Genomic DNA, 71,898 nt, shown 5'->3' on the forward strand with positions numbered 1-71,898 from the left:
CAGTAACTTAACCGATGTAAATTTTTGTAAATTATTTTGTCCTCATCCTCTAGTGCTCACCTCTCCCCACCCCTGTCCCAAGGGTTCCCACCCCAAAGGAAGGCACTTTTAGAGCACAGGAACATATTGTCCTGTTAATATCTCCTGGCTCCAAAGGGACTCTCTTTTTCTGGTGTAAACTTATTTGTCCCCATAACCCTGGACAGATCTGCTTTTTTTTTGTTTGTTTTTTTTTTTTTTTTTTTTTTTTTTTTTGAGATGCAGTCTCCCTCTGTCACCCAGGCTGGAGTGCAGTGGCAAGATCTCAGCTCACTGCAAGCTCTGCATCCCAGATTCACGCCATTCTCCTGCCTCAACCTCCCGAGTAGCTGGGACTACAGGTGCCCACCACCACACCTGGTTAATTTTTTTGTATTTTTAGTAGAGATGGGGTTTCACTGTGTTAGCCAGGATGGTCTTGATCTCCTGACCTCATGATCCGCCCGCCTCAGCCTCCCAAAGTGCTGGGATTACAGGTGTGAGCCACTGCAGCCAGCCTGCCCTCAAGTTTTTAATACAGCTGCACACACTATCTGTGGTACCCACATTCACACTCACACATACTTAAGTATACTCATACTCTCTCAGTCCTCTCTTCAGTGGTCCCTCCACCATCCTTGGTCTCTCCCAGCAGTCTGCTCCTGGCACAAACATCCATGCTCACAGACACCCAAGCATGTTCTCATCTCCCTCTTCAGCAGGCCCCTTCTGCCCTCCCTGGGCTCTTCTAGCAGGCTGCTCCTGGGTCATATATCCCTGTTCACAGACACCTAAGCCTGCTCACACTCTCAACCTCCTCTCCAACCGGTCCACTCCACCCTTTCCAGATTCTCCCAGCAGCCTTCTGGAACACATATCCATGCTCATAGACACATAAGCATGCTCATAGCCCCGTCTCCAACAGGCCTTGTCTGCCCTCCTGGCCACCCCCGCAGCCTACTCCTGGAACACATATCCATTCTCATAGACACCTTTGCAGGCTCACACTCTGTCAGCCCCTCTCTAGCCAGCCCCCTCCACCGTCCCTGGGATTTCACAGCAGCCTGTTCCTTGGCCATCACACTTCTTCCCCTCCATTTCCTGGGCCACCCATACCACACAGAGCACACAGGTGGCTTGTCACTGTCCCATTCACACCCTTCAAAACTCCGTGTCCTTAGAAAGCAGCATGACCATACAGTTTATCATCCAAACTGGAGCCCTCAGGAGTTTGAAAATATTTAGAAAATTAATTTTCAGTGTGAAATCAGTTAATTGGTAGGCCAGGACAATAGGCATCAGATAGTGGGACTGTCTGGGGCATATGGGACTCTACTGTCACCCCGCAGAAAGGATCCTGCCCCATTTCTCCTGGGCAGGCTGTTTCCCAGCTGAGCCTTTGCTGCAAGTGGTTCTTTTACATGTGTCTGTCTCAGTGTGTCCTTTTCTGCCTTGGTCCCTGGGTACTTTGAACCTTATCCTCCAGGGTTTCTCCTCAGGGTCCCCAGGTGTCCAGATCTGCAGGTTCCAGTGCTCACCCTGTGCTTTTAGATACCTGGCTGTTTGCAGTGGATCAGGAGCCCCTGGCCAGGATTTTGCCTGTGTTGTTTGTGTTCCTGCTGCTCAGCACTTGGCTCTCATTTCCCTTGCATGTGTGTATCTGTCTGTGTGTGCATTTTGGTCACCCATCTTCCATCTAAGTCAGTCATTACCCAGCTTGAACTCCATAACAGCTGAGGCTTCACTTCTTGAGTTTATCCCTCCCTCCACTTTCACTCATATGCAGAGAGAAATGCCTTTTAATGGGTGTACATGTGGGAAGGAACTGTTGGATTAAAAGTGCATAGAACTGGCTGGGCTTGGTGGCTCATGCCTGGAATCCCGGCACTTTGGAAGGCCGAGGCAGGTGGATCATCTGAGGTCAGGAATTCAAGACAAGCCTGACCAACATGGAGAAACCCTGTCTCTACTAAAGATACAAAATTAGCTGGGCATGGTGGCTTATGCCTGTAATCCCAGCTACTCGGGAGGCTGAGGCAGGAGAATCGCTTGAACCCAGGAAGTGGAGGTTGCGGTGAGTCAAGATCGTGCCATTGCACTCCAGAATGGGCACCAAGAGCAAAACTCAATCTCAAAAACACCAAAACAAAAACAAAAAAGTGTATAGGACATCTGACATGGTGAAACATTCCTGTAATCCCAGCACTTTCGAGAGGCCAAGGCCAGAGGTTTGCTTGAGCCTGGGAGTTCAAGACAAGCTTGGGAAACCCTCTCTATTAAAAAAAAAAAAAAAAAAATTAACTGGGCATGGTGGTGTCTGCATTTCATCCCAGACACCTTGGAGGTAGAGGTGGCAAGATGGCTTCAGCCCAGCAGCCTCGCAGTTCAAGACTAGTGTCAGCAACTTATCTCTATCAAAAATCCCCCTCCTGGGTTGCAGCAATTCTCCTGTCTCAGCCTCCTGAGTAGATGAGACTACAGGTGACAGCCATCATGCCCAGCTAATTTGTGTATTTTTAGAGATGGAGTTTCACCATATTCATCAGGCTGGTGTGGAAATCCTGACCTCAGGTGATCCACCTGCCTCGGCCTCCCGAAGTGCTGAAATTACTGGAGTGAGTCACAGCGCCCAGCCAAGTTCTCTGTTTTTTTTTTTTTTTTTTTTTTTTTTAACTGCCCCCATCTTGGTGCTGTTTCAAAAGGATATTGGAGGACATTCTTCATGTTCATAGAAAGCTTTCTGTGCACTGGTGGAAGCTGGCTGTTCATGGTTATTGGCGGAAACCTGCAAGTCATTTCTGAAGTACTGTAAAAGTGTAAAAAGCGTGGGGGAACAGATGTATGTGCTTCAAAAAGACCGATTGTGCCAAACAGTTTTTTTCCAGTCTGGGTTCTTTGTCTCTGGAGTGTCTCATCCAAGGAATGTTAAGGAAAGCAAGAAGAGGTTATCATTCCCCTCTGGAGACAAACAGGGAGAGGGAACAGCAGGGAGAGAGGCAAATGATATTTATAGGATCAACCTTCAGAACATGAGGTGAATGCTCTTCAGAATGGGACTTTTCTTAGGAACAGTTATCGTCATGTAGAAGATACTTATTTAAAGAAGCTGCAGGAAGTGAACAGATGGAAGTATGCACTCTTCTGTAATGATACCTACTCATGATGATGATGATATCTCAGTCTAAAATGGGTGGAATGAGTAGACTATTAAAAGTTTTTTAAAACTAGACAACACAGTGGGAGCAGATCTCTACAAAAAACTTCGCTGAGCATTGTGTCAAGAGCCTGGGGTCTCAGCAGCTTGGGAGGTTGAAGTGGGAGGATCATTAAGCCCAGGAAGTTGAAACCTGCAGTTACCCAGGCAAGGGTGCCACTTCCCTCTATACTGAGTGACAGAGTGAGACCCTGCCAAACAAAGCAAAACAGTTTTTTATGTTGAGACTAATAAGCGCTGGTCAGTGAACCAAAATCAAATAGAACCTATCTGACGGGAACGGTCTGCTCTTTCTACCAAACCTTCGCTCCAAGTTACACCTCTGCTGTCACCTCCTTCTCACAGGACAACGCACACTCCTGGCTGTACATCCCAGTTCCCTCACAACTCTTCAAGAACTTCCCTCCCATCATCACAAGCACTTTCTGTCCACTCCATCATTCCTGTAGCACCCCTAAGGTACTCAATCACCTGCCATCTTCAAAATACTAACCAACAAAACAAGCCACATTCTCTGGAGCAATCAGCCTTATGGGGAAGTCACTCAAAACCAAGGCTTGCCGTCATCTTGTTTGTTCATATGTTTGCACTATTGTCTCATCAGTCGCTAGGCTGCCCTACCACATACCCTGATGGTAATTTTTCTGTCCCCAGTACCTAGGCCTGGCCGAGTGCCTGTCAAGTTACCATGAGAAGGCATTCACTCACCATCTCATTCAGCTCCACTTGCCAGGTCAAAGCCACCTGCATGAGTATCAGCTGCTGATGCTTCGTGTCCTAATCTGGGAGTCATCTTGGCTGTATAACTGGAAGGAGCCAAATGAGGACTATAAGGTGGGTGCCCAATGATTTCCCTGAAAACTCTTGCAAAATTGCCCTTGTTTGATAAGATGAATGAGCAGGAATGTTGTCATGGTGAAAAAGGACCCTCTGGTAAAACTTTTTCTGGGCATTTTTTGTGCCAAAGTTTTGACTTTCTCAAAACCACTCTCCTAAAAAGCAGATGCTTTCATTCTTTGGCCCTCCACCTAGAAAATGCCTTGACTGTTAAAAAACAAAGAAACAAAAACTGTTGTCATGACCTACTGACCAGTTTGCTCTTGCTTTCACTGGACCCCTTGGTAGGACAGTTGATTGTGCTTTGCCTTCTGGATTGTTACAGTAGGTAGTCAGAGAGACATGAGTATGGCAGGAAAATCTACCTCCCCAGGCATGTGAGGTGACCATCAAGTGATTGTCAGGTGGTTGGTAAACTGACCCTCTTCTAGGAACACTCGACTAGTAAGGGAGGAGACTGCCTCAAATGAGCATATGTACAACTCCAAGAAACACACTGCGGATGTGGCCCCTCCCAAATGCTAGCAGGCCACTGTGCAAGCATACAGCATGCTCCAAGAGAAGAATCATGGAAGAAGGGATGCAAGACCACAGAAACCATGTTAACATATAAGACCCCAAGTCAAGGGCTAAACAGTGCACTTGATTCTCTCAAGTTGCCCGCTTGGCACTCTTCCAGGTAAGTGTACTTTACTTTCTTTTGTTCCTGGTTCTAAAGATTTTTAATAAACTTTCCCTCTTGCTCTGAAACATGCTTCAGTCTGTCACTCTGCTTTATGCCTTTCAGTGGAAATCTTTCCTCTGAGGAGGCATGAAGTGAGGTTCCTTCAGAGATATGTGGATTTACCACTGCTAACATGAGGAGGTTGGGGGTTCACTCCAGGACACACTTCCTAGAGGAGGAAGTAGGCGCTCAACTGCAGTTTATCAGCCCCAGTCCAGAAGTCTTTTCCAAGGATGTTGTCAAGAGCTCCATTCCTCTTATCCTTTTCTAACCATTGCCCTTTACTGATTTCCTGTGCTCCCCTCCCTGTTTTCTTTCTTGAGAAAAGACATCAGCCAAGTGCATTAAGGGACTGAAGCCTCCTCAGTCTGCACTCAGTCCCTTCCCTCTTCTCTTTCCTCTCCTGTTCCTCACACACCTCCACAGAGCTCCAAGTGCAGTCCTAGAGCCAACCCAGCAGGATCCCAGGGGAGAATTGAAAAGTCACCGAGTCCTAGTGCTGAGCTAACGAATGATGGCACAGAACTTGAGCCAGAAGAGCCTTACATTTTCATTTATTTAACCTGCTCACTTTCTGTGGCTGTATTCCACTGATATCTCTGAAGGATGACAAATAAAGTCAACTGTCCTGAATAATTCCAGGAGACAACATGTGTCACTGTCTGAACCCAAGGCGTGGGGCCACTCCCAGTGGCCGTGTCCCCAGAGAGCTTTCCTACTATTTATCTGTAGTCAGTGTCTTTGGAACAGGATGGGGTTGGCCATGAGGACCAGCAGCAGGGGCAGGTACATGGTGACATAGTGGGCGATGGCATGGTTAGGCCCGGCTCACAACTGAGAGAGGAAAGCCAAGTCATTCTTCTCAAAAACAAAGCTTTGGCCGCTTATCTGGAAGCCAAGATAAGAGGATGAGAACAACAAAGGAAATGCATAAATCTGCTTCTGACTGCCCAGAGGAAATTGAGTCATTTCTCATGTCTGGAACAAGCAGTTAATTGTAGGTAAGGAAGATCAACCATGTTTTTGTCTCAGAAATGGGAGGTCCTCTAAGGTGTTCCATTGGAGGGAGCTTTTAAAGGTCTCCAATGGGAAAATGTCCGAAAAGAAATGACTCTCTAGGATGTTGGATTCCCTGCACTGAGTCTCAATGAAAAAACACAATTTAAGTAAAGACAAAGGCACTTCATTAAGTAGTTAGGTTTGAGTGCTTACTACATGGCTTTGGGCAGTAACATGAATAAGATACAGTTCTTGGGCTTGAGTAACTCAAAATGTACATATTTCAGAGAAAATGTGTTCTCATGGTTATGGATAACAACAATTTCAGAGGTTCTTGTCAGGGAAAAGGAAAATGATTTCTACTGATGGGTCATAGGAATCACTGTTCACCACAGAATGTGCTGAGGGCCTCACAAACATATGTTACCAATGTAACAACTATAAGATGGGAAATGCTTAATGTAGGAAAGAAGCAAAATGTCATAGAGGAAGAGAGAACTGAAGGCCAAGGGGCAGGAGGAGTGCTCCAGCCCAACCAAAGAGGAGGCAGAAAAGCAACTGAACAAACAGTCTCATGGCATCAGAAGAAGGGATGCCAAAAATAGATGAAAGTACTCTTAATATTCACAGAGTGGTCAAACCAGAAGAGGGAAGGAGGGAGAAAGTGGAAATAATAATAATAATAATAAAGCAGGTATGAAAAATTCTATACCCGTCTCCTCTTGCCATAGGAAGGATTACCACAACACCTCTCAACACTGCCACCTTCTTTTAAGAGGTGGTTTTATTCTCAGCTATAGAGGCTAAAATTCAGCCTGAAAAGCCTTGAGAGTAGAAAGAGAAACAAGGAAGAGAAGTGACTCCAATGCAAACACAGAAAGGAAATCACACATAGGAGAGTGAGGCTGTGTGTGTGAAGGGCCCTGCGTCATGCAATGTGAGGATGAAGACATCATTACAGATAAAATACTTAAAAGGAGTAACTCCCTAAGACCCTAGGAGCATCTCAGGGTTCCCTGTGAGCCCTGCAGTAATGGCACCCTCAGGCTCAGATGCAACTTTGCCAGGAATCTCCAGGGTACCATAGGCAAGAGAGTGTGACAGATACTCACTTTCCAACTAGGTACATTCTGTTATAACAGCTGTTGATACTGCATCTGTCCTCTTAAAGTTCCCTAGGAAAACAGACCATATAGATGGATCTATCACTGAGCTCCCTGCTTGTATTTACAGTTGACATGACAACACCCATTTGGAGACATCTAATTGAGATGCTGCAAGAAGCCAGAAAAGAGAGACACAGAAATGATATACACCATGGGTCAGCAAACTTTTTCTGTAAAGGAACACATAGTAAATATTTTTAGCATCCTGGGCCACACTGTGGTCTCTGTTGCAACTACCACTCAACTCTAATGTAGTGCAAAAGCAGCCACAGGCAGTACATAAAGAAATGGGTGTGGCTGTAATCCAATAAAACTTTATCTACAAAAACAGATGTGGCCTAGGTTTGTCCTGAGGGCTGCAATGTGCTGATCCCTGTTATAAAATCACAGATAAAGACACTGTTTATTGCCGTTTTCCAGTTTTCTACTGGAAGTTAGACTATATATCCTTGGAAGGACCTTGGTTTTACAACTGAGGGTTGCACAGACAGGAATGTAAACTTGAGGGAATGCCTAAGACAATTACAGTGGTTACATCTACCTGTGTCTCTGTTGTTTGGGACAGTTTCAGCAGCCACATCTCCCTCTCTGTGCGTGACGGAAGAGAGGTGAGAAAGCATAGAAAGCCGAGCTGTTGAATGGGCTTTTCCCAAGGCTCCCCTTGGCTTCTTCCACATTATCCTACACTCAATCCATGAATGCTAAGCTCACCTGATCATTTAGAGGAAGCTTGAAGAACAAAAATTTAAAAGTACACATATATGGGTGCTGGGAATACACAAAAATTCTGCATGCAGACTTACATGGAGGGAGATATACTGAAAGCTTCATATGCATGCTTGTGTGCACAGGCCCTATGCACACAAATAAGAAAAGCAGAAGCAGGGGAGAATGATTCTAGAGGTCAGGCTATTGGAGTCAGCTCTCCATGTCTGGGCTGTGAGCGTGGCCTCACGTGGCCCTGAGACCTGACCTCCAAGGAGCCCACTCTGTGGGTCAGGGTCTCTGCATTCCCTGCAAGAGGCCCCCTGCAATGAGGGGTCAGGGATGGAGCCGCCTAGGGTACTGGAGTCCCTGGACATGAAAGGGTAGAGCATGGTGTTTCCCTTCACCCTAGAGCACGGTGGTCAGGCTCCATGCCATGATATGGTGCAGCAGGATGGTGCTAGGGGGCAAGCACAACAGTGACCACAGCACAGCAGGGCAGAGAGCCCTGCCTGGAAGAGCAAGGCCAGCTCCTGCACCCTGGATGGGTCAGGAAAATGTACACAAAGGAAATCCCCTCAGCAAAGAGTTTCTTCATGCTGCTAAGGTTGGTTGGTTGTTTTTCATTGAAATGGAAATAACATCACAGAAAAGTAACTATTTTAAGGTGAACAATTCAGTGCAATTAGTACATTCACAACATTGTGCAGCCATCACCACTGAAAACACCATAATGGTTGTTTTTGTTTCTGTGTTTTTGTAGAAATGGGATGTCACCAAGTTGCCCAGGCTGGTCTCAAACTCCCGGCCTCAAGTGATCCTCCTGCCTTCGCCTCCCAAAGTGCTAGGATTACAGGCATAAGTCAGCGTGCCTGGCCAACCAAATGTTTTCATCATCTCCCAAAGAGATACGGTATCAACTAAGCCATTATTCCCTTTTCTCTCACCTGCTTTTATGTATCTGTGGATTTGCCTGTTTTGGACATTTCCTGTAAATGGTAGCATACACTGTGTGGCCTTTTGCATCTGGCATCCTTCAATCACTATAACAGGTAAACCCATGTTGTAGCATGGATCAGTACATTATTCCTTTTTGTGACTAAATATCATTCCATTGTATCATCAGACCCCACTCATCCTTCAGTGGACATTTAATTTGTTTACCCTTTTGCCTACTGTAAGTAGTGCTGCTGTGAATATGTCTCATGTACAAGGATTAGTTTAAGGCCAGGCATAGTGGGTCATGCCTGTAATACCAGCACTTTGGGAGGCCAGAGTGGAAGGATCACTTCAGTCCAGGAGTTCGAGACAAGCCTGATTAACACAGCCAGACCCCATCTCTGCAAAAAAGTAAAAAATTAGCCCAGCATGGTGGTGTGTGCCTACAGTCCCTGCTACTCAGGAGACTGAGACAAGAGATTGCTTGAACCTGGGAGGTTGAGGCTGCAGCGAACTATGACTGCACCACTGCACTGCAGCTTAGGGGACAGAGTGAAGCCAGTTCTCCAAAAAAAAAAAGTATTTGAGTTTCTCTTTTCACTTCTTTGGGTGTATATGTAGGAGTGGAATTGCTGGGTCAGATATTTCAACGTTCACGATTTTGAGAAACCGCTCAACTGCTTTCCACAGCATCTGTACCATTTTACACTCCTACCAGCAATGTGCAAGGGTTCTAACTTCTCCATATCTTTGGTAAGCCTATTTTACAATTTTGATTGTAGCTATCCTAGTGAGAGTGACTGCAGTTTCTGAGACTTGATCTAAACAGGACCCATCTTGATAATATCACAGAATAGGAAGTTCTCATGAAAGTATACACTCTGACGGCATTTTTCTTTTCTCGTTGGCTATGGTTTCAATGTTCATGTCCCCGTAAATTCATGTTGAAATTCTAATCCTCAAGGGGATGGTATTAAGAGGTGGGGGCTTGGGAGGTGATGAGGTCATGAGGGTGGATCCTAATGAATGGGATGAATGCCCTTATACAAGGGACCTCAGGGAGCTCTCTTACCCCTTCCACCATGTGAGGAAACTGAAAGAACATACCGTCTAGGAACCAGGAAGTGTGTTGTCACTAGATACTGAATCTTCCATGCCTTGATCTTGAACTCCCGGCCTGCAGGACTGTGAGCAATGCATTTCTGTTGTGTATGAGCCACTGCCAGTCTGTGATGTTTGCTACAGCAGTCTGGAAAGACTAAGACACCACCTCACAAGTATGGTACCTGCCAGGTGCTCCTTCCAGTTCTGCAAACCCACCCAGCCTCCCCACTTATTCCTCCTTTAGCCTTATCCCAGGAAGATGTTCTGAGGCTCAAGAAGTCTGAACCCTAAATCCAAACATCTGGCACATTACTACCTGCCTTGCCTTGCTCAGATCCTTTTCTCAGAGCTGTGGGTTGCTCTCCTCAGTGGGGTGAACAAGGAAATCCATTTCAGCCTGCCTGTGCCATTATGCTAAGGGCTGGGCAGACGTCAGGACCGGCTGCTTTCTGCTACTACGCTGCTCTTCAGGGCAGGCTGGCAATCCAAGCCTGCCTCCACTTTCCCACAATGCTGGGCCTGCCCTGCAGGTCTGGCTGTCTTCAATTTGAGGACAATCAGGAGTCCCCAGCAGTCGGATTTACCAGCATCCTATGCTCAGGGAGGGTGGAGAAATGTGCTGGACCATCAGCACCATCACTCTGGGAATTGCCTTCGGGTATACATTTTCTACAGAGAAAGAGGGGCCAGTGATAGCAGACACTTTCTACAACCTGAACTTACAGGATGGCCATCAGCATGTGCAAAGGTAACGTCTACTTGAAAGGAATGAAGTACTGATGTGTGCTGCTGTGTGGGTAAACTTCAGAAATAGAATGCTGAGTGAAAAGCCAAACACAAAAGGTGTACATATGGTATGATTCCACTGACATCGGGGTGGCTGCTAATAGGTACAGGATTTCTTTTTGGGATGGAGGGAATGTTTTGGAACTATTAGTAGTGATGCTAACTGATGTATAACTCTGCAGATGGCACTAAAAGCCACTGAACTGCACACTTTTAAAGGTGACTGTTACACTATTTAAGTTATATCTCAATTAAAGAATAATAAAGTTGTACCAGCACAGTATGTCTCACTCAGTGTACACTGAATGTTTACTGAGCAAAGATCGTGCCATTCTCGGCACTGGGGACATGAAGATCCCAGCCCACATGGGGGTGACCACCTTGACAGGGCAACATATAAGCAGTGTAATGTCCCTGCCTGTGCCCCTCTATGGGCCAGTCCCACAGGCCCTGGTTGGAGGAAGAAGATTTTACATGAAATCGAGCTTGGAGCTGTGATTAATCTAAGACAAGTGTCTGCAACCCCCAGGCCATGAACCACTATGGGTTATGGCCTATTAGAAACTGGCTACACAGCAGGAGGTAAGCAGTAGGCTAGCAAGTGAAGCTTCATCTTTGTTTACAGCCACTCCCATCACTCCACCTGAGCTCCACCTCCTGTCAGATTTGCAGTGGCATTAGATTCTCATAGCAGTGTGAACCCTATTTGTGAACTGCACACGTGAGGGATCTGGGTTGCAGGCTCCTAATGAAAATCTAATGCCTGATGATCTGTCATTCTTTCCTATTGCTCCCAAATAGGACTGTCTAGTTGCAGGAATACAAGCTTGGGGCTCCCACTGATTCTACATGATGGTGAGTGGTAAAATTATTTCATTATATATTACAATGTAATAATAGCAGAAATAAAGTACACAATAATGGTAATGCACATGAATCATTCCAAAACCATTCCTAGCACCAATCCATGGGGGAAAAAAATTGTCTTCCATGAAACTGGTCTCTGCTGCCAAAAAGGTTGGAGGTTGCTGATCTAAGAGATAAGACACTATGGGGGTGTTTTTTCTTTTTATAATAGACAGGATTACTCTCTGTCATTCATACTGGAGTATAGTGGCATTATGAGTCCTTACCGTAACTTCAAACTCCTGAGCTCAAGTGACACGTCTCCCTCAGTCTCCCAAATAGCTGGGGCAATAAGCACATATCACCATGCTCCACTAATTTTTTTTAAATTTTATTTTTAGTAGAGATGGGGTCTTGCTATGTTGCCCAGGCTGGTTTCATACTCCTGGTCTCAAACCATCCTCTTGCCTCAGCCTCCCAAAGTGCTGGGATTACAGGTGTGAGTCACCACACACCACAGCTGGATGAAACTATGTATATAAGTTAAAGCGGACAAACACTTGTGATAACCCAAATAAGTTTCCCTAAAGATGTCCTTGTCCTAATCTCTGGAACCTGTGAATATGTTCCCTTATATGGCAAAAGAGACTTTGCAGGTGACATTAAGGATGTTTGAAATGAGGAGGTTATACTGGATTACCTGGGTTGGCTCAATGTAACTGCCAGAATCCCGGAAAGCAGACTGTCAGCTGCAGAGAACCAGAGAGAAGAAGGACTTAAACCACAGTTGCTGGCTTTGAAGATGGAAGAAGAGGTCATGAGTCAAGGAATGTGGGATACAGCCAGGTGTGGCCCATACCTGTAGCCCCAGCTACTTGGGAGGCTAAGGCAAGAGGATTGCTTGAGCCTGGGAAGTTGAAGTTGCAGTGAGCCAAGATTGCACCATCACACTCTAGCATGAGTGACAGAGCAAGAACTTCTGTATTTATTTATTTTTATGTTTTGAGACAGGGTCTCACTCTGTCACCCAGGCTGCAGTACACAACATAGCTGCATGCCCCATCAAAGTTTATGTGTGGACACTAACTTTTAAGTTTCATGTATATTCACACGCCAGGATTTTTTTTTTCTTTTGATTTCTAAAAACATTTTGAGGCAAGGTGAGGTGGTTCAGGCTTGTAATCCCAAAACTTTAGAATGCTGAGGTGTGAGATCTCTACAGCCAAAGAGTTGGAAATCAGCCTAGGCAACACAGTGATATCCCATTTCTACCTAAAAATTTTAAAATTAGCCATGTGTGGTGGCATGCACCTGTAGTCTCAGCCCAGGAGGTTGAGGCTGAAGTGAACTATGATCCTAGCCTGGACAACAGAATGAGACTCTGTCTCAAAACAAACAAACGAAAACCTAATATGTAAAACCATTCTTAGCTCATGGGCCTTAGAATATGGGCAGGATTTCATTCACGGGCTGCAGTTTGCACACCTATGGTGGAAAAACGAAGCCTCAAAAGCCTGGATAAGGAGGGGATTTAAGGTCATAAAACACGCAGGAGATAACATATGGTGCAAAACAGGAAAGAATTTGCGGGGACTCAGTCCTGTAATCCCAGCATTTTGGGAGCCCCAGGTGGGCAGAGCACCTGAGATCAGGAGTTTGAGATCAGCCTGGCCAAAATGGTGAAACCCCCTCTCTATGAAAATACAAAATTGAGCCGGGTGTCCTGTTGCATGCCTGTAGTCCCAGCCACTCTGGAAGCTGAGGCAGGAGAATCGCTTGAACCTGGGATGAGGAAGTTGCAGTGGGGCGCAATGGTGCCACTGCACTCCAATCTGGAAGACAGAGCCAGTCTCCACCTAAAAAAATAAAAAGGCGTGCACACATACACACACTGTTAGCTGTGAGTTTCTCCTTGGTGCAATTTTTGCTCAGCTGCACTCTCTGAAATTTTCCTGTTAAGAAACACAATGAATGGATTTTTAAAAACCAAACCTCAGGCGGACGGGAATTTTTACCAATCATTTTGCATGGAAAAATTACCTACTCTTTTCATCTGGTCCCGAGGGAAGTGCCTCTGCTTCCCTTTTCTCTGTGCTTCAAGTGCTCAGGAGCCCGATCCAGCAGAAGGGCGGTGCACCATCACTCAGTCACAGATCTAGTTACAATTCGTTTGCCATATGTCCTCATCTGGGCACTGAGTAGGTCTCAACCCACAGATGGAGCACACCCTTACCCAGTCAGCCAAGCAGCTGCAGCAGACAGGATGTGCTGAGGCAGCAGGGAGGGCCAGGGGAATCAGGCTGACGGCAGGGCAGCAGCTCCAGGTGGCTCAGTACTAGGCAGAGCTGCTGCTCTCCAGGGACAGGGGAAGGCCAGCGGCTGGAAGATCAGCAGGAACTGCCTGGCTGCCTCCCAGACAGGACAGTAGAAGGTCTCCAGGCTCTAGGAGGCCATGGACATGCTTAGGGATGCAGCTCTGTAACCGCCCAACAGGTTCACCTTGCCAGCTGCCTAGACAGAACTGATTTATCAAGACAGGAGAATTGCAACGGAGAAAGAGTAATCCATGCAGAGTCAGCTGTGCAGGAAATCTTATTATTGTTCAAATCGCTCTCCCCTAGCATTTGTGGATCAGAATTTAATAAGGATAATTGGCTGGTAAGGGCTCTCCTCATGTCCACATATGTATTTGACTAACAGTCTTCTGAAAATGATTCAATCAGAAAAGCCTGTTTTAGTCAGAGAGCAGTATTCAGCAGTGTTATATCTGGAGGAGTGAATGCTTTTTCGGGGGAGAACAATAAAAAAGGAAAATCATGGGCAAAAGAGTAGAAAAGTGAGTTGTCTGCCACAGAGAGTGGAAGGAATCAGCCCAATTAAGGTTAAGGGCTCTCGGAGGGCTGTCCAGGACCGGAACTGAAATTGATAGGGCTCCGATGAGGCTATCAACACCAGAGCTCTTGTCTCACATTGAATTAGATAAAGCAACAGGACACAGGTAGAGTTATAAGGAGCAGAGAGTTTAACAGGCAAGAAACAAGGAAGAAGGAAGAAGCTCCCCTGTACAGAGACAGAGGGAGGGGAACTCCAAACCCAAGAGATGGAACCCAGGTGGGGAGGAAACAAGCCAGGTATATGCAGAGGCTGGAGGAGGAGGTGTCTGATTTGCAGAGGGCACAGTGGATTGGTTTGACCAGGCATGTCATTCACTTAGCTCATGGAAAAGCCATGGGCTACTCTAGTCTTTTACTGTGCAAATAAACGATGCCATGATGTTCTATGCACATGGGGATATGTGGGGGTGGCCATGTTGCCAGGAACATGCAGGGCAAGGGCAAGAGGGCACAGGAATCTCCATGTTTGGGTGGACTCAGTTTCTAATGGCCTGCATTTGCATATCAAATGTTGCCAGCCAAGCTCTAAGAGCCCAAGCTCTAAAAGCCCGGGCTTTCCTTCTAGATAAGAAACTTTACTGGAGCAGGTTTAAAAAAAATGAAAACTGCTCTCTATTTGCCTAAAATAATTTCATAATAACTCCCACCACAAAATCAGCAAGGGGACCTGAGAAATGACAAAAGAAGTCTAGGAGTCTCAGAATAGGATAGGTGACTCCTAGTACAGAGCAAACAGTGTGGAGTCTGCTGTCTTGCTAGCTGGCACATACACTGGCACAGACATGAGTCAAGGAATTGAATGCAAAAACAAACAAAACAACAACAAAAACACTTCAGGCGCTGTTAATGCGCTTACAAATTGGTAAAAATGGTCGATCTTACTGTATTGTGTTCTCTCCACAGTTACAGAAAAAAGAAAAGTCGGAGGCCGGACTTGGTGTCTCACGCCTGTAATCCCAGCACCTTTGAAAGCAGACTGTGGTGGTTCACGAAGTCAGGAGTCTGACATCACTTGGCCAGCACAGTGAAACCCCGTCTATACTAAATATACAAAAAAAAAAAAAAAAAAAAAAAAATAGCTGGGCCTGGTGGTAGGCACCTGTAATCCCAGCGACTCAGGAGGCTGAGGCAGGAGAATGGCTTTAACCCAGGAGGTGGAGGTTGCACTGAGTTGAGATCGCGCCATTGCATGCCAGCGGGGCGACAGTGCCAAACTCCGTTTCAAAAAAAAAAAGGGGGGGGGGGGGGAAATCCGGAAAGCGGTGGCAGGTGCCTGTGGTCTCAACACTGTGGGAGGCTGAGGTGGGAGGAACACTCAAGCCCTGGGAAGTCGAGGCTGCCGAGAGCTGAGATGGCGCCCCTGCCCTCCAGCCGAGGCGACAGAGCCAGACCCTGCCTCATTCAAAAACACAATAAAAGAAAGAAAGAAAGGGAAAGGAAAAAGAAAAGAAACACCCGGAAAAGAACACAAGGAAATTTTTGGAGGTGATGCAGATGTTTATTACCTCAATTGTGATGGTGGTACTGTGGGTTTACGCCTATGTCCAAACTCGTCAAATGGTACACATTAAGTCCAGCTTCATTTGGCTGATTGTGTTTTACATGGCCTCAATAAAGCTGTAACACCACACACACGCGCGCGGTACAACTTACATAGCCGAGTTCACCTTTCTAAAAGAGAATTTTGTGGAGTTTAGGGACACGCACAGAGTTGTGCAACCATCACCACAAGTTAATCCAAAACAAATTATTGATCTTACAATTCACGTCCCGTAAAACCTATTCTTTCAAAGTTTACGATACAGACGATTTAAATACGTTCTCAAACTTGTGAAATTGGCCCCAATTCTGAAAGAATTATTTGTTTCTCAAATCATGATTTTACAATACAACGTGTCACAGTCACAAGGAATCACATAGGTTATTTCTTCTTATTGTTTTTTTTTTTAAGGCTCCTAAATCGTGCTCCTTCAGAGCTTCTGTTAAATATTTTTAAAGTTGTCGAAAGGTAATTTTTAGAGTGTAAACTGCGTCCTCACAGCTCAGCCGACCTGAGGGGAGGAAGCACAACAAAATGTCCGGTGGCACAACTGACACTTGTGAATTGGTATCAGAAACTGAAAATGCTAAGAAATTCAGTTCTAATTGTGACTTCTACAACTGTAGAATAGGAAAAGGTTACTTACTAGAGTCGGAAACCGGAACCGAAATTCTCACTCATTTGACTTCCCGCGGATTACGACCACAGAGTACGGTTGCACCGGAAAAGAAGAGGTTCTTTTCCGTCGCAGGATTTTGCCATGGTAAGACGTGTGCGCCCTACCTCAGGGCCTACCGGCCTCCATCTTTTGAAGAAGGACCTTTCCACGTTCGCGATCTTTCACTTTTCGGGTGTCCCTACTTGGCGGATGGGAATGCTGCTTGTGCTGCTTTCAGGAAACCCGATTTGGAGAGCGGAGGTCTGAGAAGAGTGCGGCTGGGGGTTCCGAGCTGGCTCTTGTGCTCGGACTGAGGGCCGGGGGTGCTGCTGGCACGTGAGTCTTAGAGACAAGCTGCCTCGGCTAACCTTGCAAGCCCACCCTTGATTACACAGGCCAGCACTAGCTTTTTACCCATGTTAGCTTATATCCATACGTTAAAGCAATCTCAGATTCGCTTGGAGAGCATTGTGGACGCTCTCTTGAAAGACGCCAGGGAGACTCGTGAGATTTTCAAAGGTCTGAGAGTTTTGCGGGGTTTGTTCTGGGATCTGGCAGGAAGTAATATTTGCTCAAAACTGGGCGTGAAATAGGCTGGACTATCCTTTCTCCTCGGATCAGGTATTACTCGTTAGCAGTTCTTACAGCTGAAGATGAGGACATTTTACTGTCAAATGAGACGAATTTCTCTGAAAAAGTTTGGTGTCCTTTTCAGGCCCGGGGCCCCAAGAAGCACTTGAAGCGTGTTGCAGCGCCGAAGCATTGGATGCTCGACAAACTAACGGGTGTATTTGTGAGTATAACTATATTTGATTTTTAGTCAGGAATGCATGCTGGTTACCTGTGACTTGCTATTTCGTGGGAATACTGTTTGCTTATTTATTATGTGGGATTTTCGTTGGTGAAGACTTGGCGCTCAAGGAACTTATCCTTACTCCCTTCTGAAAAGGACCCTGAGAAAAAAGTTATGACATCTTGTTTGGAAACTGCGGGTCGAACAGCTCTCCGCCCTCAACTTTGAGCACTGTTGTGATCCATAATGTCGCTGAGAACCTGGGCGTGCCATCTTTTAGTAACTATTGAAAGCCTGATACATACCAGGTGGTGTTATGTGGGCCCACCCTTGTACAAAATGGTTGGACAACAAAATCTATCCCTCTCTCTTGCTGAATCTTATATCCTGCTGAGAGGAGAGGGAAGTTACAGTATGTTCACAGGTGCTGAGGGCTGGGAGAAAAATAATAGGGCCGTGGGAAGGATGAATGGGGCTTTGAGCGACTGCAGTTTTAAAGAGTGTAAAATGATGAAGCCTCTTTCAGGAGATCAGAAAGACTTAAAGTAATGAACTATGGGAGATGTTTGGGATTCTTCTTTTATTTATTTTTATTTTTTGAGACAGTCTTGCTTGTCTCCAGGCTGGAGTGCAGTGGCGTGATCTCAGCTCATTGCAGCCTCTCCCTCTGGGTTCAAGCGATTCTCCTGCCTCAGCCTCCCCAGTAGCTGGGATTACAGGCATGAGCTACCACACCAAGCTAAATTCTGTATTTTAGTAGAGACCAGGTTTCACCATGTTGGCCAGGATGGTCTCAATTTCCTGACGTTGTGATCCACCGGCTGTGGCCACTCCCGAAGTGCTGAGATTACAGCACTTTGCTGTTATCCACAAAATGTCCTTGTTAGCCACAGCGCTCATCATAGGGGTTAATATTTTCAAAAGAGCTGTTAGGCTGGTGTGTTGTGATTTATTCAAATTGTGTCATACCACAAAACCATTTCTTAGAGCTGGCGCTCTCAAATAGATACAGGATTAAAAATGCCAACAACAACAACAACAAAACACCAGGATATCAAGTCCTGGTGGTCTCCTTTGCTCTTTGAACTTCCCAATTTAGTGGGCACTCCCAGAGCCCAGAGCTGAGGGGGTTAATGAACCTGCCGAATTCCACATAACAAAGGAGTTCAGTTACAGTGCACTGAGTCCCCATTAGTATCCGAATACATTTAACTTGAAGTTACCCTTTGTTTCAGAGGGTGGAGTAGCTGTTTTTTACGTTGAGCCCAAGATACAGGTTTAACAGTAAAGGCTACAGGAGCCCATGAAACAAGGGCAGGAAATTGTGTGAGAAATGCAGGAGTCTCTTGAACTCAACCTTGAAGACCTGGCAGGATGAGGACACATTCCCAGAGGCAAAGAAGGCAAACCTCTGAGAAGAGGCAGACTAGGCAGTTTCCACATTGTTGGTGTGGTGACAATGGAAGAGAGTGGTTGAAGCCATAAGAAAGTTTTGGGTCTTCTGAGATAGAAAGGGAGCCCGTGTGAAGAAGAAGACGGAAGCGAGATGATTAAGATACCAAAAGTTTTTTGGGCAGGAATAAACATGGGGCATCCAAGAGAAAATATGCAGCCCTCAGGGTCCACATCCACATAGTAGGCACTTGGTAACTAACTTGATAGATTACATAGCCTCTTCTTGGGACAGGTGGAACTCTGAACACTGAGTAGCAGAAACTTGTGTTCCTCATGCTGGTATTTTCAGAGAGAAAATTGGCTGTGTGTTGCCTGGGGACCTGGATTTGCAGCCTTTCCCTGTCTGTTTCTGCTTCCAGGTCTTACCTCTGCTACTGCCCCCTAGTATCTGACCCTCCCTTGGTGGGCCACTGTTCCCTCTGTTGTTGAGAGGATAAGCAAGGCACTTTTTTTTTTTTTGGAGACAGTTTCAGTCTTGTTTCCCAGGTTGGAATGCAATGGCACAATCTTGGCTCACTGCAACATCCACCTCCTGGGTTCAAGCGATTCTCCTGCCTCAGCCTCCCAAGTAGCTGGGTTTACAGGCATGTACCACTATGCCCAGCAAAGTTTTGTATTTTTAGTGAAGACAGGGTTTCTCCACATAGGTTAGACTGGCTGTAACTCCCGACCTCAGGTGATCCACTCACCTCGGCCTTCCAAAGTGCTAGGATTACAGTGTTGAGCTGCTGTGCTTGGTCAAGGCACTCTTATAAAGAAGACTTGCTGGGAACTTAGTCCTCGGTATTGTGGGCTCCCCTCTTTTTCCCTTAGTGTTGATGAAAGTGTGTGGTTAATGATTGTGAGTCCATTTAAAAAGGGATAAAGCTAAAGAGGGAGCTGTAGAAGCAGCTTTAAGAACAGTCTCCATTAGGAAGGATTCCTGTGTGCTCTGAGCCTAAGAGATAATTGAGGAGTGGAGTTCAAAACAGTACAACCCCAGAACTTGAGACCTTTCTATGTACTGGTAGCAAATAGTCAAAAGTTGTTATAACACTAAAACTGCAAAAGTATAGGTCTAACAGCATCGGCAGGGCTTGTGTGGGACTTTGAGGCCTGGAATGGTGAGAAAGTAGTAGAATATGTCTTTGTAGGTTGTGGGTAAAGTGTAAGCTCTACCCGAGATACATGGGATGTAGTGTTGTATTCAAGGAAAGTTTAAGGAGGCAGTACCAGTGGTGGTGGTGCTTGGGGCAGGGCAAAATGGGGAGATGGTTGTGAGCCTGGATTTGTGAAAGGAAGGGGCACAAAATGGGACTTCCATAGTTGGGGGTGTGATCTTCCTAACAAGGCATACCTCTCTAAATCGATGAAATAATTGCCTTCTTTTATTCCTCTTTCTCAACAAGTTCAACTAATGCTGAACTAAGGCAAATCATCTACTCAATCTGATTACATAAGGGGTGGATCTTGAGAGATCAGCTTGCCTGCCATTGTCTTCTACAGGCACCTCGTCCGTCGACAGGTCCCCACAAGCTGAGGGAATGTCTTCCCCTGATCGTCTTCCTCAGGAATAGACTTAAGTATGCGTTGACTGGAGATGAGGTAAAGAAGATATGTATGCAACGCTTCGTCAAAATTGATGGCAAGGTTCGAGTGGATGTCACATACCCTGCTGGATTCATGGGTAAGGAAAGAGCTCTTTGTTTTGACGAAGGAACAGGTTGAGAGAAATGCAAGGTGTGGGACTTACATGTTGCCAACGGTAAACAAAACCTGACTCTGAACTTTGATTTGTACACGATTTACTGCTGGTCATTTCAGAAGGAGAATGAAGGATAGGGACAGAGTGGCAAGGCTCAAGTGAAAAGCTGGAAAGGGGTTGGTAATGTAAATGGGATGAGACCAGCAGTGGCTGCTAGCTGGCAGTTATCAAATTTAGGTTCCTGACTGAAGAGCTGTCCTCAGGTGTTGACTGAAAAAAACCAGTAAATTCTTTTGGCAGCCTTGAGTTTTCTCAGGCAGGCACTTTGACAGAGATTGGGCTCATCTTGAGCTTCTAGAAGCCATGTTAGTGTTCAGATCTTCATAGGCCACGGTTGAAGCCCAGCCAAGAAGAGGGCTCAGAGGAGTCTGGCTAATGACTGGTCAAGGAGAGAATCTTTGTCGGTGAACAGGGTTTTGGCCCTGTCTTTCCACTTTCTCTGTTGATGACTTAACCATGCCAGATCTCCACCGATGCATTTGCAGCTTGCTAGGAGAGGAGAGTGGAGAAGGGAGAAAAGGGTCACACTCATTTAGAGTAAAAGTGTGCTGAGAGGGATGGTAGGGAAAAGGCACTGGGGAATTCTGACCTAGTGGTTTGTTCACTCTTTCTTTCCATGGCGACAGGCTCAATACCCTTTTTTTTTTTTTTTTTTTTTTGAGATGGAGTCTTGCTCTGTCACCGGGCTGGAGCACAATGGCTCACCACAGTCTCCACCTCCTGGGTTCAAGCGATTCTACTGTCTTAGCCTCCTGGGTAGCTAGGACTACAGGCACACGGCACCATGGCCAGCTAATTCTTGCAGTTTTAATAGAGACAGGGTTTCACCATGCTGGCCACGATGGTCTCTATCCCTTGACCTTGTGATCTGCTCACGTCAGCCTCGCAAAGTACTGGGATTACAGACTTGAGCCACTGCACCCAGCCGGTCAATACTTTGTAACACTTTTTTAGCCTAGTATTTTCCGGAAAGCTGGGAGATGTTTGGTTTATCAGGTGGTGTGGAAGCTACAGAGGTGAGAGGCATTCCAGACCAGACTTTGCAGGATCCAGCTGCTGAATTAGAAAAGACAGACCTTCTTTTCCTACTTTCCTTCCTTCTTTGCTTTTTTTGTTTTTTTACTGCATTTTGTATTTTGCTTTTTTGCTCAAAACCCCAGGTCCCAAGCAAGGCAAGACTCCTGATAAGGGAAGTCATAGAGTCATGGCAAGGCTTGCCAAGCCATTGACTGGGCAACCTGCAGAGCCTTGAGCCTTGCCTGCTTAAATGTGAGGACTGCTCATTCATTTGGTTTCCTAGTGTGTCTGGGTATGCTTATGTGTGTTTTCTCTGCATCCTGAGTGCATTAACCCAGAACACAGTCGCAAGCAGCCATTACACAACATAGAAAGCAGTAGAGTAGCCATATATATAGACACTTCCTTTTATTGGATGTAATTTGTTGGGACAGGACTGGGGCTGGTTGGTTTCGTTCAAGCACCCACATCAAGCACTGGGGGATTCCCCAGGCTGCTAAAATGTTCTCACGTTCAGCCTGGCATGGAGTGCTCTTGCTGTGTAGGCCAAAGAAACTTTACATTAATAACGTTCCTTATGCTTGTTTGTGATCAGATGTCATCAGCATCGAGAAGACAGGTGAACATTTCCGCCTGGTCTATGACACCAAGGGCCGTTTTGCTGTTCATCGTATCACAGCGGAAGAGGCAAAGGTATGTGAGCTTTTAAGTGAGCTTTATAATTTCCATACAGATAGGTCTGTTGCTAAGGTTGTCAGACAGCATTTAGAACATATTCTGGGAATAATTGCTGTCTCTGCTTGTCTGTCTGGTTGTTTAATTCGGGCACGTAGGTTTGCCAGCCGTGTTACAAGACAATGGATTTTCCACACGAGGCTGTTTTAGAAGCAGGGTACAGAGTAAGCAGTTCTCTGAGGAAGGTCTGGTATTGGAACCAAGAAGGCCTGGGTGAGAATCTGAACGCTGTCATTGATTAATGATGTAACCATGGGCAACAGTATGTAGAACCTTTTTTAAGCCTTCATTTTCTCTGAAATGATGATAATATGCTGTTTTGCCAGGTTTCTGTGACTATGTTAGTAGTAGTGGTGCCTCACACTTACTAGACATAGGAGATTGTTGACTTCCTGATGTCTGCCTCAATCCTAAAACTACCCCCTCTCCAAATGTAATGGCCAAAGTCAGTATCACTGGGGAAACTTTCCTTTCTGTGTGGACAGCACCTGCCTTTTTTCTGTGTAGGGAACACTTCTTTGGAAACCAGGATCACCCCTCAGTCATCCGTTCCTCTTTTCCCTGGATTTAAGGTCATGGGGTGACTTCTTCCTTATTTCTCACATAACACAAATCACCTGCACAGTGACCAAATGCCATCTAACTGTGAGACACATTCTACAGATGAATCTCAGTGTTTTATTGGACATTGTTTCCACTTCGTTTAACCAGCTTGCCTTTTTCTCAGTTGTTTCTTTGGGGGTAACACATTGGAGTCCCTATAAGAATTCACGAATATTTTCATGTCTGGGTAGTTTTTTAATTGGTCAGTTGTTTGGTTATTTTTAACTTCTTTGGTAGTGTCCCTTGATGCAGTGTCCCTTCTGTTTTGTGGATTGTTCCCACAAGGAGGTGCTTTGTTTTAGGTGATAGGAACTAGGTCTAGCATCCTGAAGTGTGTTCAGTTGCCCAGGCTGTTGGGTTCTGTTGTGCCCAAAAGCTAGAAAGCACGGGGAAATCTCAAATCTGATCACTGGTTTCTGCTTTTGTAAGGAATTTGGATCTCAAGAGACAATACAGATTGGTAGCCCCGGTGATTTTTTTTGTTTTGTTCTGTTTTGTTTTGTTTTGTTTTTGGTGATGGAATCTGCCTGTGTCACCCTGACTGGAGTGCAGTGGTGCCTTCTCTGCTCGCTGCAACCTCCGCCTCCTGGGTTCAAGCTAATCTTCTGCCTCAGCATCCCAAGTAGCTAGGACTACAGGCATGTGCCACCCCTCCTAGCAAATTTTTGTATTTTTAGTAGACGTGGGGTTTCACCATATTGGCCAAGCTGGTCTTGAACTCCTGACTTTGTAATCTGCCTGCCTCAGCTTTCCAAAGTGCTAGGATTACAGGCATGAACCACCACACCCAACCGTTGGTGTGAATTTTTAAATGGGGAGAGATAGAGTAGGAGAAGGAGATATTGGAGTGTTGTTAATACCTAGTACTGGCTCTACTACATTGGCCAGCCACCATGTAAAAAGGTTGTGCCCAGGTGAGTATCACATAGTGGCCACAAGTGCCAAATGGCTATTCTGGGTTAGGGTAAGGACCTTATCTTTGTGCAAGAGATCAGAGATTTGGGGAAGTTTTGGTTGAGCTTATTTCTTTGCTGGTTGTTTCTTAGGACAGCTGGAAAGGGAGCATTCCCTATCACACCCCACCCAGCAGCCACAGGTTAAAGGGCACAGTGACTTTTAGAGTGGAGAATGATGGGTTTCTTGGATTTCAGTGAGTCAGGGACACACAATGGAGCCTTTTTATACAGGCTATTAGTCCTCCAGGTAGCACAGGTTAGTGGAGAAACAGAATATCCAAACAGCCCTCCACTCTCGAAAATAAAACTAGAAAAGGGGTATTTTGTGGGTCTTGAGAAAGCAGCCTGATGGATTTCAGACATAATTTTTCCCTTTAACAACTTGGTATTAGTTGAAGATCACAGAAATGGAAGTCATTGGATTTACGAATGGGCAATAAGGTGGATCTTGGTTTTTTTTGTTTTCTATGATTGCTACTACAGTGGATGGGAGAAAAGGAAAGATTTTGGGTGAGCCTGTGATGATCCTGCACATGAATAATGGGAACTAAGGCAGTGCCTGTTCCCATTGCGAGTCGGGGTAAAAGACACAAGTATCACCTGGGACATGGCAAAGAAGACAAAGGGTTTAGAGTATGCATCCCCTATTGTGGTAGAGGGGAAGAACATGTGTGACAGGGTGACTGAGTATTTCCTGGTAGGGTAAGGAGATGGTAGCTGCAGATCTTGATGAAATACATGGATGCTTGAGAGAGTTGTGGAAGGACAGTGTGTTAATGCTTTGGGTTCTGCTTGCGTTGGAACTTGCAAGTTGATGATGAGACAGAAAGAAGTAGGTGCTGACTGAAATAGAGGACTGAAACACTGCTCAAGTATGAGTTAGAATAGAAGCTGTTGAATAGGTGGCACAGAATCCTCTTTGACATTGGGCAGCTTGTATTCAATGATGAATGTGCATGGGGAGAGGGAGATTTCATATTGCAGAGAGTTTATGAACAGGATCTAGGTGGTGTAAGTTCTGTTTCTTGGAAAGTAGAAAACACTGGTTAAAGAAATCAAAAAGAGAATGTCAGAGAGTAACCAACCAGAGATGTGTTTGTGGATTGTCATTCTTGAACATTGAGAAGACTGAACCTCATAAAGGTGGCAGTTATTCCCAAAGTACAAGATAGAGGGCGGTAACTAGAAAAAGGTAACTTTGTTAAGAGGGAGTTTCTTTTAAGATAAGGGGCAATGCTTGCCCTTTTTTTTTTAGACCATTGGAATCTGGTGCAAAAGGAGGTGGTTGAGATCAAGATGATGAGTGTGGAGACTAGTGGTTTTTTGTTGGGCAAGGAAAAAAAACTGGTGGAGAGAATAGGCAGTCGAATTTTAAGGTTCAGAAAAGATGGAACCTGGGCAGTTAACATTTGTTTGTTTCTAAAGGAGGCCAGGTGGGAAAGATTTCCGACTGGTTTGTGTGGGTGTTCTACAAAAGGCAGTGGAAACTTGGAAGCAAAGAGTTCTTTAATCTGCGGTTCGAGAAGGACAGAGTAGAATGCTTTCAGTGAAGCCTCATATTTGACATTTCATTTTGGAGAATGACACGGGCCCTCACCTTGCAGTCAAGGTTGTATGGAAAGGGTGTTGATGGGGCAGGCATGTTGTAATAGGTGGTGATGTGATTACAAATCATCGCTCATCAAGATTGCTGAAGAGACAGGCGGCAGAGTTGAGGTTTTCTTTTGGTAGAGTGCTGTACATTAGCCACACACGAAGTCGTTTTCTCCACATTTCTTTTAAAAACAGTAACTAAATTTTAAAAATTGAGTAGCTTTTTATATTCAAGTGGTTTTTGGGTTACTTGGATGAATTATACATGGTGAATTTTGAGATATTAGTGCACCTGTCACCCTAGTAGTGTACATTATACCTAATATATACTTATTTTTATTCTTGGTCCCCTCCCAAGTCTCCAAAGCCCATTGTATCATTCTGTATGCCTTTGCATACTCATAGCATAGCTCCCAATTACAATCGAGAACATAAGAGTTTTGATTTTTTATACTGCTGTATTACTTCACGTGGAATAATGGCTTCCAGCTCCATTCAAGTTGCTTCAAAAGACATTTTGTTCATTATGAGGTGGGGTGAGAAGATGATGGGGGAGTCACATCTTCAAAATCTGAAGACCGTCTTTTCAGTTGTGGGGCAAAGGAAAAGTGATTGATTTTCTGCAGATGTTGAGGCTACCCCTATGCTAAGAGGTTTACTCATCTGGAAGTTCCCCTCATGAAACGTCCAGCGTTACCCTTAGTGAAGCTCTAGTTTCCTGGCGGGATGGGCCTCTACTAAGCAAGAGGACCCAAGATCTAAATCCTGAACTGTTTTGGCCACATGAAGGTTTGGTGCACAGGTAGTAAAGTTGTTTGTAGTGAATATGAAGAAAGCCTGCCATGGTGTTGGCTTTTGCTGGATCACTTTTCTTAATAAAAGTGATCAGAAGTTTTTAGCCTGTCTTGGGCCTGGTTTTGAAAGTACTGCAAACCTGGTCACTCAGCTCTGCATAAAGGTTAGACAGAATTGTTACCTGTTAATATGCTAACATGCTTACAGGCATTTTACTCAGTTGTGGATAGTTAATGAGTGTCATTTGTGTGGCAGTCAAGTTACCTGTGGATACTTCAAGAACTGACATGCATCATGAAGCTTGGATTAATGGTTCCAGAGTGAACCTCAAAGGATGGAGGAAGGCCACTTGGAACTGGTGGCACCTTTAAAGGGAGAGGCCGTGCCTTTTTCAGAGGGTGTTTCATGCCTGCATTTAAAGACAAAGGACCTTTGGGCCCAAGGTTTCAAGTTTGATGCCATGGTGGTGCTATTGCTGTCATGCAGAAAGTTTTGGTTAGTGAGAGAATCTGTGAAAGATACAGAAGAAGAAAGTGTTTCTACTTTTGTTTTTGCTGTCTCTCTCCTGACTGTCACCTATACCTGCTAACTATTATGACTATCTTAGCACTGTTGTCATCTCAGCTGAGACAGTACACTGCACAGGATGTATGTGACAAGTGGAAGGCAGCAGGTAGACTTTGAGGTGTGAATAGGCCTTCTGTGAGTTCACAGCTATAGAACTTGCTTGGACCTGTCTTACCTGGGATATTTGGAACTAATGAGCCAGGGTGGAAGGGCAACAGAATTAGTTTTCACTGGAAACATTTTAGAATCCCCAAGTAGGTTCAGGATGTCACATACAAAAAAATGTGCAGGACAGTTGGGTGACAAGGATGCATTCAGCAGGCCATGATGCAAAGACTTGCCTCATGAAGTTGGGAGGGCACTTTTTATTCTGAATAGGGAGCAGTGATTATAATACATGTATCAGTAATAGGGATCTTGGTAACTGCGTAGAACCATTTGAGAGCTAGAGCATGGCATTTCAGAGTTCTTTTCTCATGTTATCAAGGACAGGTTTCTTAAATCTAGCATGGAGTACAGCTGGAGAGATTGAGACTGTCCACTAGGAGCCCTAGGTTTTGTATACTGCCTTAGTAAGTGGTCACTGGACTGGCACTGTGAAAGATAGGGATTGCAAAAGCAGAATAAAGGACGAAGGCATACTGTTGATTGGAGAGTAACTTTTAAAGGCAGATTGCAAGTTGTCCTTCTCCTAAATGGGGATGGAAGAGTGAAGTCAACAGAGACAGATTGTTTTCAAGTCTGACCTCACTGGTTGCAGAATATAGGCTGTGGAGTGATGTTCTGTTTTTTATGATTTTGTCCCAAGGCCTTTGGAGGTAAAAGGGGAAAATGTGTTTTCTCTGCTTGCTTTCTCCTCAGTTTTTTTAAATATAGTTCTCAGTTATTTACTCCTCAGTAAATAACTCCTCAGTTATTTACTCCTCAGTAAATAACTCCTCAGTTATTTACCCTAGGCTTGAACAAGCCTGGTTTCTTGACCAGCTGCTCTGGTGCTTATGAACTGTAGCTTGGTAGATTTCCATTTAGGAGTAGAAGGCAAAGAGAAGAGTGGGCTTTGATTATCATATTGTACCCCATCCACATGTATTCATGCGAAGCTGGCAGGTTAGTAACCCTTGTATGCCATTTATTGTCTGAGGCGATTCTGCTTGGCTGCTCAATGAACCTCAAAAAGACCTCCTTCAGCACCCTGGTCACTCTGTCTGTGTCCATATTCTCCTTCTGCCTCATCACGCTTAAGTATCTTTTGCCTACTGTGGCACCATAGCTTGATGATGTTGTATTCTGGTATGTAATTCTATCTGCTGAATTTGGTTGTATGTTGGATTTGGATCTTTTTTCCTTTATGGGGGCATTTATGTGTGGTTGGAAGGAGTGTGCCAAGTTTTATTCAGTGTCTTGATGACAACACCTCCTGACCCTACCTCTGCATGCTTAACCTTCAATACACATGTTTATGAATGCAAAGTACTTAAAACATCCCTGGTTGGTGAATCCATTCCCATGGTCACCTTGGTTTGCAGTATGTTTGCTTTGCTCCCCTGCCACCATTCACTCCCTCCACGTCCCATCCAAACTTGTCACACAGGCCCTAAACTTTCAAAGGACTCTTGCCCTGCTTTGCCTTACTATGACTGGCAGTAGAACAAAAGTTTTACATACTGGGGCCTTTTTGTATGTATGCAGGCAAGTTTCTGATGTCTTGTCCTTTAGGGTCAAACAGAAATCTGTACCCAAAGGTATTCCTGAAGTTAATTTGGGGGTGGTACTGGCAGGGCAACAGGAAAGAAGGATTTGGTTTTCATTTTGAAAGAAAAGAGCTCCATCTGCTTAATTGTCCTTTGGACTACTTCTGACATTCTTTAAGAGTTTTAGTTGGTATGTTTTCACACAGTGTCTGGGGGTTTCTTCAATTTCTGCATTTGTGTGGGACCTCTCTTTTATCTAAGGTTTTCAGTTGGTTGGTCCAGTAGGCAGCTCTGATTGGGGAGCCAGGCAGCTTTCGTTTCTGTGCTTAACTCCTTGACCAAGAAAGCTGAAAATGATCTTGGGTTTGTATTTGTAGTGGGGGTAAATGTGAGCTGGTGTTGGTAAACAAACTGAACACTCACTAAAGAGAGTGCCTGGAGGGTTGTGTCAACTGTGAACTTTTGAGATGGAGAGAGGAGAGTGCTCTCATTAGACTGACTGCCTAGGAGCCAGGCCTTAACACATATAAGTGGGCTTGGATATGACTGGCTGGTGAATTCCCTTACCTTAACTGGTAGAATTAATATGACCTAAGTTCCACATGTGGAGTGTCATCACTTTCTTGGACTGTTGCATTATATTAAATGGCCTCACATCTCCATAGTGCTTTAATAGTGTTGGATCTGTAGTAGCAGCAGAAGTAATATTAGCTGGCATTAACTGCTTTGCTAGGTCCTTTATGTTCTTTCATCTCATAAATGTATTACATGTAGGAGTATGCAATAATTATTCCCATCTTGTCCTCTGAAGCTTAAGGATACAGTATTTGAACTTGGGGCCTTTTTATAGGAGTGAGAGCCCAAGCTCTTGCTACTTTATTTCTTTATTTGCCATGTCTCTTTCCACACCTCCTAGGCAGGTCAAAAGCAATGATAGAGACAAACTGGCAAATCTAGTTAGTCCTGAGAGCTCAAAGATGAGGGAGAGAGTGAAATATCTGTAGAGGAAATGCAGGAGCTGATAAAAAAAAAAAAAAAAAAAAAAAAGGTAGTGGCTCCTGGAGTCATTTATTGTGCACTTTTTGGAGGGTTTCTCTCATCTTTTCATGGGGGGTTTTTGTCACCTGGCACTCTACTTGTCCTTGTTATTTACATATTTACCCAAAACTTGCCCTGAGAAGCTTTTTCTCCCAGCAAAGCTAAAAGAAAATCACTTTTTTACTTTGGAACAGTGACACTCTGGGGGGGGGGCCTGTGTTAACTAGGATGGACATTAACAGCCACAAATGGGTTATGTTCATTTGAGATTACAAAGTATACCATTTGAAGCTTCTGAAGATTGCTTCTGGAACATAATGGGGCTTGGCTAACTGTTGGGCTGACACACATAGTTGGTATGAGATATTTTGAACAGCTTCTACTGGTAGATGTCATTTGAGCAGTACCAGAGCAATAAGTTTTAACAAGGAACTAAGGCCCATAGATAATGGGATGTACCACTGAAAAATCAGATGAGGAAGAGGAGCATTGTGTATGGAAGGCACCTGGTTGGCTGAGAAAGCTGTTTTTATCTAACCTGGTCATAAAAGCATCATGTTTTTAGCAGTAGGAGAGTTAACTTTGTTGCTAGGGCACTAGCCACCTCTCCAGAGTAGCAAGATGAGAGTTCTCTCGGGAAAAACATCCTTGAGGAGAAAATGATAGACCAGTCAGTTGATTCTGTGTTACTGCTCAGGTGTACAGGCAACAGGCTTGTAGCCTCTGATAAAGGACCAGAAGTTAGTTCAGCTACCAGAGCCCCCAGAGGATTCTGAAACAGATTCCCCCTTGGTGAGGTTTCCCGGATGTCTAAATTACTAAATCATTATGGCAGACCATCAGCTCTGTGAGTGGCTAATACAATTTTCCCAAGAGCACTCCTTCTCTAACTAAAGAAATGCTGAAAATTGGTGGGATAATAATGGTTGGGTGACTGCTTTGGGCTGACTTTTTGTGTTTACCTCTTAAATTGGTTTTTCCTTGTTATGTGTATAGTACAAGTTGTGCAAAGTAAGGAAGATTACTGTGGGGACAAAGGGAATTCCACACCTGGTGACTCATGATGCTCGAACCATTCGCTACCCAGATCCTGTCATCAAAGTGAATGATACTGTCCGGATTGATTTAGGGAGTGGCAAGATAACCAGCTTTATCAAATTTGACACAGGTAAGTTGTTTTTTGTTGCTGTTGTTTGTTTGTTTTCCTTGTCTTCTCGGCCACTTTCCTTGCCTTTTCTTTTCCTATCTTTTCTTTCTATTTTATTCTGTTTTATCTGTACCAGTATCTTGATTGGAGAGAAACAGAACACATTTAGCTCTCCCTAAGAGAGAGTATGTTGCCTCATGGTCTCTTGGGTTTGCAGTGGATTCTTGATGCTGAGTAGTGGTGTGATGTCCCTTTGGGCTACATCCAACAGCCCAGCCTCTTTCAAGAATGTAAACCATAGCTATGTAAACTGTGTGTCCATTTGGTTTGTCATGAGAGGGGAACTTTGTTTTAAATGTGATAAATTTTATGTGTGTTCCTTGAGGTGAAGGGCTGAAGTTGTCCGGATGACCTTCAACTAGTGATAAGGAAAAGATGTGTCTGCAGATTTGTTTCACCTTCCTACACCCCAGGCTCTGACTCCTGACAGGTTTACACCCAAGTGCTTGCTAGTATCTGATGTGCTAATGAAGTAAAATATTTTGCCCAGCGTGTTTAACAGAAATTTCTAGAAATGCAGAAACACTGAAAGAACAGGATAGGGACAACAAACAGTAGCAACTCCTGCCTACCTGTAATGATTTTATACTTTGTTCTGTTGCTTATGTGCACTTCCATAGTCCCTACTTGGACCCTGATTTAAGACCCAGCCAAAGTCCTCAGTTGGCTTGCTGTTGAAAGAGCCCAAGCTGGCTCTTTTGAATTCAGTACTCCACACGCTGGGGCTGATTGTTGTTTGACCACTATGACCTTGTGCCTGTGCTGCCTGCACTCCTGGTATTTACTGTTCAGCTGGAAATTTTAGGTAAGGATGTTGGGCTGTGAAAGTTGAGAGGCCTTCTCATTAGGGGAAAACATTGAGAGAGGGGATATGAAACTGGATGTTTCATGCTTATGACGCCTAAACATGTTGATTTCAGTGTGTCCACAAAAGACATAACTAGATATCATGCATCTCCCAGTAGTGGCAGTGCACCGTACCGTTGAGGAAGTATTCTTGTCAAAGAATCAAGACAAACTTGGATAAAGGGAGAAAAGAAAGCGTGTATATATTGGAAGATGCCTAAGATACCTAGCAATCATTTGCAGAGTTACTTCCCTTTTTGAGAGGCTTACCAAAATATTTCAGGTTCAAACAATTTGGTAGTGGCCATTTATTTCTAAGTGATTCAGCGCGGGACTACATGGGTAAAGATGAATCAGCGCTGGCCATGATTTTTCAAATGTTTTGAAACTGGAGAGTGGATAGGTAGGAGCGTATTATGCTTGTGTCAACTTTTGCATACCTTTGAAAATAATTTTTAAAATGGACATGGACTTTCTATCTCCAATTAAGTGAAATATTTGCCGTTTGTTTTTTAAATGAAATTCCCTGTTAAAATTCAACAGATTTTTTCTCCCCTACCTAACTTTATTTGAAATATATAGATCTTTGTTTTACACAAAACTTTTGGCATTTATTAGTTTGCTTATTTATTACTTATTAAGTTTACTCCTAGGAGTTTACATAAAATAATTTCACAGAGCCAATATTCCTGGTAAGAAGAAACCAACTGAATAAGGGCAAAGGTTTCTTTGTAGTTCTTGGTTTGTTTGGTTTAAAATGCCTAAATAATTTTTAATTGTGGTTAAAAAAAAAAGATAGTCATGAATTTACCATCGTAATTATTTTTAACTGTACAGTCCATTAGTGTTAACTACATTTACATTGTTGTGTGGCAGATTTTCAGAATGCCTTCATCTTGTAAAACTGGAACTCTGCCTATTAAACAACTCTGCCACTTCCTCCTCCCCACAGCCCGTAACAACCACCATCCCACTCTTTGCTTCTGTGAATTGACTTCGAGTTTGTTTTAATAAGTGGAAATCATAGTGATTGTCTTTTTTCGATTAGTTTACTTTGCACTGCATAGTGTCCTCAAGGTTCATCATCCGTGTTGTGGCATGTGACAGTATTTCCTTCCTCTTTCTGAGGCAGAATAATACTCAATTGTGTGTATACCACATTATCTTTATCCATTCCTCTGGATGGGCATTTTGGTTACCACCACCTCTTGACTATTGTTGAGTAATGTTGCTGCAGACACAGCTGTGCAGGTAACTCTCCCAGATCCTGTTGGATGTTTTTATGTATACACTCAGAAATGGGATTGCTGGATCATATGTGGAAATTTTATAATTTTTGAGTAATTTTTGTGCTTTTCATAGCAGCCCCACTGTTTTACATTCTCATCAACTGTGCACAAGAGTTTCAGTTTCTCCATATTCCTGCCCAAACTTTACTGTTGTTTGCTTTTTGTATATTTTCTTTTTATTTCTCTCTTGACAACCCTGATAGGCATTGAAATCATATCTCATTAGTTGTTGTTGTTTTAAATTTGGATTTCTGTGATGAGTTGAGATGTTGAATATCTTTTTGTGTGCTTGTATGTCTTCAGAGAAAGGTGTCAGTCAAGTCCTTTGCCCAGTATTTAGTCAGGTTGTTTCTTGGTACTATTGCTTTGTGGGAGTTCTTTAGATGTTATCAGATTTAATATTTGCGGATATTTTCTTCCATTCCTTAGGTTGTCTTTTCACCCTTACTGGTTGTTTCCTTTGATTGGCAGGCATTTTTCAGTTTGTCTATTTTTGCTTTTGGTGTCATACCCAAGAAATCATGTCTCTAATTTCAAGAAGCTTGTGGTCCTCTGTTTTTGGCTGTGGATCTTTACAGTTTGAGGCCTTATGTTTAATCCATTTAATGCTGAATTTTTGTATGGTGTAAGGTAAAGTCTTCCCCATGTTATTCTTTTATATGGAGACCTAGTTTTACCACCACCATTTGTTGAAGCAACTATCCTTTCTCCATTGAGAGTTCTGGGCACCCTTGTTAAAGATCATTTGGCCATATACCCTTAGGTTTATTTCTGGACTCTGTTTTCCTCCTTCTGTTGTTTTTTATGCTAATACCACACTGTTGGATTACTGTCATTTTGTATTGTGTGTCAAATCAGAAAGTGTGAGTTATCCAACTTCGTGTCTTCCTTCCTTCCTCCCTCCCTCCCTTCTTTCCCTGCCTCCCTCCTTCTCTTTCTTCCCTTCCCCCTTTCTGCCTTTCCTCCCTTCCTTTATTCCTTTCTTTCTTCTTTTTTGACACACAGTATTGCTGTGTCTCCCAGGCTGGAGTGCAGTGGCACAATCGAGGCTCACCGCAACCTCTGCCTCCTGGGTTCAAGCTGTTCTCCTGACTCAGCTTCCCAAGTAGCTCAGAATACAGGCGCCAGCCACTATGCCTGGCTAATTTTTGTATTTTCAGTAGAGATGAGGTTTCAACATGTTGGCCAGGCTGGTCTCAAACTCCTGACCTCAGGTGATCTGCCCATCTTGGCCCCCAGAGTGCTGGGATTACAGTCATGGACCACCATGCCTGGCCTATCTTTATTTTTCAAAATTGTTTTGGCTATCTCTGGTGGTCAGAGGGTTGAGGGTGTGTGTCCCTTGAGATTCCATGTGAATTTTACAGCTGATTTTTTTTTTTTTGGTCAAAAAGAAGAAAAAATTGCTATTGGTATTTTGATGGGGATTGCAATGAAACTATCTGTAGGTTGCTTTGAGTTATATGGACATTTGCAGTTTTCATTGTATAGCTATCCCTTAGTACCCATTGGGACCTGGTTCTTCTTTCCACTTGGGGTGTCTTTTATTTATAAACTTTTTCTTGCCTAATAGCCCTGGGCAGGACTTCTGGTACTGTGTTGAACAGAGGTAGTGATAGAGTGGGCATCCTTGCCATGTTCCTAATCCTAAAGGAAAGGCTTTCATTCCTTCACCCATGTGTATACTGTTAGTTGTGGACTTTTTATATTATATATGACCTTTATTATGTTTTGGCCACATCCTCCTGTTCCTAATTTGTTGAGTGTTTTTATTAATGAAGGATGTTGAATCATGCCGAATGCAGTTTCTGCATCAGTGGAGATGACTGCCTGGTTTTTGTCGTTCATTCTGTTAAGGTAACATTGATTTTGTATCTTTCATTATTCTTTGCATTCCAGGAGTAAATCATCGTTGATTGTGGTGTATAATCCTTTTAATGTGCTGTCAAATTTGATTTGCCAGCATTTTGGTCAGGATTTTTGCATTGTACTTACTAGAGATAGTGGCATGTAGTTTTCATTCCTAGTGATGTCCTTGTCTGTGTTTCATATCTGGGTAATTCTGGCCTCACAGAATGAGCTTCAAAGTGTTCCCTCCTCTCCAGCCTTTTCCAGAGGATTGGTAGTAATTATTCTTTTAATGTTCTTACGTCCTGGGCTTTTATTTCTTGCGAACTTTGTTGTTACTGATTCAAATTTCAGGTCTAGTTAGATCTGTTAATTTTTTTTTTATTATAATTATTATTTCTTCACAAGTCAGTCTTGGTTCATTTTATGTTTTTAGGAATTTTTCAATTTTTTCTCGGTTCTTCATTTTGTTGTTGTATACTTGTTCATAGTATTCTTATGGTGCTTTTATTTCTATGGCGTTGGTTATATCTCCTCTTTCATTTCTGATTTTAATTTTTTTGAATCTTCTTTTTCTTAATCTGGCTTAAGTTTTGTCAGAATTTTTGTTTCGTTTTGTTTTGTTTTTAGAGATAGGGTCTCACTCTGTTATCCAGGCTGGAGTGCCGTTGTTCGATCACTAGTTATGGTAGCCTCAACTTCCCTAGGCTTGGATGATTCTCCCTGCCTCTGTCCCGAGTAGCCGGGACTATAGGCACACACCCACCACACCTGGCTAATTTTTGTATTATTATCATAGAAATGGGGTTTTGCCATGTTGTTTACGCTGGTCTAGTGATCAACCTGCTTCTGCCTTCCAAAGTACTGGCATTACAGGTAGGAGTTACCACACCCAGCCTAGGTTTTGTCCCTTTTGTTAATTTCTTTTTTCAAAAAATCAACCCTTAGCTTTTTTTCTGTTTTTTTTTTCTGTTTTTTTTTTTTTTTTTTCTCTTATTTCTGCTCCAATCTTTATTTAATTTCCTTCCTTCTGCTTACCTTGGATTTATTCTGCTCTTCTTCTAGTTTCTTGTGATTTAGTTAGGTTTTAATTTGAGGTCTTTTGTAACATAAATATTTTTGAGCTGTCTTGTCTTGTGTGACAGTTTTTGACTTAGTCTATTTTGTCTGAACCAAATTTGGTCAGCTCTGCTTTCTTTTGGTTACCATTTGCCTGGAACATCAGCTTTAGTCTTACACTTTCAGCCTATGTGTGTCATTAAATCTAAAACTAGTCTTTTTTAGTAGCATATTGTTGTACTTTGATTGGTTGGTTGGATTTATTCATTTAGCTAGTCCTTAGATTAGGGTGGGGAGTTAATCTGTTTACAGTCAATAACTACTGTTAAGGAAAGCATCAGTATAGCTCTGTTGCTATTTTCGGTATGTTCTGTAGATATTTTGTCCCTTTTTTTTCTCCCTTATTACCTGCCTTTTGTGTTTTGCTGCTTTCTTTTTTCGTATTGACAAAAAATAAAAGAATACTTTGAATCCTTTCTAATTTTATTGTATGTGTCCTTCATTGGTTATTTTCTTTGTGGTTACCAAGGGAATTATATAAATTATCTTAAATTGAAAACAGTCTGTTTTCAGCTGTTAAGCTGTATGTCCATATCCCCTCAGACCAACTTTGTTATTGATGCCACACATTGATGTTTTTCTATTGTGTACCCATTTACATTGGTTTATGGTTGTTTTTATGCTTTCGTGTTTTAAATATTATACCAGACTTAAAAGTGATTTATATACCATTATGATCCAGGATTCTCTGTTTTTCTGTATGTTTACCTTTACTAGAGATCTTTATATTTTCATACTGTTTTGTGTCTAATGTCCTTTTGTTGCCACTTCAAGGATTCCCTTTAGCATTTCTTCTAGGGCAAGCCTAGTGGCTTTTGTTTATCTGGGAAGGTCTTATTTTCTTTAATTTTGAAGGACACTTTTGCTGGATTGGTATTCTTGTGAGGACTGAACTCTGATTTTTGTCTTGCCTAAATTCCTGTCTAAGGGGACTGGGGAATCATGCCCTACAAATGGGCATGACTTATCATCAGATGGGTTTTATTTAACCCTATATATCATGACTTAATTTCCATCGTGACACTGGCATAACATTTTGAGACAATGGAGAAAGTTAAAAAATTTTACCTCAAATCATGTTTCTTTGCCATATTTTGAAATGGCCTTACAAAGCTGTTCTTGTGAGGGGAAAATCTGCAGTAAAGAGTCTCCTTTAGCTAGATCTTTTTTCTTCTAAATCCTTCCAGACCTAAAGAGATGAACTAAAATCTGTATCGGAAACATTTTTCATGTCTGTCTCCAAGGGCAGCCATTATAAGACTCCTTCAGCTTTGATCTCCACCATCTTTTATCTTAACTAAAATATTCCCTTTCTGTCAATCCCAGGTCTTTAGGCAAACTCATCTTAGGCAAACCAGTTGTCAACCAGAGAATGCTGAAGTTCACCACTAGCCTGGACCACCCCCTAGGACCACCCCACTTTGAGTTGTCCTGCCTTTTGGACCAAACCAGTGTATTTCTTAAATGTGTTTGATGTCTCATGCCCTTCTAAAATGTATAAAACCAAGCTGTGTCCCGACCACCTTGGGCACGTATACTCAGGACCTCCTAAAAGCTGTCTCATGGACCATGATCACACATATTTGGCTCAGAATAAATCTCTTCAAATATTTTACAGAGTTAAATTCTTTTCATTGACACTTGGGTGACAATTTGTTCCTTTGCACACTTTGAGTATGTCATCCCACTGTCTTCTGGATGGCAGAGTTATCAGAGATTATCAGAAAACTGCTTATCTAGTAGGAGTTATCTTGCACATGATGAGTCACTTTTTACCTGCTGCTTCCCAGATTCTTTCTCCGTGACTCTGGGCAGTTTGATTATATTGTCTCTTGATGTGTGTCTCTTTGGGCTTATCCTAGTTGGAGTTCAGCTTCTTGAATTTGTATGTCCATCTTCTTTGTTCTTTCTTACAACTGGGGAGTTTGGGCCTTTTTCTTTATTTTTTTGAGACGGAGTCTTGCTCTGTCACCCAGGCTGGAGTTCAGTGGCGCGATCTCAGCTCACTTCAAATTCCGCCTCCCGGGTTCATGCCATTCTTCTGCTTCAGCCTCCTGAGTAGCTGGGACTACAGGCGCCCACCACCATGCCTGGCGAATTTTTTGTCTTTTTAGTAGAGACAGTGTTTCACCATGTTAGCCAGGATGGTCTCGATCTCCTGACCTTGTGATCCGCCCACTTAGCCTCCCAAAGTGCTGGGATTACAGGCGTGTGCCACCACGCCTGGGCCATTATGTTTTTTCTGGTAGTCCTTCTGCCCTTCCCCCTCTTTCTACCAAATCACCTTCTCATATTCTGTTTCTGTCTCTGGTTCTTCTATGACTCCTGTAATTTGTGTATTGTTCCTCTTGATGGTGTCTCATACTCCCTTCTTTAGGCCCACCTTTCTTTGTTATTTTTTTTTTCCTTTTTGCTCCTCTAGCTTGTTAACTTCAATAGCCTGTCTTCAGGTTTGCAAACTTGTTTGGAACCTGTGAATTTTTCAATTCATTTTAATGGTTTTCAGCTCTAGTTTGATTATTTGTTGTGGGTTTCCTTCACTTTTTTGGTAACTCTCATGTTTATGTGTTGTTTTTCTGATTTTGTTTGCCTGTCTGTGCTCGCTTAGTTTGATGTGCATCTTTAAGATGGTTAGTTTGAATTCCTTGTGGGTAACTCATAGATCATCATTTGTCTAGGCTCATTTTTCTAGAGAAACACAGCCACCTCCTCCAGTCTCTACCAGGTGTCTTCATACAGGAACGATGACTTTCATCAGTCAACCAGGCCAGAGGTTCTGGAGATCTCTCAGCTCGGGATTTGTGTGTGCACTTTCCTAGCTGTACTTCTCTGAAGCCCCTAACTTCTTTCATTCCCTGATGATTGTCTGTGGTAGTACAGCCTGTCTGGTGCTGTAACAACTGTCCTGACCTCCCAAAACTCACAGGTCTGTGTTTTTTTTGTTGTTGTTGTTGTTTTTGAGACAGTCTTCCTTTGTCACCCAAGCTGGAGTGTAGTGGCATGATCTCAACTGCAACCTCCACCTTTTGGGTTCAAGCATTCTCCTGCCTCAGACTCCTTAGTAGCTGGGATTCCAGGCATGTACCAACATGCCTAGCTAGTTTTTTCTATTTTTAGTAGAGACAGGGTTTCACCATATTGACCAGGCTGGTCTCTAACTCCTGGCCTTAAGTGATCTGTCCACCACAGCCTCCCAAAGTGCTAGGATTATAGGCCCAAGCCACCACACCCTACCTGCATGCCTTGTCTTCTTTCTCTGAGTCTCTCGAGCCTGGGTGTCCAAACTACCTTCCTTGTCAGTGCTAACTTACATAAGACAGAAAGCAGTTTTTCAGGTGGCTTTTGATCCCTTGAAAGGCCAGAACGTCCATCCATCGTTGACATTTCTCTTTCCTTCCTGTGGGAGAAGCCAGGATTTTGGATTTTTTTCTCACAAATGTGTTATGCGGTGCTGGGGAAGTGGAGTGTCTTGTGCAGGTAAAAAGCCACAAATGTTTCTATTGGGTTATTGCTGCTTTTCTTGGCTTTGTGCTGGCCTGGGGTCCTGCAGCTTCTTAACTGATTTGTGGAGTATTCACCAGTGCAGTTTAGTTGCATATGTTGTTGTGAAGTCTGTATGTCCAGTAGGGAGGGAGAGCCTGGGGCCTCCTCTTGTGCCATTTTACTGATGTCTGCTGTGTTATTATTTTTTAATGTTTTAGTTTTTATTTATGTTTCCTTGGTGGTTTTGAAATAAAGCCACATCTGTTTCTGTTATTTTTAAGTGGTTGTGCTTGTGATTACAGTGTGCATATTGAAATCATCAAAGCTCAGGATTAACTACCTTCTTTATTCTCCTCTGTGATAGTGGCAGGATGTGGGTGGGAATATCCTGTTTCTGTTTTTACTGTTCTTGAGATTTTTGACGGATTTCATGCATCTGGGTTGGCATCATTCTAGAAAATTGTGTTTTCACATACTGTTTTGTCCCTAACCTCTCACCTTGGTTTTCTGAACTTGCATTTAACTTGTATTAGAACTTCTCACAGTAGACCCAGTCATCCAGTCTTCTCTGTTTTTCATCCTTTGTCTTTCCATGGTACATCATGAGCATTTCCTCCCAGCACCTTCTGTTTTTCTGATTCTCTCTGCAACCAATTGTGGGCATGTTTCTTTAAACCTGTTCCTTTCCATTCTTAATTTTGGTCACTAAATTTTTCATTATTTGATTTTCAGATCCAGTAGGTCACTCTGCAAAGGTGGGCTTCTTGTTGCTGATTTACATTAGTTTATTCTGTTTTGTTTTGCTTGTGTCCTTGTAGACTCTTTCAAGGCATTTCCAAGTTCTGCATTTGGTTTGATGCTATGGTGATGATGGTGGTTTTTTATCATGGTGTCTTAGTTTCTTCCATGCTATACACTATATGTAAAGTATTGTTAGTAAGAACAATATGAGGTCAATTTTTTTTTTTTTTTTTTTTAAAGACAGAGTCTCGCTGTGTTTGGAGTGCAGTGGTGCAGCCTTGGCACACTGCAGCCTCTGCCTCTGGGGTTCAAGTGATTCTCCTGCCTCAGCCTTCCAAGAGGCTGGGAACAGTTGCCCACCACCACATGCAGCCAATTTTTGTATTTTTAGTAGAGATTGGGTTTCACCATGTTGGCCAAACTGGTATTGAACTCCTGTCCTCATGTGAACTGCCACCTCAAGCCACCAGAGTGCTGGGATTACAAACATGACCACCTGGCTAAATTCTGTATTTTGTTAGGAAGACAGGGTTGTTTTTGGGCTCATGTGTTTGTGAGGGTTCTGCCTTGAGGGTCTCCGGTTAGAGCTTTCACTTGGAGACTGAACCCAGCGCTTTGATTTCTATTCCACTGTCGTTGTGAGGCCATCAGAAAGAAGGCAGAGTCTCACAACAAAAGTCAACAGTAGTTTCCACTTAATCTGTTTTCCTGAGGGTTGTCTAATAGATATAAAGAATAGATCTGACACATTCAAGAGTGACAGTGATTCTTGTGAAAGGTCTTAGCTTTCATCTTACATATACTAAAGTGCCCTGGTGAGTAATTTCCTAAATGTCAGGGGCTTTTTATTGGAACTTAACACACCTTGAAAGAGTCAGTGTTTTCATCAGTTTATACCCTTTCTTCACTTCTAGAAGCAGTGGCAAGCAAGTGAAGGGAAGGAACTATTATTAACAATTTGAATCTTATGATGAGTAACTTAGTTCTGTTTTTTCCCTGTGCATCCTAAGTCCATAGTGTTCCCACATAAGGACTCTGGAAAATAAACTGAAAAACCTTTGTGGACCTTATTATTGACATAAGCAGTCCGAGGCATTTCTGCTGCTCTTTCCCAAGTACTGAGTTTCTTTTACAGGAGTCTCTGCAATTGGGTCTTTTGAACAAAACACCCAAGCTTTCATTGGCATTTCATCTCACCTCTTTTTCAGGTGCCATCTTCTGCTTATCAGATAGAACAAACCTTGCATTTTGTTACTGACCAGGTGTTTTTGTCCAGATCTTCCTAAACTCTGCACTAAAGCATAGTGTACAAAAATTTTTTGTAGCTGAAGATGTTGGGTGCTGCTCGTTTAACTGTCTTCTCAGTGGCTGCCACAAGAACCCTAAAGAACTGGCCGAGTATACGGACCTAAGAAACAAAATCTTGGGCTGTTAATGTGATTTTTTTTATCTTTCTGGTAGGAGTGTGTGGGTGCTTTCTTGTGACTTACCTGCACATTATTGGGTATCCATACCATCTGGAATAAATGCAATACCAGCAGTTACAAAAAATTACTTTCAAATCACTTCTCTGACTCTCAGTACACTTGCTAATGCTGAGGCAAAACCTTTGGTCCTTTTAATTCCTGTGACTTCTCACTGTACCCAAACACATATTTCCCACTGGCCCTGGATTTCTGTTAAAAATCTGCATTTTGGATCAGCAAACATCTTTGTGGTAGGGAGGGTCAAACTACAGAAATTTCTTTGTTCATTGTCAAATTGAGCAATTTTCACCCGAAACATAATTTTAATTTTCTTTTATCCCAGAACCTCATCTTTAAGACCCTCAGGCTGAGTTGGTTTCTTCTTTTCCCGTCAGGTTTTGAGAGCTTAGTAAGTGTTTTTCCCCTTGATTCATAGATTATAATTTCAAACTTACCCTGGAGTTTTTTAGGCTAGGTTACTAGTTTGTGTTTTGTTTTGTTGACATTAAGACAGGGCTGCATTCTCTGATTTTGGTGTGTCTTCTGTTTTTTTTCCTTTCTTTTTTTTTTTTTTTAATGTGTCTTCACATAAAAAAGTGGACTCATGGCTGAGTCTTTATTAGCAATGGTTTGAGGGAAACTTTTTCTTAAAACATGCTTATTCTGTGATAAATAAAACTTCCTTGACATGGTGGCCTGTGCCCTGTATAGGATGCTTATATTAGGTGGTTATGTCCCACAAAAATAAGTCCAGATATCTGAAATGAACGTTATTGTTCCAGGGACCCCGTGACAGCCATCAGAACATTGGAACTTTCCCCCTCTATGGATTGGATTAACTAGCAGTCAGTTAAAGGCCTTTCACTATTGTCTAGTGTCTTTCTGATTAGCCTGAATTTCTCCAGTTCTCCCTCCCTCTCAGTCATCCTTCCTTTCTTCCCACCCACCTAGTACTCTTCCGTGCCATCTTTTCTCCCGCCCCCCCCAAAATGATTATTTATTTAACCTTTGAAGAATTATTGTTGGACAAACAATGCAGGGAAAGCTTGTTGTTGGAAAAATCCTTAGGGGCTTGCCTTAAAATGCTGACTGCAATCTGCTTCACAAAAAGCATGTTCATAGTGATAAGAGTTCTTGAAATTATGATTTTGGAATGATCCTCCATTTTTTTGTCCCGGTGAGCCCATCTGTGTTAATTGGTTTTAAAGGCAGCAGGCCTCTATCTGGTTTTAAAATGACTGCTCTTCTTTTTGTTTTCCTTTCCCTCTAGGCAATGTGTGTATGGTGATTGGTGGAGCTAACCTCGGTCGTGTTGGTGTGATCACAAACAGGGAAAGACATCCTGGTTCTTTCGATGTGGTGCATGTGAAGGATGCCAGTGGCAACAGCTTTGCCACAAGGATTTCCAACATTTTTGTCATTGGCAATGTAAGACTTCCACTATCTTTACTACTTTCTAAGAAGACTCACCCTAAAAAGCATAAAGACCTGCAATCACTACTGGTGCTTGTTTGTTCTTTTCTTTTTCTTTTGTTAAGGTGCCCAGAGTGCAGCAAGCTCTGTATTTAGAGCCTCTGACCCAGAAAGAGTGTTAGTTAGATCTAGAGCCTTGCGCCTGCCTCTTGAGGAGGTCTGTGTGACTTGCCAGCACTGTCACACAGCAAATTAAGTTAAACTCAGCCTTGTAACTTCTGCAGGGCTATACCACTGGTATGTGCTGGGTTAAGGTCACTGTCTGCCAACTGCCCTGAGACTACATCATATACCTCACCATTCAACATGGAGTTGATAATGAAGATTGATGTAAGGGACTATGAGTGAGTTGCTAATTTGAGAATAAGGACATTTACAAGCCACATACCACCTGTTAGTTTCCTTTACTCATTAAAGATGACCTTGCTCTGAGATATTTTAAGACCTTTTCAGTGAAGGAGCACCTCTGGAGTCACACAGTACCCTCACATGAAAGTCCATTACTGTATGATTTAAGCAAAGGACAAGGGATTTAATCGAAAGCTTTTCATCAAGCAATTCAGCCTTGGGAGCGGCACCTTAACACTTGTACGCTGGCAGCCATTTGATACTTGAGAGACGATATGGTACGGAGGGAGGCCTACTGTTGCCTCTTTGGCTGTGCCACTTGGCAGCTCTATAGTTGGTCCATTTCTCTTCTCAGTACTGAATTATGACACCTCATTCTGTACTTTTGAAAGCAGGGAATCAGGGGAGTGAGTAGATGCATGTGAAAGCTCTGTAAAGCTGATGACAGGGAGCTGACAGTTCTGCACTTCAAAACTGAGAAGCTGAGGTTAATGGCCTTTTTTTTTTTTTTTTCTCAGCACTGTGAGTGCCTCATAGAAAAAGGTGTTCATGAAAAGCTGCTTGACTGATTGCTTCACACAAAATAGAAGCAGGAAGACTTGTATTCAGCAGCTCAGCAGTGGGAAGTGGGAGGAACAGTGAGAGGCAGACAACTCTCAGGAAACACGTAGAGGGAAGTTTTTATTTTGTTGGGAATTTTGCTTGGTAGTGTTCTGTTAGGTGCCCCTTAATGTAAAGGAAGGTACAAGGCATACGTGTTTTGGTGAAGTGTTGGGTTTTGTTTTTTTTTTTCTTTTTTTTTTTGTCTTTCCCTCCCGCTTTCTTTCGTCTCCTCCCTTTTCATCCCTTTATGTACTTATTTTATCTCCTTCTCAATTGCAGGGTAATAAACCTTGGATTTCCCTGCCCAGGGGAAAGGGCATCCGACTTACTATTGCTGAAGAGAGAGACAAGAGACTGGCTGCCAAACAGAGCAGTGGCTAAGTTACAGTAGTGGCATATTTTTTCTCTTTGCACAAATAAAGAGTGAATTCCTGTTTCCTAATATATGTGTGTGTGTGTGTGTGTGTGTGTTTTCCCCTTTGTGGATAATAGTAGGGTTTGAATTTTGGGCCTAGTTTTGGCACCATCTTAAGATCTCTAGGTACCACTTGTTCTTCCTCTGACCCTCCAGGAAATAAACCTTTTCGTTCTTTCCCTCATACGTGTTACTCACATCTTCTCTGGTCAGAATGATGGCAATAACATCACTAAATAAAGTGCAAAAAGCATGATACTTCTGGCTGCCTGAGGGAATGAACATTTGTTGAAATCATAGAAGAAAAATGTGTTTTTGTTAGTTAGGGAGTTTTAAAATAATTTTTCGTGTCTTACCATGGTTATGCTTTTTCTTTCCCCTCCGCTTCCCTCCTCCCCTCTTTTTTCACCTTATGGAATTTACCTCACAATTTTTTTGTTCCAAAGTCTGGCCTCTCTCTGCAACAGGACTGTGTTCTTTTGTGCAAGCTTTGGAGACGGTGTTAGTTTCCTTCCTCATTCACATTATTGGTAGAAATTCAGGTCTCTATGGCTGTAGGGCACGTTCCCTGTTTGCTTGCTGACTGGCAGCTGAGGCCTGTTCTCAGCTTCTATAGGTCACGTGCATTTTTTGCCTAGTGGTCCTATCCTTCAGATACACTGAATAGTCTTTCTTTGACCCAGTCAGGAACAATTCTCCACTTTTAAGGGCCCACCAGGATAATCTCTATTTCATGGACTGTCACTTAAATGACATCACATTTAGTACACTTTGTCTTGGCAGGTAGCATTTACAAGTACTAGGCAGTGGGATGTGGGCATCTTTGATGTTTGTAAAGACTTAAAAACAAAAGAAAAAGGGTGGGGGGCGGGCAGTTGACACCAACAGTTTAAGATTTGGTACTGTTGAAAAGCAAATGCTGAATTCTGATACATAACAGGAAGTAAAAATAAAGGTTATTTTCTATTGCAGTGGCTCGCATCCGTAATCCCAACACTTTGGGAGTCGATCACTTGAGCCCACAAGTTTCAGGCCATCCTGGGCAACATATTGAGACCGTGTCTCTTCAAAAAGTAAAAAGCAAAAAAAATTAGCCAGGTATAGTGGTGCATGCTTGTACTGCCAGTTACTTGGAAGGTGGTGGTGGAAAGACCAGGTGTTCAAGGCTACAGTGAGCCCTGATTCTGCTGCTGCACCCTAGCCTGGGCTACAGGGCAAGACACTGTCTCTTGTTGGATTCTATAAATGAATCAGTTATAGAGGGAATAAGAGTCAATAGTCTTCTTCCTTGGAGTCTTAAAGGAGGTACTTGCCAAGTGGGTATCTTTATGCATCCACAAGTTCAAAAACCTATGGTTGTAACTGCTGTTTTGCTGTAAATCCTCATTTGGTGCTTGCTTTTGAGCTCTTCCTGTGTATCACATCTGTTGTTTCTGAAAGAACTGAAGTGAAATGACCACATAAATGAAAGAGAAAACCAGGGGGTTTCTTTCAGGACACAGAAAGGAAAAACTTTAAAAACTGAGGAATTTGGTGTAATTTTAAGATCCCGGTTGCAACTGCCAAAATGGGTGTGTGTGTGTTTGGGTCCATGTGTGCATGCACCTGTGATAATCAAATTTTGTTTTGTTTTTTGAGACAGTCTTAACTCTGTTGCCGAGGCTGGAGTGCAGTGGTGTGATCTCAGCTCACTGCAACCTCTGCCTCCTGGGTTGAAGCGATTCTTGTGCCTTTCAGCCTCCTGAGTAGCTGGGACTACAGGCACACACAACACCATGCCCAGCTAATTTTTGTAGTTTGGATGTACAAAAATTGGACAGACTGGTCTCAAACTCCTGACCCCAATTGATCTGCCCTCCTTGACCTCTCATCCCAAAGTGCTGAGATTACAGTCATGAGCCATTCACCCCGGCTGATAGTCAAAGTTTTGACTCAGTGCAACAAAGATACTACACTGAAAAGAGGTGGGTAATTCTCTGACTACCATGTTTATTGTTGTTTTGTGACACTGTTATTTCAGTGTCCCTCCATCTCATGACTCACAATTGCAATACTGAACACGTTCAAAAATGTCTTCTCTTTCCAGTCCTTCCTCCCTGAAGTAGGGACATTCCTTACCTCATCATGCTTGACAACCTTGGGTTATTGTTACCTTATCCCTCACCCTCATCTCATCATCTCCCTCAAATGCTTTCTGTAAGTAGGTGAATTTTAAATCATATGTAAGTAAAACTAAGCCACTAAACATCAGCTGGCATATATCTCTTCTATCTATTGCCTGCTCTGTTGGAGGATTTTATCCCATAAATGTTCATCTCTGACTTAATATCCTCCTCTGTGCACTGCATATTATTTGAGTTTGTTCTTCCTATATTTCACTAGCTGGTGAGCTCAAAGAGCTACACTGTCAACCCGTAACTTTGTTTTGAGTCTCTTTCAGCTTGCCTTGGTCCTCAAAAGGCAACAAGTCTGAGCTTTCACAAAATACTGCTCCTCTGTTGTTTAATGTCTTAAACTTTATGACTGCACGTGGGTCCTAATCTTTGCCCTACAGAGGTCCGTAACCTGACAGCCTCTTTCTGTCTGGCAGAGGTCAAGCCCTCAGGCCTTTGTGCTCAAGCTTTGAAGGTCTGGTTTCCTCCAACTCTCCTACCAAGAGGGGTGGCAGAGCAGGACTAAGAACTCATCTTCTCTGTACAACTCATAGACAAACTGGTACAAAAACACACATATCCACAGCAGGGAAAGAGCAACTCAGGCCCATGACCTTCATGCAACAAGTCCAACTACTTAAATCCCAGCCCAAAGAGAGATGAAGAAAAGGAAAAAAGGGATGAAAAGCAGAACAAAGGAATGAGCACCATCAATGTCAACAGCTCTTGACCATACACAAAAATCTGTATTCCCAAATTAAACATTACTTTCTCATTTCTTCATTCTTGAGGCATATTTTTTGAGCACCTACTATTTGACATGCACTGAACAGAACAGACAGAAAATACTGAAGCTTGAGCTCATGTGTGGGAAATTGATTATTTAGAGTCAACAAAAGTAAGGTTCTGTCCATGACAGGTCTATAAAGAAAGAAAATGGAACTGGGGTAGAGGTCTTTTTAGATCAGGCCCTACACAAAGGCCTTTGATCAGTGACATTCAGTAGAATAGAGTCAACCAAGAGTACATACAAGTTAATGGCATGTTAACACTTTTCCTCCAAACCGTGCTTTCCGTTTGTATTAGTTTGCTAGTACTCAAAATGGGTAACTTAAAAGACAAAAATTAGTTGTCTCCTAATCCTGGAGGCCAGAATTCCCAAACTAGGTGTCAACAGAGCCATACTGCTTCAATGGTTAGGAGGGATCTGTTCTAGGCCTCTCCAAGCTCTTATAGTTCCTTGGCTTGTGGCTACATAACTAGCCTTCACATGATATTCTCCCTGTGTGCTGGGGATATTCTTAAGTGAAACTTGCTTATTTATATTTAGGGAAGCTTTTATGATTGCGAAAATTAGAAATGACTTCAAGTGCAGTTTGGTGCTACTGTCTTGATCCATTAGTGGTAGGAAGCCAGGAGTCTCAACCACCAGTGCCATTGAACCTCCAGTGCAAACATTAGTATGGTGAAAAGGGCAAGTTATATTTTGTGTGAAAATAATTGTGACTTTATGTGTTCCTGGAAAGGATCCCAGAGTCTTGATTTTAGGGATGGCTGTGTTGAAACAGGCATTGCAAATTGCAAACACCTAGAAATTGACCATCTTTAATAGCTCCTTTCCTAGTAAGAAAGTCAACCAAATACCATATGCCTACCATGTGAAGAATTACTGTGCGTTTGTGCATATAGTTACATATATGGATATGTTCTGAATACAAGCAGGCAGATATAACAGTATACAAGAAAATCCAGAGAGGTAGTTTAAAGGATGTGATATGGAACAAGCCACACAAGCAATAAAAAGGAAAGCGCTTCTAAAACATTGAGCAACACTGAAGTGGTATCAGTGAAGTGGTTTAGAGCAAAGGAAGCTAAACTTAAAAGATGAGCAACATGAAGAGTATCACTGACATGGTTTAGAGCAAAGGAAGCTAAACTCAAAAGAGGTTCTAATTTATATGTTGTTCAAGAACATAAAAAATCTGGTGCACAGAGAACAGAAGAGCACTTACCTTGAGGTAGGGATGAGTAACTGAGAATGGACTTTTGGGGTACTGAAAAATTATTCTTCATCTTGACTTTTGGGGAGTAAACTCAATTAGTGAATATGTAAAAAGAGTATCAATTTGTATACCTTAAGTGGTGTTTGTTTTCATAAACACATTATGCCACCCTTAAAAACAAGGTATTAGTCTGATGAAGTAATGCATGGGGTGGCCACTTTTAAGGGCTAGGATGTATGGAAGGTGGCTTATGACTGTTAACAGGCATGTGGGAACTTTCTAAGCCATCTATTTCCTGTGGCATTGGAGTTCTGATTACACAAGTATATTTGTCACAACTGAGATGTGATTTTAAAAGGAAAGGAAACTGGGTAACTTGAACAGATTTGCTGAAACACTTGAGATGCCAACTAATGCTAACCTACTTGGAGTAATGCCAAAAGCATGAAATAAATTAGTCTCATGTAACATTTCTCATTATTCTTGCTCCATAAGATGCTGGGATCTCTGCAAATACTCTTCAGACATTGTAATCAGAACAGCATTTTGGCCACTGCAGGCAACACTGCCAAAATTCTGGTGCTCTCACCCTCATGGGAAATGAGATAAAATGCTTTATATGGTGCATTTCCCACTTTACTAACATTGCAGTCTCAATTATAATGTGTCTGAAAGCCAGGATTTATGTCACATGACTTTGTGCTTATAGCACTGTAAGATTTGTATTTGGTCTCTGATGGATATTTTGAAAAGAGAGTAGGGCTTACGATACTGAAATTTCTCAAACCATTCCAATGATGAATAACACACGACATTTTTTCTCTATATTTTTACTTTTTAAAAAAATATTTTTAAAATTGACAACCTTATATGTGTTATGTATGTACAGCATGTTGTTTTGAAGTACACATACCTTGTAGACTGGTTAAATGTGACTAACAAATGTGTATTGTTACCATTTTTGTGGTGAGAACCCTTAACATTCAATCTCTTAGCATTTTTCAGGAATACACTATATTGTCATTAACTGTAGTCATAATGCTGAATAATAGATCTCTTGAACTTAGTCCTACTGTCTAACTATAAATATACATTCTTTGACTAACATCTCCTCAACCCCACCTCCCCTAGTACCCCAGGCTCTGGTTAACTACTGTTGTAATCCACATTTATGAGATTGATGTTTCTGAATTAGGCGTGAGTGGGATCATGCAAAATCTGTCCTTCTGTGTGCTTGGCTTATTTCATTTATAATGCCCTCCAGATTTATCTGTATTTCATCACAGATGGCACAATTTCTCCATTTGTAAGGCTGAAGATGATTCCATTGTGTATGTATACTGCATTTTCTCTATCTGTTCTTCCCATGATGAACACTTGGGTTGCTTCCATATCTTGGATATTGTGAATGGTGCTGAAAGAATCATAGGAGTGCAGATATCACTTTGATAATACTGATTTTCTTTTCTCTGGATATGTGCCTAACAGTGAGATTGCTGGATCCTATGGTAGTTCTATTTGTAATTTTTGAAATAACCTCCATACTGTTTTCCATAATGGCTGTGCTAATTTACTTTCTTATCGACAGTGTGCATTGATTTTGTTTTCTCCACATCGTTGTGAACAGTTGTTAACTTTTTTCTCCTTCATCACAGCAATTGTAACAGGAGTGAAGTGACACCTCTTTGTGGTTTTGATTTGTATTTCTCTGATGACTAATGATATTGAGTATTTTCAAATAGCTGTTGACCACTCCTGCATCTTCTTTTGAGAAATGTCTATTCTGGTTCTTTGCCCATTTGTTATTGAGTTAGTTGAAAACTTTCTATTGAGAAGTTTTGAGTTCCTCATATGTTAGATATTAACTTCTTATCATTCCTATGGTATGCAGATACTTTCTCTCACCCAGTAGGTTTCTCTTCACTGTTTGTACTGGTTTTTGTTTCATTTTGTTTTTGCTGTGCAGAAGCTTTTTTTGTTTGATGTAATCCCATTTCTCTGTTTTTGTTTTGGTTGCCTGTTACATCATATTAAGCAAATCATTGCCCAGACCAGTATCCTGGAACATTTCCTCTGTGTTTCCTTATACTTAGTTGTGGAAATGTTGGGACTTACATTGAGGTTCTTAATGTATTTTGGTTGGTTTTGTGTATTGTGAGAGAGCCTATTTTCATTCTTCTGCATGTCAATATCGAGTTTTCCTAATGCTAATCATTGAAGAGACGGTCTTTTACGCATTGTGTGCTCTTGGCACCTTTGTCAAAAATTAGTATGGATTTATTTTGGGACTCTATTCTGTTTCATACATCAATGCTGTTTTTCTTTCTTTCTTTTTGAGTGTAATGCTGTTTTGGTTACTGTAGCTTTGTAGTATATGTTGAAGTCAGGTAAGTTGATAACCTCAGTTTTGTTTTTTGGCTCAAGATTGACTTGGCTATTCCGGGTTGTTGTGGTTCCAGATGAATTTCAGGATTTTTCTTCTATTCTGTTTTCAAGACACTTTTTTTTTTTTTTTTTTTGACATAGATAGGGATTGCACTGAAATAAATAGCTCTGAGTAGAATTGAAAATTGACCATATTGATTCTTCTAATCCATGAACAGGCAGCAACTTTTCCTTCAGTTTATTTTATCAGTACCTTGTAGTTTTCAGTATACAGATGATTCCATTTCCTCGGTGAAACATACTTTTTTTTTTTTTTTTTTGAGACAAGAGTCTTGCTGCAACATCTAGACTGGAGTGCAGTGGTATGATCTCAGCTCACTGCAACTTCTGCCTCCCGGGTTCAAGTGATTCTCCTGCCTCAGCATCCTGAGTAGCTGAGACTAAAAGCATGCGCCATCATACCCAGCTAATTTCTGTATTTTTAGTAGAAACGGGTTTCACCGTGATGGCCAAGCTGGTCTCAAACTCCTGACCTCAGATGATCCACCCGCCTTGGCTGCCCAAAGTGCTGGAATTACAGATGTGAGCCACCATGCCCAGTCAGTTAAACATACTCTTTTTTTTATATTTTTTTGAGATGGAGTCTTCCCCTGTTGCCCAGGCTGGAGTACACTGTTGTGATCTCTGCTCACTGCAGGCTCTGCTTCCTGGGTTCACGCCATTCTCATGCTTCAGTCTCCCAAGTAGCTGGGACTACAGGTGCCTGCCACCACGCCTGGGTAACTTTTTGGATTTTTAGTAGAGACTGGGTTTCACTGTGTTAGCTAGGATGGTCTCGATCTCCTGACCTTGTGATCCACCCACCTCAGCCTCCCAAAGTGCTGGTATTTCAGGTGTGAGCCACCACAACCAGCCTAAACGTACTCTTAAGTATTTAACTTTCTTGTAGGTATTGTAAGTGGGCTTATTTTTTGTGATTGCTTTTTTCAGATAAATCTCTTTGTGTGTAGAAATGCTATTTTTTAATGTTGGCTTTATTTATGTATTGTTTCTCTCTCTCGTCTTTTTTTTTTTTTTTTTTTTTTTTTTTTTTTGGTGATGCAGTCTTGCTCTGTTGCCCAGGCTGGAGTGCAGTGGCATGAGATTGACTCATTGCAACCTCTGCTGCCTCTAAGGAGGTTCAAGAGATTCTTCCACCTCAGTCCCAAGTAGCTAGGACTACAGGAGCTTACCATCCTAATATTTTGTATTTTTAGTAAAGATGGGGTTTTACTGTATTGGCCAGGCTGGTCTTGCACTTCCTACTTCCAGTGATCCACCTGCCTCAGTCTCCCAAAGTGCTGGCATTACAGGTTGTCTCTCTTTTGAGACAGCATCTTCCTCTAGCATCCAGGCTGGCAGTGCATTGGTGTAATCAGGGCTCACGTTAGCCTCAACCTCCCAGGCTCAGTCCTCACTCTTCAGTCTCCTAAGTAGCTGGGACTACAGGCATGCAGCTACCACCATGCCTAATTTTTTTGCTGCTGTTTTGTTTTTTGTTTGTTCATTTGTTTTTTTGAGATTCAGTCTCATCCTGTCACCAGTCTCACACTACACCCTGAAGTGTAATGGTGCGACCCCGGCTCACTGCAACCAGCGCCTCCTGGGTTCAAGCAGTTCTCCTGCCTCAGCCTCCTGAGTAGCAGGGATTACAGACACTCACCATCATGCCCAGCTAGTTTTTTGTATCTTTAGTAGAGACAAGGTTTTACCATGCTGGCCAGGCTCATCTCAAACTCCTGACATCATGATGTGTCTGCCTTGGCCTCCCAAAGTGCTGGGATTACAAGCGTGAGCCACCGCATCTGGCTAATTTTGTATTTTTTGTAGAGATGGAGTTTCGCCATGTTGCCCATGCTGGTCTTAAACACCAAGGTGGGAAGATCTTGAATGATCTCGAACAATCCTTCCACCTTGGCCTCTCAAAGTGCTAGGATTACAGGTGTAAGCCACTACACCCGACCTCTGAATTCTTTTATTAGTTCTGGTTTTGATGAATCCTTTAGGTTTTTCTGTGTGTAAAATGATGCTGTCTACAAACCAAGATAATTTCACTTCTTCATTTCCAACTTGAAAGTACTTTATTTTTTCTCTTACTTCATTGTGAAGCGGGATTTAAGGAACCGGAGAGACGGGATGGAGTGTAGGAAAGTGTTTATTTTAAGGTGTACACCAGCGTGGCGGACATTTGTTCTAAAGGCTGAGGCCAGAACAAAGAAAATGATTCCCTTTTAAGCATTTGCAGGCAGGTACTATGTGAAGCAGGCTTACAGAAACGAGAACAAAAGTCTGCTGTGACACTTTTGTAACATGTCTTAACTTGGTTTGCAGCTTATGCTTATCTGTCTTGTGACCTTGCAGCTGTGCAGGGAAGAAAGAAACGAGTTTACAGAGCCTACAAAATATGTGGTAGATAGATATAGTTAGTGTTTCTTCGAACAGACAGTTAGTATTCTTTTCTAACTTTAACTTTGGGGGGCTAAATTCTTCTCAGCCTTGGTTAATACAGAAATTCATTCTATGAACTGTTGTTATTTTTCTTACTATTATGATAATTTTTACTATTATTACTTATGCTACTATTCTGTTATTTTCTTAATTTCCCACTTCATCCCCACTTTGGTGCTCTGTATTAATGTTGTTTAATAGAGAGCACCAAAATTGTTTATTTCTTCTTGGGCTCGTACATATTCTTCTTGGGGCAAAGCCTAATACTCAGTCAATGCCATTTTTCATGCAGTAGTGTGTCTGACAATGATTGCTTCTATAGTTGAATGAACATTTCTGATGAAAAGAGGTAAGAGACAAGGAAGAATTAGGCAGAAATGGTAACAACATTAGTGTATATAATAGAAACATGATTACACTACACATGGGCAGGGGGGGCTTTCTCCTGGGCCAAGGGATTGGCAACAGTTATAGTAACAGCATTATAACAAGATAATTAATACTGATAAAATCAAAACTAGACTTATGAAGTGTATCCACATCTACTTATCTATTGCTGATTCCTCAAGCTTCAGCTGTGGGTAGACTAGTCAGCTTTCAGTTGTGTGACTAGAGCAGGGCTTGAAGACTCCTCAAGCTTCAGCTATGCATAGACCAGATTCTGGTGTGGTCAGAGCAGGGCAGTTCTTCTCAGCAGTGGCTTGGTTTTGCCACCTAATCAGTCATGTTGGATGATCTGCGTCCTGCCAACTGGTCCACTGGTCCTGGGCAGCCAGCTTCAGTTGACTGTGATGAATCCAGGGTATGACAGCTGCAACTTTTAACAGCAGTGAGAGTAGACAAGATTACAGGGTGGGTCCCATCCCATGTGGGCCCTAACGTGGTTGGGTTCCATTTCTTAATCCAAACAAAATCCCCAGGTGTAAAAGGGTGGACTGGGTCTGTCAGGCTAATAGGCATCTTTTCTTGAACCCAGCTGTGGACCTTCTGCATAGCTTGCCCTAAGGCCTGCATTTGCCTTAAAGTTAGTTCTTAAAGTTAGTTCTCCTCGTTCCCAGAGATCACCTATAATCTGATATATAATTGGGGGTGGTCAGCTGAACACAATCTCATAGGGTGAATACCCAGTTAATTTGGTAGGGGTACATCTGACTCAGAGAAGGACCATGAGCAAGACCTGATCCAACATAAGATGAGTTTCTTGGCAGAATTTCTTCAGCAACTGCTTCAATGTCTGGTTTCTCCATTCTACCTTCCCTGAGCTCTGTGGGAAGTAGGCTGTGTGTAATTTCCACTTTATTTTTAGCAGCTGAGTTAGTAGCTATACAACTTCAGCCATGAATGCTGGGCCATTGTCTGATCTTAGGGCCAGACGCAATCCAAACCTAGCAATAATGTCCTTTAGCAATACTTTGGTTACTTCTCGGGCTTTCTCTGTCCTTGTGGGGAATGCTTAACCCCATCATGAAAAATTGCAAACAAACACTATCATGCACCGTTAGCCCCCTGCTCGGGGCAGTTTGGTAAAGTCCACAAGCAAGTTCTCACAAGGTGTCGCTCCTGTACCTTGAATTCCTGGGGGCTGAGTTGGCCCTTGCCTTGGATTGTTCAGAGCAAAAGTCACGCATTGCCATAAACAGCTTGAGTGATAGCAGTAAGGTGCAGCACATAAAAATGCCGTCCTACAAGAGTCTCTAAAGCAGTTTTACCCATGTGCGTTCCTTGATGAAACTGTTTCACAAATCAGGGGGCTATTGCATCTGGAATGGCTAGCCTTCCATCTGAGAACTTCCACCGGCCTCCTTCTATGTAACCTCCGCTCTCTTGTTCAAACCAAGCTCTCTCATTTGAAGAGTAACTTGGGGCTTCAGTAAAGGAAGACTGTAGAAGAAGTGGCAGGGTTGGGGTCTACTTTTTAGTACCTAGGTTGGACATAGCTGCTTGCCTGGCTTCTCTGCCTTGCTATTTCCTTGTGCCTCTATGCCACCTCCATCTGGTGTCCTTTACAATGAATGACTGCAATCCTGTCTGGAGCCCACACAGCATCTAAGAGCTTTAAAATTTCCTCTTTATTTTTCTTTCCCTCCTGCAGTTAAAAGTCCTCTTTCCTTGTAAATAACCCCGTGGGCATGCAGTGTGGAAAAAGCATACTTTGAGTCAGTGTAAATGTTGATTGTTTTTCCTTTGGCCACCAGCAGTGCTCTACTTAGAGCTCTTAATTCTGCTTTCTGTGCCGAGGTCACAGCAGGGAGAAAGCCTGTGCCTGAGCAACTGAACTTAGAGTCACCACTACATACCCAGCTTGGTAGACCCCCCCTCTGATATAAAACTGCTCCCATCTGTGAAATATTCAACATCTTGGTCCTCAAAGGGCTGGTCTTTTGTGTATATATTTATTTATTTTTTTAATTGTTTTTTTCTTGGACTTTATTTATTTATTTATTTATTTATTTATTATACTTTAAGTTCTAGGGTACATGTGCACAGCTTGCAGGTTTGTTACATATGTCTACATGTGCCATGTTGGTGTGCTGCACCCATTAACTCGTCATTTACATTAGGTATATCTCCTAGTGTTATCCCTCCCCGCTACCCCCACTCCATGACAGGCCCCAGTGTGTGATGTTCCACACCCAGTGTCCAAGTGGTCTCATTGTTCAATTCCCACTTATGAGTGAGAACATGCGGTGTTTGGTTTTCTGTCCTTGCAATAGTTTGCTCAGAATGATGGTTTCCAGCTTCATCCATGTCCCTAAAAAGGACATGAAATCATCCTTTGTTATGGCTGCATATTATTCCATGGTGTATATGTGCCACATTTTCTTAGTCTATCATTGATGGACCTTTGAGTTGGTTTCAAGTCTCTGATATTGTGAATAGTGCCCCAATAAACATACGTGTGCATGTGTCTTTATAGCAGCATGATTTATAATCCTTTGTGTATATACCCAGTAATGGGATGGCTGGGTCAATGGTATTTCTAGTTCTAGATACTTGAGGAATCACCACACTGTCTTCCACAATGGTTTAACTAGTTTACAGTCCCACCAATAGTGTAAAAGTGTTCCTATTTCTGCACATCTTCTCCAGCACCTGTTGTTTCCTTACTTTTTGATGATCACCATTCTAACTGGTGTGAGATGGTATCTCATTGTGGTTTTGATTTGCATTTCTCTGATGGCCAGTGATGATGAGCATTTATTCACATGTCTGTTGGCTGCATAAATGTCTTCTTTTGAGAAGTGTCTGTTCATATGCTTCACCTGTTTTTGATGGGGTTTTTTTTGATGTTTTCTTGTAAATGTGTTTATTTCTAGATTCTGGATATTAGCCCTTTGTCAGATGGGTAGATTGTAAAAATGTTCTCCCATTCTGTAAGTTGCCTGTTCACTCTGATGGTAGTTTCTTTTGCTGTGCAGAAGCTCTTTACTTTGATTAGATCCCATTTGTCTATTTTGGCTTTTGTTGCCGTTGCTTTTGGTGTTTTAGTCACGAGGTCCTTGACCATGCCTGTGGTATGAATGCTATTGCATAAGTTTTCTTCTAGGGATTTCATGGCTTTATGTCTAACATTGAAGTATTTAGTCCATCTTGAATTAATTTTTATATAAGGTGTAAAGAAGGAATCCAACTTCAGCTTTCTATGTATGGCTAGCCAGTTTTCCCAGAATCATTTATTAAATAGGAAATTCTTTCCCCATTTCTTGTTTTTATTAGGTTTGTCAAAGATCAGATGGTTGTAGATCTGTGGTATTATTTCTGAGGGCTCTATTCTATTCCATTGGTCTATATCTCTGTCTTGGTAACATAACCATGCTGTTTTGGTTACTGTAGCCTTGTAGTGTGGTTTCAAGTAAGGTAGCATGATTCCTCCAGCTTGGTTCTTTTGGGTTAGAATTATCTTGGCACTGCGGGCTCTTTTTTGGTTCCATAGGAACTTTAAAGTAGTTTTTTTTTTCCAATTCTGTGAGGAAAGTCATTGGTAACTTCATGGGGATGGCATTGCATCTATAAATTACCCTGGGCAGTAAGGCCATTTTCACAATGTTGATTCTTCCTACCCATGAGCATGGAATGTTCTTCCATTTGTTTGTGTCCTCTTTTATTTCACTGAGCAATGGTTTGTAGTTCTCCTTGAAGAGGTCCTTCACATCCCTCATATGTTGGGTGCCTAGGTATTTTATTCTCTTTGAAATAGTTGTGAATGGGAATTCACTCATGATTGGGCTCTGTCTTGGTCTGTTGCATGGCACAGCATATGTGATGTTACCCTTCTACCTAGTATTTTGCCCACAAATAGGATTACGATATATTTCTTACTTCAGTTCACAGGCATAATCGTCAAGCTTATATAGAAATTTAGCCAATAGGAGATATTATACCTTTCATCACTAGGCTTAGAGCAAAAGGTAAGTTCCTGGATTTCATATTTGTACCAGGCTCAAAGAACTTTTTTTTTTTTAATACTTTAAATTCTAGGGTACATGTGCACAAGGTGCAGGTTTGTTACATATGTATACATGTGCCATTGGTGTGTTGCACCCATTAACTTATCATTTACATTAGGTATATCTTCTAATGCTATCCGTTCCCTGTCCCACACCCCACAATAGGCCCCGGTGTGTGATGTTCCCTACCCTGTGTCAAAGTGATCTCATTATTCAATTTCCACCTATGAGTGAGAACATGCGGTGTTTAGTTTTCTATTCTTGCGATAGTTTGCTGAGAATGATGGTTTCCAGCTGCATCCATGTCCCTACAAAGGACACGAACTCATACTTTTTTATGGCTGCATAGTATTACATTGTGTATGTGTGCCACATTTTCTTAATTCAGTCTATCATTGATGGGCATTTGGGTTGGTTCCAAGCCTGCTATTGTGAATAGTGCGCAATAAACATATGTGTGCATATGTCCTTATAGCAGCATGATTTATATTTTTTAAATTATACTTTAAGTTCTAGGGTACATGTGCACAACGAAAAAATTTGTTACATATGTATACATGTGCCAGGTTGCTGTGCTGCAACCATTAACTCGTCATTTACATTAAGTATATCTCCTGATGTTATTCCTCCCCCCTCTCCCATCACCCCTCCCCACAATAGGCCCCAGTGTATGATGTTCCCCTTCCTCTGTCCAAGTGATCTCATTATTCAGTTCCCACCTATGAGTAAGAACATGCGGTGTTTGGTTTTCTGATCTTGCGATAGTTTGCTGAAAATGATGGTTTCCAACTACATCCATGTCCCTACAAAGGACATGAACTCATCCTTTTTAATGACTACATAGTATTCCATGGTGTGTATGTGCCACATTTTCTTTTTTTTTTTTTCATACTTTAAGTTCTAGGGTACATGTGCACAATGTGCAGGTTTGTTACATATGTATACATGTGCCATGTTGGTGTGTTGCACCCGTTAACTCGTCATTTACATTAGGTATATCTCCTAATGCTACTCCCCACAACAGGACCCGGTGTGTGATGATCCCCTTCCTGTGGCCAAGTGATGTCATTGTTCACTTCCCACCTGTGAGTGAGAACAAAGGACACAAACTTATCCTTTTTTATGGCTGCATAGTATTCCATGGCGTATGTGTGCCACATTTTCTTAATCCAGTCTGTCATTGAGGGACATTTGGGTTGACTCTAAGTCTTTGCTATTGTGAACAGTACCGCAGTAAACATATGTGTGCATGTGTCTTTATAGCAGCATAATTTATAATCCTTTGCGTATATCCCCAGTAGTGGGATGGCTGGGTCAAATGGTATTTCTAGTTCTAGATCCTTGAGGAATCACCACACTGTTTTCCACAATTGTTGAACTAGTTTACAGTCCCACCAACAATGTAAAAGTGTTTCTATTTCACCACGTGCTCTCCAGCACCTGTTGTTTCCTGATTTTTTAATGATTGCCACTCTGACTGGTTTGAGATGGTATCTCATTGTGGTTTTGAATTGCATTTATCTGATGGCGAGTGATGATGAGCATTTTTTCATGTGTCTGTTGGCTGTATGAATGTCTTTTGAGAAGTGTCTATTCATATCCTTTGCCCACTTTTTGATGGGGTTGTTGGTTTTTTTCTTGTAAATTTGATTGAGTTCTTTATAGGTTCTGGATATTAGCCCTTTGTCAGATGAGTAGATTGTAAAAATTTTCTCCCATTCTGTAGGTTGCCTGTTCACTGTGATGGTAGTTTCTTTTGCTGTGCAGAAGCTCTTTAATTAGATCCCATTTGTCAATTTTGGCTTTTGTTGCCATGGCTTTTGGTGTTTTAGATATGAAGTCCTTGCTCATGCCTATGTCCTGAATAGTATTACCTAGGTTTTCTTCTAGGGTTTTTATGGTTTTAGGTCTAACATTTAAGTCTGTAATCCATCTTGAATTAATTTTCGTATAAGGAGTAAGGAAAGGATCCAGTTTCAGCTTTCTACTTATTGCTAGCCAATTTTCCCAGCACCATTTATTAAATAAGGAATCCTTTCCCCATTTCTTGTGTTTGTCAGGTTTGTCAAAGATCAGATGGCTGTAGATGTGTGGTATTATTTCGGAGGGCTCTGTTCTGTTCCATTGGTCTATATATATCTGTTTTGGTACCACTACCATGCTGTTTTGGTTACTGTAGTCTTGTAGTATAGTTTGAAGTTAGGTAGCATGATGCCTCTAACTTTGTTCGTTTGGCATAGGATTGTCGTCACAATGCGGATCTTTTTTGGTTCCACATGAAATTTTAAGCAGTTTTTTTCCAATTCTGTGAAGAAAGTCATTGGTAGCTTAATGGAGATGGCATTGAATCTATAAATTACCTTGGGCAGTATGGCCATTTTCACAATATTGATTCTTCCTATCCATGAGCATGGTATGTTTTTCCATTTGTGTGTCCTCTTTTATTTCACTGAGCAGTAGTTTGTAGTTCTGTTTGAAAAGGTCCTTTACATCCCTTGTAAGTTGGATTCCTAAGTATTTTATTCTCTTTGAAGCTATTGTGAATGAGAGTTCATTCATGATGTGGCTCTCTGTTTGTCTGTTACTGGTGTATAAGAAGGCTTGTGATTTTTGCACATTGATTTTGTATCCTGAGACTTTGCTGAAGTTGCTTATCAGCTTAAGGAGATTTAGGGCTGAGATGATGGGGTTCTCTAAATATACAATTACGTCATCTGCAAACAGGGAAAATTTGGCTGCTTCTTTCCCTTACTGAACACCCTTTATTTCTTTCTCTTACCTGATTTCCCTAGTCAGAACTTCTAATGCTATTTTGAATAAGAGTGGTGAGAGAGGGCATCTGTGTCTTGTGCCAGTTTTCAAAGGGACTGCTTCCAGTTTTTGCCCATTCAGAATGATACTGGCTGTAGGTTTGTCATAAATAGCTTTTATCATTTTGAGATATGTTCCATCAATACCGAATTTATTGGGAGTTTTTAGCATGAAGGGCTGTTGAATATTGTCAAAGGCCTTTTCTGCATCTGTTGATATAATCATGTGGTTTCTGTCTCTGGTTCCGTTTATATGCTGGATTACGTTTATTGATTTGCGTATGTTGAACCAGGCTTACATCTCAGGGATGAAGCCCACTTATCATGGTGGAAAAGATTTTGATGTGCTGTGGGATTCAGTTTGCCAGTATCTTATTGAGGATTTTTGCATTGATGTTCATCAGAGATTTTGGTCTAAAATTCTCTTTTTTTGTTGTCTGCCAGGCTTTGGTATCAAGATGATATGTTGGCCTCATAAAATGAGTTAGTGAGGATTCCCTCTTTTTCTGTTGATTGGAATAGTTTCCGAAGGAATGGTACCAGCTCCTCCTTGTACCTCTGTTAGAATTTAGCTGTGAATCCATCTGGTCCTGGACTTTTTTTGGTTGGTAGGCTATTAATTATTGCCTCAATTTCAGAGCCTACTATTGGTTTATTCAGGGATTCAATTTATTCCTGGTTTATTCTTGGGAGAGTGTAAGTGTCCAGGAAATTATCCATTTCTTCTACGTTTTCTAGTTTACTTGGGTAGAGGTGTTTATAGTATTCTCTGATGGTAGTTTCTATTTCTGTGAGGTTGGTGGTGATACCCCTTTAATTCATTGAATTTTTGGAGGCTTTTTTCTGTCTCTGTCTCCTTCAGTTCTGCTCTGATCTTAGTTATTTCTTGCCTTCTGCTAGCTTTTGAATGTGTTTGCTCTTGCTTCTCTAGTTCATTTAATTTTGATGTTATGGTGTCAATTTTAGATCTTTCCTGGTTTCTCTTGTGGGCATTTAGTGCTATAAATTTCCCTCTACACAGTACTTTAAATGTGTCCCAGAGATTCTGGTATGTTGTATCTTTGTTCTCATTGGTTTCAAAGAACATCTTTATTTCTGCCTTCATTTCATTATGTACCCAGTAGTCATTCAGGAACAGATTGTTTTGTTTCCATGTAGTTGAGCGGTTTTGATTGAGTTTCTTAGTCCTGAGTTCTAGTTTGATTGCACTGTGATCTGAGAGACAGTTTGTTATAATTTTTATTCTTTTACATTTGCTGAGGAGTGCTTTACTTCCAACTCTGTGGTCAATTTTGGAATAAGTGTGATGTGGTACTGAGAAGAATGTATATTCTGTTGATTTAGTGTGGAGAGTTCTGTAGATGTCTGTTAGGTCCGCTTGATGCAGAGCTGGGTCCAATTCCTGGATATGCTTGTTAACTTTCTGTCTCGTTGATCTGTCTAATGTTGACAGTGGAGTGTTGAAGTCTCCCATTATTATTGAATGGGCGTCTAAGTCTCTTTGTAAGTCTCTAAAGACTTGCTTTATGAATCTCGGTGCTCATATATTTAGGATATAGCATATATATTTAGGATAGTTAGCTCTTCTTGTTGAATTGATCCCTTTACCATTATGTAATGGCCTTTTTGTCTCTTTTGATCTTTATTGGTTTCAAATCTGTTTTATCAGAGACTAGGATTGCACCCCCTGTTGTTTTGTTTGTTTGTTTGTGTTTCCGTTTGCCTGGTAGATCTTCCTCCATCCATTTGTTTTGAGCCTATGTGTGTCTCTGCATGTGAGATGGTCTCCTGAATACAGCAAACTGATCTGTCTTGACTCTTTATCCAATTTGCCAGTCTGTGACTTTTAATTGCACCGTTTAGTCCATTTACTTTTAAAGTTAATGTTGTTATATGTGAACTTGATCCTGTCGTTATAATACTGGCTGGTTATTTTGCTCATTAGTTGATGCAGTTTCTTCCTAGCATCGATGGTCTTTACATTTTGGCATGTTTTTGCAATGGCTGGTACCTGTTGTTACTTTCCATGTTTAATGCTTCCTTCAGGATCTCTTGTAGGGCAGGCCTGGTGGTGACAAAATTTCTAAGCATTTGCTTATCTGTAAAGGATTTTATTTCTCCTAAACTTATGCAACTTAGTTTGTCTGCATATGAAATTCTGGGTTGAAAATTCTTTTCTTTAAGAATGTTGAATATTGACCCCCACTCTCTTCTGTCTTGGAGAGTTTTTGCCGAGAGATCTGCTGTTAGTCTGATGGGCTTCCCTTTGTGGGTAACCTGACCTTTCTCTCTGGCTGCCCTTAAGAATTTTTCCTTCATTTCAACTTTGGTGAATCTGACCATTATGTGCATTATGTGTCTTTTTTTTTTTTTTTTTTTTTTGGGATGGAGTCTTGCTCTGTCACCCAGGATGGAGTGCAGTGGCCGGATCTCAGCTCACTGCAAGCTCCGTCTCCCGGGTTTACACCATTCTCCTGCCTCAGCCTCTCGAGTAGCTGGGACTACAGGCGCCCGCCACCTCGCCCGGCTATTTTTTTGTATTTTTTAGTAGAGACGGGGTTTCACCGTGTTAACCAGGATCGTCTCTCGATCCCCTGACCTCGTGATCCGCCCGTCTCGGCCTCCCAAAGTGCTGGGATTACAGGCTTGAGCCACCGCGCCCGGCCCATTATGTGTCTTTTAGTTGCTCTTCTTGAGGAATGTCTTTGTGGCATTCTCTGTATTTCCTGAATTTGAATGTTGGCCTGCCTTACTAGGTTGGGGAAATTCTCCTGGATGATGTCCTGCAGAGTGTTTTCCATCTTGGTTCCATTTTCCCAGTCACTTTCAGGCACCAATCAGACATAGATTTGGTCTTTTCACGTAAGTCCTTATTTCTTAGAGGCTTTGTTCATTTCTTTTTACTCTTTCTCTACACTTCTCTTCTCGCTTCATTTCATTCATTTGATCCTCAATCACTAAATACTCTTTCTTCCAGTTGATCAAGTCAGTTACTGAAGCTTGTGCATTTGTCACGTAGTTCTCGTGTCATGGCTTTCATCTCTATCAGTTCGTTTATGGCCTTCTCTGCATTGATTATTCTAGTTACCCGTCTTCCATTATTTCTTCAAGGTTTTTAGTTTCTTTGCACTAGGTATGTAATTCCTCCGTTAGCTCTGAGAAGTTTGATCCACTGAAGACTTCTTCTCTCAACTTGTCAAAGTCATTCTCCTTCCAGTTTTGTTCCATTGCTGGCAATGAGCTGGATTCCTTTGACGGGGGAGATATGCTCTGATTTTTTGAATTTCCAGCTTTTCTGCACTGCTTTTTCCCCATCTTTGTGGTTTTATCTGCCTTTGGTCTTTGATGATGGTGATGTACTGATGGGATTTTGGTGTGGGTATTTTTTCTGTTTGTTAGTTTTCCTTCTAACAGTGAAGACCCTCAGCTGCAGGTTGTTGGAGCTGGCTTGAGGTCCACTCCAGATCCAGTTTGCCTGGGTATCAGCAACGGAGGCTGCAGAAGATAGAATATTGTTGAACAGTGAGTGTTGCTGTCTGATTCTTGCCCTGGAAGCTTCCTCTCAGAGGTGTCCCCATCCGTGTGAGGTGTGAGATGTTGGTCTGCACCTATTGGTGGATATCTGCCGGTTAGGCTACTCAGGGTTCAGGGACCCACTGGAGCAGGCAGTCTGTCTGTTTTCAGATCTCATCCTCTGTGCTCAGAAAACCACTGCTCTCTTCAAAGCTGTCAGAGAGGGACATTTACATCTGCAGAGGTTTCTGCTGCTTTTTGTTTAGCTATGCCCTGTCCCTAGAGGTGGAGTCTACAGAGGCAGGCAGGCCTTCTTGAGCTGCGTAGAGTTCCACCCAATTCGAGCTTTCCGGTGGCTTTGTTTACCTAATTAAACCTCAGCAATGGTGGGCGCCCCTCTGGCAGCCTCCCTGCTGCCTTGCAGTTAGATCTCAGACTGCTGTGCTAGCAATGAGGGAGGCTCCGTGGTTGTGGGACCCTCCGGGCCAGGTGTGGGATATAATTTCTTGGTGTGCCGTTCACTAAGATCCTTGGTAAAGTTCAGTATTAGGGTGGGAGTTACCCGATTTTCCAGGTGTTGTGTATCTCAGTTTCCCTTGACTAGGAAAAGGAATTCCCTTCCCCCTTGCACTTCCCAGGTGAGGCGATGCCTCGCCCTGCTTCAACTCTCGCTGGTTGGGCTGCACCAGCTGACCAGCCACGACTGACATGCCCCAGTGAGACGAACCCGCTACCTCAGTTGAAAATGCGGAAATCACCTATCTTCTGTGTTGCTCATGCTGGGAGCTGGAGGCTGGAGCCATTCCTGTTCAGACATCTTGGGCGCCTGCCCCCAGTAGCATGATTTATAATCCTGTAGGTATATATTCAGTAATGGGATGTCTTGGTCAAATGGTATTTCTAGTTCTAGATCCTTTAGTAATCACTACACTGTCTTCCACAATGGGTGAACTTGTTTACACTCCTACCAAGAGTGTACAAGTGTTCCTATTTCTCTACATCCTCTCCAGCATGTATTGTTTCCTGACTTTTTAAAGATTGCCATTCTAACTGGTGCCATTCTAAATGGTATCTCATTGTGGTTTTAACTTCCATTTCTCTGATGGTGAGTGATGATGACCATTTTTTCATGTGTCTCTTGGCTGCATAAATATCTTCTTTTGAGAAGTGTCTATGCGTATCCTTTTGTTTGCTTTTTTCTTGTAAATTTGAGTTCTTTGTAGGTTCTGTATATTAGCCCTTTGTCAGATGAGTAGATTGTAAAAATTTTCTCCCATTCTGTAGGTTGCCTGTTCACTCTGATGGTAGTTTCTTTTGCTGTGCTCTTTAATTAGATCCTATTTGTCAATTTTGTCTTTTGTTGCTGTTGCTTTTGTTGTTTTAGTCATGAAGTCCTTGCCCATGCCAGTGTCCTGAATGGTAATGCCTAGGTTTTCTTCTAGGATATTTATGATTTTAGGTCTAACATTTAAGTGATTAATTCATCTTGAATTAATTTTCGTATAAGGAGTAAGGAAAGGATCCAGTTTCAGCTTTCCACATATGGCTAGCCAGTTTTCCCAAAAACATTTATTACGTAGGGAATCCTTTCCCCATTTCCTGTCTTTGTCAGGTTTGTCAAAGATCAGATGGTTATAGATGTGTGGTATTATTTCTGAGGGGTCTGTTCTGTTCCATTGGTCTATATCTCTGTTTTGGTACTAGTACCATGTTTCTTTGGTTACTGTAGCCTTGTAGTAAAGTTTGAAGTCAATGTGATGCCTCCAGCCTGGTTCTTTTTGCTTCGGATTGTCTTGGAGATGCGGGCTCTTTTTGGTTCCATACAAACTTTAAAGCAGTTTTTTCCAATTCTGTGAAGAAAATCATTGGTAGCTTGATGGGGATGACATTGAATCTATAAATTATATTGGGCAGTATGGCGAATTTAACAATATTGATTCTTCCTATCCATGAACATGGAATGTTCTTCCATTTGTTTGTGCCCTCTTTTATTTCATTGAGCGGTGGTTTATTGGTCTCCCTGAAGAGGTCCTTCACATTCCTTATAAGTTGGATTCCTAGGTATTTTCTCTTTGTAGCAACTGTGAATGCGAGTTCACTCATGATTTGTCTGTCTGTTATTGGTATATAGGAATGCTTGTTATTTTTCCACATTGATTTTGTATCCTGAGACTTTGCTGAAGTTGCTTATCAGCTTAAGGAGATTCGGGGCTGAGATGATGGGGTTTTCTAAATATATAATCACATCATCTGCAAACAGGGACAATTTGATGTCCTCTTTTCCTAATTGAATATCCTTTATTTCTTTCTCCTGCCTGATTGATGGGCTTGTCTTTTAAATCCTTCTGGCTCGAGAATATTTCATCCATCACATCCATACAGTAGTGGTGGGGAAATTGGTCATGCAGCTTGGGCATTTCCATGCACAAAAGAGTAGCCAGATTTAGGATATTTACAGTTTCTAAATTTATATTTGGATTTTCACATAAGAGCCCTTGGTATCTTAATATTCTTGAATTAGATAGCCAGTGATATCCTCTTTGACCTTTTAGGGCAATTGTGGCATGTGGCACCCATATTATTAGCCTTTGTCCTAGAGTTAACTTGGCAGCATCCTCAGCTAGCATTACCGTGGCGGCCAATGTCTTGAAACAGGGAGACCATCCAAAGTCCACAAAATCTAGTCATTTTGACAAGAAAGCCACTGGTCAATACCACAACTCTACCATTTGAACTACAACTCCCGTGGCCATTCTCTTTCTCTCATAAAGAGAAAGAGAAAGAATGGTTTAGTGAGGTCAAGCAATCCTGAAGCTGGAGCCTGGATTAAAGCTTTCTTAATGTTGTTGAAAGCTTCTTCCTGTTCAACTGCCCATAGGAGAGTTTCTTTTTCTCCCCTCTCAGTGGCTTCATACAACGGTTTTGCCATAAGTGAAAAGTTTGGTATCCAAATGCGGCACATCCCAGCTGCCCCTAAGAATTCTCTGATCTGCTGCCATGTTACAGATGTTGGAAGAGTACAAACAGCCTGTCTTCACTCACTGCCCAGTTTGCATTGCCCTTGAGTTACTAGAAACCTAGATTCTCTCTCTCCTTGTTCACAAATCTGGGCCTTCTTCTGGGACACCTTATAACCTGCTTTACACAGTAGAAGCAAGAAGTCCTCAATGCCCTGGTAGCAATCTTCCTTAGTAAGGGCTGCAAACAAAAGGTCATCTATGTACTGCAACAGGACACATTTGTCATTTGGCGGGACAAAATCCTTGAGATTCTACACTAATGCCTCCTCAAGGAGAGGAGAGGAGTTTTTGAACCCTTGTGGGAGTCACATACAGGTATACTATGTTTCTCCCCATTGGAATGCAAAAATAGGTTGGCTTACTGGAGCTAGCTTGAGGCAAAAGAAAGCATCCTTTAAGTCTAAACAAGTAAACCAAACAGCATGAGCAGTCGTCTGACTCATCATTGTATATGGGTTGGGCACCACGGCATCCAAGGTAACAGTGACTTTATTTATGGCCTATAGGTCTTGCACCAGATGGTTTCTGCAACTGGTAGGAGAGGTGTGTTCCAGGGTGACTCACATTTTCTTATAATTCCATGTTCTAACAGCTGGCTCATATGTTTATTCATACCTTGTACTACCTCTATGGACACCTGGTACTGTGGAACCTGCACTGGTAACACACTTAGATTCAGCTCTACTACCACTGATGCTTGTGGTATAGCTAGTCCTGGTGGATTGTCTTCTGCCCACACTTCAGTTACCTTCAGAACAATCCTATCCATTAGTCTGCCTATAAACTTGGACAGTTTATATGCTTCTTTCATGTATAGCCTCCATTCCTCAGTTTTTGGCAAGGTAAGGGTTAATGCCATGGCATTAGGTCGACTCAGATCTAGAGTCATGTTTCCTTCTGACCTGAAATTTGAGCTTGTAGTTTCTGAAATATGTCCCTCCCTAAGAGGGGCACCGGACAGTTTGGCAGATATAGAAATTCATGCCAGACCTCCTGACCTCCAATAACACACCTCTTGGACTGAAAGAAAGACCTTTTTTCTGACACTCCTTGCCCCAACTATAGTAGCACAATTTTTACATAGTGGCCCCACTGGCCATGTCACCACCGAGTGCTCAGCACTAGTATCTCCCATAAAGTCCACCTGTTGGCCCCCTACTTCCATAGAGACCAAGGGTTCCCAGGGGCCCAGAGAGATGGAGCTCAGTCTGTCTCAGTCCTCATATTCTTCAATTCTTGCCAGGCTGACCAAGTCAGCTTCTCACTTCAAAATGCAATGGCTTGCAGCTGCTGGCCTTTGCCGTGTCTCAGGTCCTTGGCTGTTGCCTCCTTCCTTTTCTGCTTCTGTACATTCATCCTTCCAATTCCCTTTCTGTTTGGATCTCACACAAGCCTAGCCAGACCTCTTGCCCTGGCCTAGCTTGTCGTCTTCCACAACGATGTCCACAACCGTGTCCATGTCCACATCCTCTCACAAATCCAGTCTCTCTACCAGGGCATCAGCCAACAAACAAATCAACCTTTTTCTTAGCTTTGGCATTGCCTGTTTCTTGGTTTCCTCCTCTCAATTAACAAACACCTTGATAGCCACTTGAATGAATTGAGTGATATTCATACCCTCAAACCTTTCCAACTTCTGAAGCTTTCATCTGATATCACCTTGTGCCTGGCCCACAAATGCCCCATTAATCATGCAGTGGTTCCCTACAGCCTCCAGGTCAAATGGGAGTGTGAAGCCGGTATGCTTCACAGAGCCTTTCATAGAATTTACTGGGGCTGTCATCAGCCTTCTGGTGAACATCTGAGACCATTCCCATATTCATTGCCTTTTTCCCTCTGGCCTTTATTCCTTTAAGGAGTGCCTCTCAATACCCTTGCAGGTTTTGTAACCCTTCTGACTGGTTTGGGTCCCAACCTGGATCTGTCTCCAGGAACCTCTCCTGTGCATACTGCTTGGCATTATTTGTGCCTTCTGGTGCATTGCTTTCTAACCACTGGAGGGCTGCTTGTGCCACTCTACGGCATTCCTCCATATTGAACAATGTTACAAGAAGTTGTTGACAATCAGGCCAGATAGGGTTATGAGTCAGAAAGATGGACCTTATCAGGTCTGTAAGGGCCTGGGCCTTCTCTGTATAGGAGGGTGTAAGCTGTTTCCAGCTTAGGAGGTCAGTGGTGGAGAAAGGCTGGTAAACAAAAAGGCGCCGCCCTCCTGGGATTTGACCTTGTTCATCATGATAAATTTAGCCTTGTGTCTCCCAGAGAGGCATCTGCAAAGCTTGGGTGCGGCCTAATCAGAGAGGACCTGCCACATTATCCTAAGGTTCTTCCTTAGTCTTTACAGACAGGGGCTCTAACTCTTCCTTGTGGGGTGAAACCTGAGACTCACTCTCCTCTGAGCTTTATTCCTCTAGGGCCACTTGTGTGGCATCCTGCCTTAGCCTTGCCAGAGATGGATATGTTGGTACATAGGAAGGTGGAATTTTCCTCTCCCCAGGCGGAATTTGCAAAACAGGCTTTTTCTGCTCTCCTTATGGCTTTTTCTTTTTCTCTGCAGTGTCTTTGGACTCTTACTGTGTCTGATTTGTCACAGACTCCCAAGCTGTTACAGTAGTTTTCAAAACAGACTTGCAGCCGCTTGGGGCGATTTTGAATGATGCTGGGCCAGGAGTCAACGTATGGCAACTGATTGGGGCGCCCAGATTGTTCTGCGGTTCCAGTTACTACCCTAAACACATGGCCAATTATCTGCCTATCTATTGTTCCTTCAGCCCGCCACCCGAAATTAAAAGAAGGCCAATCTAGTTCACAGAGAGTTCTCAATCTCTGAGGAGACCATTTAACTACATAATCTCTATTAAAACACCTTTCTTGGCAGGGCCCGGTGGCTCAAGCCTGTAATCCCAGCACTTTGGGAGGCCGAGACAGGCGGATCACGAGGTCAGGAGATCGAGACCATCCTGGCTAACAGGGGGAAACCCCGTTTCTACTAAAAAATACAAAAAACTAGCCTGGCGAGGTGGCGGGCGCGTGTAGTCCCAGCTACTCGGGAGGCTGAGGCAGGAGAATGGGGTGAACCCGAGAGGCGGAGCTTGCTGAGATCCGGCCACTGCACTCCAGCCTGGGCGACAGAGGGAGACTCCCTCTCAAAAACAAACAAAACAAAAAACAAAACTTTTCTTGAAAATTTTCAACATACACTCCAATGGGGTAGGCTTCGACGCATTTCCTTCCATCTCCAGCCTTGCGAGGCACGCTCGCTCTCACTTTCACTCCTAGACTGACTCCGGGTGTTACGGGAAGTTTGGGCGTTGCTAAGCCAGGAGAGTACCTTAATCCTGTCACAGTCAGTTGCAGCCGTGGAGCAACTCCTATTGGCTGTATGCAATGCCCTAGATCTGGCTTGTCCCACACTCGCTTCGGAGCACACTGTCTATCTGTGTCTCCCCAGGTCACACCCCGTGTTGGCCTCTGCTAAGACCATCTCTTTCACATACTTTGACACACCTCTCCAGTTCCCAGTTTCCCAGTTACTGGCCTTTAGTTAAAGCGGTGAGCCCCTGCCACTTTCAGTTTCCTTGCATCTCCTCTGTTCTTTCTTTAGTTAAAGCGGCGACCCCTCTCGCCACTTTGATTTTCTTTTTCTGACCGACCTACAAGCCTCTCTTGCATTTAATGTCGGTTGGGGCATAAGTTTCATCTGAAACAAGGGGCCTCTCCTGTTGTCCCCAGTCCCTCTGGGTCAGACTAGTTGTCTCACCCTGGGAGGTGATCAGACTCGCTGGGGAGGGGTCTTGCCTTAAGGCCCAGCCTTGGACTGCAGGTCAGATGCCTGCGCACTGCTCCTGACACTGTCCGGCAATCTCCTTTGCCGGTTCTGTTGCTGTCGGGAGGGCACCAGGCCACAGGAGGGCCAATTCCTTTATGGGCTGAAGTCCTCCCGTGGCACCAAGGGTGCCAGATCTCCCTTGTTCCGAGGCCTCAGTCCCACAGACAAAGGAGACAGAAATCTCCTATCTCCAGTTCCCATGTTTTGGCAGCAGATGAAGCGTGATTTAAGGAACCAGGGAGACTGGACAGGGTGCAGAAAAGTGTTTATTTTAAGGTATTCACTGGCCCAGCGGACGTGTGTCCTAGAGGCTGAGCCCAGACAAAGAAAACCGAGTTAATTTTGGTCTTCTATATACAGTGTCTTAAAGTGGAAGTGTATATTTTTGAAATATATTCTATTTTCTCATGTTTTAATTTAATGCCATAAATTTACCTGTCAGCACTGCTTTTACCATCGTCTTATCTGAAATGTTGTATTTTCACGTTTATCCAGCTCAACGTATTGTTTTATTTTCCTTGCACTTTTTCTTTAATCCTCTCATTATTAAAGGATTCTTGTTTGACCAAAGTATTATCTTCCCAGTTTATGGAGATTTTCCTCTTGCTATCTTTGTCTTACTAATTTCTACTTTAGTTCTATTGTGGTTGGAAAATGCACTGGATTATTGTAAGTCTTTTATATTTGTTAAATTTTCTTTTATGGCTCAGGAACTGTGAAAACAACGTGTATTTTGCATTGGGTGGAATGTTCCATAAATGTTGATTAGATTCTTTTGGCTGGTGGCATTGCTGAGTCCTGTTCTTTGCTGGTTTTCTTTCTGTTGTTCTGTGAATTGGGAAAGGATGTTGTCCTTTCCAACTATAACTGTAGATTTGTCTTTTTCTTTTATATTTTTAGGTTTTATTTGACATCTTTTCAGTTCTGTTTCTTGCTGTATGTGCAGTTCAGTTTGCGGTTTCTTCTAGGTTAGTAGTTTCATTTATCATTATATA

The 71,898-nt window shown here is 42.6% G+C and overlaps 1 protein-coding gene across 4 annotated transcripts; it reads left to right on the plus strand.

Moving 5' to 3' along the window:
- The first annotated feature begins 16,509 nt into the window (after positions 1-16,509).
- Positions 16,510-44,513, plus strand: RPS4Y2 (ribosomal protein S4, Y-linked 2). Of its 4 annotated transcripts, none has more exon segments than NM_001145066.2 (7): positions 16,510-16,535; positions 17,146-17,223; positions 20,164-20,344; positions 22,035-22,132; positions 30,414-30,585; positions 42,687-42,844; positions 44,120-44,513. In NM_001145066.2, coding segments are annotated over 7 exon segments (792 nt in total). In that variant the 5' UTR covers positions 16,510-16,532; the 3' UTR covers positions 44,222-44,513.
- Positions 44,514-71,898: the final 27,385 nt, after the last annotated feature.

This window comes from Macaca mulatta, chromosome Y (assembly GCF_049350105.2).
Source record: "Macaca mulatta isolate MMU2019108-1 chromosome Y, T2T-MMU8v2.0, whole genome shotgun sequence".
Lineage (NCBI taxonomy): Eukaryota > Metazoa > Chordata > Mammalia > Primates > Cercopithecidae > Macaca > Macaca mulatta.

Excerpts from the sequence above, each read along its gene's own strand:
- RPS4Y2 (XM_077989707.1), top strand. The coding sequence starts at position 16,533 with ATGGTAAGACGTGTGCGCCCTACCTCAGGGCCTACCGGCCTCCATCTT. Across the intron at positions 22,133-30,413 it reads TCACAGCGGAAGAGGCAAAG|TACAAGTTGTGCAAAGTAAG; the intron begins GTATGTGAGCTT and ends TTATGTGTATAG. Across the intron at positions 30,586-42,686 it reads CTTTATCAAATTTGACACAG|GCAATGTGTGTATGGTGATT; the intron begins GTAAGTTGTTTT and ends CTTTCCCTCTAG.